A 72,089-nucleotide genomic window follows, 5' to 3' on the forward strand; every position below is an offset into this window, starting at 1 on the left:
CAGAGCAAGTTTGTGCAACAAATAGCCCAGTCTGTACTGAACTGAATAGTGTATCCGAAGTAGGCAGCATGTTTATAGAATTACCAAACATCTACCAGAATGCATTAGGTCCCATTCCCTTGACACTTTCCTTATGTGTGAGATTTTCTTCATGTTTCATCACTGTGGAATGGGGAGGATCAGATGGAGACACATCCCTTGAGGGCAATTAGTCCTATTTGACGTCTCCTCTGAGCTCCACTTAGCACCCCACGGACCCGGAGACACACTATGCAGCCTGAGAGAGCTCATTTACTAGTGGAACTTTTTGACCCACCAAAGACTTAATAAGTCACCGGGAGCTTAGGAACAGGTTTTCCTGCTTATGATGAAATGGACAGTACCACACGGTCCTTTCAGCAGAGCAACGGGGGACAGGCTGAGGAAGACGCTCCAGCTTGGTACTGTGAATCTCTTCTTACCAGTAACCAGAGTGGTTTATATTAAAGAACCTGCTTCATTCTTACTTGGGAATTGCAGTTCTGAGCATTGCATCTATTTGTGAAGCGGATATTGAGAAGTTAAGTCTGATTGGTTCCTATGGTTTAGCGCAAACTGTCACAATTCAGCAATGTTAGTAAGTAACCCTCACAAATTACATTTGCTCTTGTTGTAAACCTTCCTCCTTTCCGCACCTTCATCATTATCCATAACAAGGTAATGTCACCTTCTGTCAGTCTTTTATTGCAGGCATGTGATACGTTTTTTTTTGTGTTTTTTTTGAACAATTACTATATTTTAATGAAAAAGTTTAACAAATGATTTTTCTAACAATTTATACAACATAGAAATTGATGTTCTAGGGCCTGATTCATTAAGGATCTTAAATGAAGAGGATTCTCATTTCAGTCTCCTGGACAAAACCATGTTACAATGCAAGGGGTGCAAATGAGTGTTCTGTTTTGCACATAAGTTAAATACTGCCTGTTTTTTCATGTAGCGCACAAATATCAACTTTAAATTTCAGTGTACAAATAAGCTATCAAGTATTTGTGTGCTACATGAAAAAACAGGCAGTATTTAACTTATGTGCAAAACAGAATACTAATTTGCACCCCTTATAATGTAACATGAGACTGGAGACTGAAATGAGAATCCTCTTCATTTAAGATCCTTAATGAATCAGGCCCCTAGTTATCATTTACAAATGTGTAGAATGAATAATGTAATTAATGTAATCTTTTGTTTCTTTTATTATTATTATTATTATTATTAATATTTATTTATAAGGCGCTACAAGGCATCCGCAGCGCCGTACAGAGACAAACAAAATCACAATACAATGGGAGACAGCACAGTACAATAAACACAGCAACTCAGTACGCTCAATGCACAGCTAGAGAGGGCGGGGAAGGGGGAGGGAGGATCCGAAAACGACGGGGCCCAAGAAGGGGGGCGCGGAAGACAGGGAGACCCTCAGGGGGGAGGAGGGAGCGAAAGTGGACGTGGGGTGGAGGACCTTTGAGGAGGAGGGCTAAGTAGCTGGAGAGCAGAGTTAGAAGTGGTGGAAACAGGAGGAGAGATGGCCCTGCTCAGAGGAGCGTACAATCTAAGGGATTCTTCTTCATTTTGTCATTGTAGGGCGTTTATACGAGCGTATGGACTGCAGTAGCCTTCATCTTCAGCCGCTCTGTCAGGGGCGAGTTGGGTCTCAAAACATCTCTCTCGCTTAATAAGCATCTGTTGAAACAGGAATAAATAAAATAATGCTGCTTATTACAGCAGTATCCGCTAATTAATCGGCTGATTCCTATAATAGTTGCAACCGGTTATATTTTGAAATTGCCTTGAAGGACTCAGTAATACACTGGATTTATTACACAGCTACGCTGCAGAGGGTTTGAGATTCTTGTACCTTGCTAAATTCTGACATGATTTTGTGTTACTGTTAATCGCAGAATGAATGAGAACTTGGTTGAAGAGGTCTCTCTGGAAAACAGAATATAGTAATAAAACAGACACGTTGTACCATGTTAAATATACATATACCACACACACAGTTTCCGTGTGGGAGGACCTTGGAAATCAAAACTTACAAGTAAAACAACAACGAAATTATTTTGAACTGTTAAAAGACCTCGGGGTAAATTTATCAAGCTGCAGGGTAACTAGGATCTGATTGGTTGCTATAGGCAATATCTCCACTTCTTCAAACCCGCAGCTTGATAAATTCACCCCTTAATGCTAAAGGAGGATTATAGTCAAGCTGTTACATGAACACTTTGTAACTGATTTCCAGTTGTTCATTTAGTATATAGGTGGAATAAATTATCAAGTAACTTTCTTCCCAACATCAATTACATGTATACACAAATTATCACTGGACTAAAATAACAGTATTCCTACATTTATTTAGTTTCCAAGCAACTCAATTTTATAATATTTGTTGGTTTTTTTTATTGTTTTTAGTTGTTCCACCAATTAAAATGGTTGTGCTGGTAACAGAAATATGTGACATAAATGTATTTTATGGAATTATTTTTGTTTTCATTGTTAACCTTTTATGCTGCAGCAGTTTCATAATAAGTACATGGTATGTAAAATAATTCATCAAAATTAATTTCAGCATGAAAATGTTCTATTGTAAATAAGTAAATAAATGTTTGCAAATACCTGAGCGTGACTGCCCCCTATTGTTGCTATCTGGTATCGAATCGGAAACATCAGCTCTACCACCTTGTCATAATTACCACCGTCGAACTCTACGAGGGCCTGACACAGCGGGAGGCCAAGAGGATCGATCAGCGAATGTTGATGGTTTTCACCTGGGGACCTGTGAACCAAATCAATACATGTTGTGCGTTGAGAGAGAGCGATAGAGAGAGAGGGCGATAGAGCCCTTTACTGAGACAAGCCGGATGCCTACTTAGAAAGCTCCTGCAAAGATTCCAGAAGCTGAGTGGTCATCTCACGATCCTTTGAGCCCAAGGAAGACATTAAGAAGTGAAGGTCATTGAAGATCAGCATGTGATCGCTGGTATGCTTCTTTGTAACTTGGACAAATTTTCCCCATCGGTCTCCCACATCCACACCTGGATAGGACACACACAGTAACAGAAATGAGGGTTCTCCTTAACTTTGGTAGAAATATATCCTGTTCTGGCACAGAATTGGTTAATCTGCAATATTTATTTAAAGGGTGTTCATTATAAAAATTCCAGATACTAAAAAAATATGCAATAATGAAATGTCATTTGCATTCTCATACAGATGTAGACTGCATATATTTATTCATTTTGTAATGCTTTAGGGAGACGTTTTCAAGAAGTTTTGATTGAGTTGATGACATACAGGAAAAATACCGAAATGAAAGTTGCTCAAATCAATTTATAGGGTCAGAGTTTAGAGGGTCGAGTAGGTGCTTGAAAAGGGTGGGGTTTTCCAAAAAGGAAAATATTACAGAGACAAATCCCCCAGCACACTGCTGTGAGCCAGTAAAATAGCGGATATTCTACTTGTACATAAAAATGCAGAATTCTCAGTTACACACATTTGCAAATGCACGATAATCCACTTGTTCCATCAAGAGGCCGATAGGGTGGTCCTAACTCTAAACAATGAGAAACTGATTGAGCAACTTCCATTTCTGTATTATTACTTGAGGGGCTTATTCTGGTATCAGCAGCTGATGGGGATTGCTGGTCCTCTATTGCCATTTGGAGGCTCCTAGAGGAGGTACCTCCTGCTAAGGTGCCTCTCAATTTGCAAACACATGAATGTATGACCCAGTATATAGGGCCTCTCATTGTTTAGAGTTAGGACAACCCTAGTAGCAGAAGCGCCGTGAAGTTGCGGGTGGCTTATCATGCATTTGTAAACATGGGCATAACACCAATGCTGCTTAGTGCAGTCATGTCTGAAAGTGATTGGATCGATTCTGACCGGATAATTCCTGGGGATCAGGCTAGTTTTAGGTCCACACACACACAGTTAACAGTCCTGCTTTCATTTGTTATTAATAATGTGGGTGCATTCATTCATTTTTTTATAAAGGACAATATGAATTGTAAGACTATGTATGAATATAGGGTAACTCAACCTTTAATAAAATGTATACATCTTTAAGATATATTAGTACAAAATAGCTGTCATTTATCATAGGTTAGATACACTCTCCAATAGTGTACCCAACAGCTTCCCTCCTCTTATGTTTAAAATGATGCCGTATCATTTCCTTAATGTCATTGAGGTTTCAAACACCCAGCGCTAATTGCTTTCTTGTCTGGGTGTTCTGAAACCTCAGTGATGTCAGGAAGTGATCCATATATATGGTCCAATGGACACCACTGTAAGCAAAGAGGGGGATATGAGTTGTGAGATACGCTCTGTATCTAACCAAAGGACAAAGAAGTAAAAGCCAGGTAGGGGATTATTTACAGTGACTATCAAAGTCACTTAGCTATATTAACCTTTAAACAAGTGTAGGTTCAAAGTCTACTAAGCAAAGTCCCATAGAACCATACCTTCCATCTGGAGACGATGCAGAAGGGACGAATTATCTACAATATCCAGCAAGCTTCCACTTGTAAAGCAACAAGGGGCAATCTATGGTAGGGGATATAATCCACTGCATTAATGATCAAGGTTACATTTTTCTGCTGTGCAATGGTCTTAAAGTTATTATAAGTGTATCTCATTTGATATGTTTATTTGCAAAAAGGACTCGACTCTCGCTCATGTTTTTAAGTGATCTGAGGAGCATGATGAATGGTCCTCCTAAGCAGTGTTAGTATACAAGGAAACAAGGAAATGTTTTGTTACTGGGACTTAGCAAATATTTTTCAAAACCTACAACCATTGGAATAAATGAGCGATATTAAAACGTTATATCTGTGAAGAGATTAATATAGTAGTTCTCCTTATTGGCAATTAAAAAAACAAACAAACAACCTATACTTATGAACATTGTATAGTTGCCCATTTGAGGAAAGAGTAAAAAGGTTTTTGTGAATACCAATGTGATAGACTCTTAATAGCCAACTATACTATAAAATCACTACAAGCATTTAAGGAGCCAAGTTCTGCCAAAGTTTATACATAGCGACAACAGCTGGATCAACACAATGAGCTACTAAATAGCCGGTAAAGCTTTACTTTCTTAACAGAGCTGCAGTGAATAGTCAGGTTAACACTGACAAAAGTATTTTATCTTCCTGTTTCATTTAGAAGAATGTCAGATTTGAGTTCTTGTGAGGAAGACAGATGCTGAAGTGTCACAATGCACTGTAAGGGGGGGTATTCAATTGTCAGCGTTAACGCTAAAAAACGAGCGCTCAAAAAATATTACCGTTTATACGGTAATATTGCGCGCGAAAAGCGTTAATACGGTAGTTTACTCGCGGAATTTCAGTGCGCGCGAGCGGAGAGCTGAAATTCGGCGAGAAATTACCGTATTAACGCTAAGATTTTTTGAGCGCTCGTTTGAGAGCGTTAACGCTAACAATTGAATACCCCCGTAACAATGTTTTATTTTGGGGGGTTTTTAAGCAGACAACAGTCAAAACGGATTCCAATTTCTTTACATATTATTAAAAAGTACATAATAGTAGGAGAAATGTGTCAGGTACTAAGACAACCTTCCAGGTGACGGTGTGTTCAGCCTGCTGATTCCATCACACAAACAAGACCAGAAGGATTCATTTGTTTATTCTCGATCACAGGTTGTGTATTAGACTCAGACCTGCTGACAGGATCATTCCATAGCGCTTTACATTTGGGAAACTAACAGTAATAAAACAATAGTGGGTAATACATACAGACAGAGAGGTAAGAGGGCCCTGCTCGCAAGCTTACAATCTATAGGACGAGGGTTTGATACACAAGGGTAAGTGCTACATCATATTGCACATTTCACCAGCTAGTGTGCAAAGGTTACAAAGTATTTAGTGGGCTGTATGGTCAGTCACACACTATGTTGGTCAGAGGGTTGTTGTCTTGTGTTAGCTATGTAGAGGGTGGTAATAGGGAAACCTATAGAGATTAAGAGGGTGATAGAGGAATATTATAAGCTTGCCTGAAGAGGTAGGTTTACAGGAACGCTTGAAGGTTTGAAGACGAGAGGAAAGTCTTGTGGTGCAAGGAAGGGAATTCCATAAAGTGGGTTTAGCCCAAAAAAAGTCCTGTAATCGGGAATGGGAGGAAGTGATGAGAGTGGAAGAGAGACGCAGGTTCCATTTTTTCTATTTAAAGAACAATGGTTTCCTAGAGGAGGATAACTGGGGATTTGAAAGTTAGTAACATAAATAGAGAAAGTCTTGCGAGCTCCACAACCAGACAGAAATGTTATATATCCTTTCAGCACTGCAACTTGAAAAAAAAAAAAAACACGATATATATTTAGTGCCACTGTCATTCTGAGATCAATTGATTACATTCCCCCAGCGTTGAATACAACCCCACTGGGCACAACTGCGCAGTGAAATTTCCAAACCTGACGAAACCGTTAGAGTTGATCATAAAATAACAATGTCATAGAACAAAATTATGGAGGCTGAGGGCTGCAAGCACCTGGGTCACTGGTTACAAACCAGCAGGGCAGCTAAGCCTCTGAAATAATGTAAGTGGGGAGATTACGTAATATAAGGTTAAATTAAGGCAATATAAGGGAGATTACTCTAAAATTTTGCGGGCACAGATATATTAACCAACTTGGCATATTAGGATGCTGTCCTGCTGTTGCGGGAAGGTGCAGAGCTTCTTCAGGTGCAAAAAAAAAGCCAAATACTAACAACACTTAGGGCTAGATTTACTAAGCTGCGGGTTTGAAAAAGTGGGGATGTTGCCTATAGCAACCAATCAGATTCTAGCTTTCATTTATTTAGTGCATTCTACAAAATGACAGCTAGAATCTGATTGGTTGCTATAGGCAACATCCCCACTTTTTCAAACCCGAAGCTTAGTAAATCTAGCCCTTAGATGGAGGCGACTGAACATCTACCGCTACTTCCCGAGGCCCTTTTGGTGTCATATTAACATGCGCACATGAATATATAATTATATAATGAGAGCTCCAGAGTCCCCTTATTGCCATGAGCTACTGGACACAAACCTGTAGGTTCCTGTGAGCAATATTAGAAGTAAAAACAGCTGCCATTAAATACACGGGAGGCTGTAACAAGAGACAGGACTTTTATTTTTGCCAACATGTTTATATCTATCAGGGACCAAATATCTGCAAAATGCTTTGCACAGAAATGTGATCCAATGTATGCCCATAACAAATAGATGCAATCGGGCACATAAAGGTGTTTCTCCTTCACACTTTCCCTAGTGATGAATGGTGACTACATAGAGTTTGTGGGGTAAGAAAACAAATATTGACCAACAGATCTTAAGAAAAGAAAAAAAAAAATAGGTAATACCAATGCCATGCACTTACGTGGTTGTCATAGAGGGTCAGGGCGGCCTCGAAGTCACCCTGGAAGAGAGGGGGTTAGACCACAAGGTGAACTATGCCCCTATAAAGCTGTATTATCATCACTGCGGGTCATAAAATATGGGCACTTCGACCTTCGTAAGGCATAAGAAACTCAGGTAAGTCACTATGCAATCAATACAAATGAAAGAGCCAGTAAGTAAATTAATGAACATCAATATGTACCAAAGTCTGTAAAATTGGGCAGACTAAAAGCATACTTGAAAACAGTTTTCACCTAACTACACCGATGCTGTTACACAGACTAACTTACAGGAGTTACATAGTTTGAGAATTTATTTGCAGTCTCATAGGTAACACTTGTGCCGTGTACACTGGAGCACAGGGGCATGAACAGATCATTTCCATCATTTATTTGAGCTTTGTCACTTTTTGCTCCGGCTCAGCATCTGCTCACTGTTTTTTCTTTTTTTGTGTCCCCATAGAAAAGTTAAGGTAAGACTGCATACATTATTTTAGGTTACATTATCATTGTAAATATATTTTCATTTAATTCAAAATCTGGGTACTTTAAGATCGATGAAAACCTTGAAACTGCAGAAATGCTTTGAAATAAAGCAGTGTGTGCACCTGTTGTAATACATGGACGTATAACACAGATCGATAAGGAAGGAAACTCCTCAATTCATTAGAACCTGACAATCGGGCGGCATCTTGTGTGGAGAGATCCAGAAAACCTGCACTGAAAATAAAGTTCAAAATGTCTAACCTTTTCTATATAGTATAAGGCCCAGTGCCAGTACACATGGCAAGCCAGCATGTCACTTCCCTGCAAGAGAATACAAACAATAACATTATTTTAAAATGCAATTACAAGAGAATAAAACAGGCTATACAAAGGGAATTGATGAAGGTCTAGAGGGGGGCACACACACACACACACACACACACACACATACACACACACACTTCTGCTGATACAAAAGGACATTCACACAAAATCATCTACAGTATCACTGATGTATACATACAACGCAGAGGTTTCTGCCAAATGACAACCAGCCACATTCACCTTCCAGTTGTTCTCAGTTTTCTGCAAAAAGGACAGGCCAGCCTCTATATCCGCCTTCATCTCATGGACATGAGCAATGGTGTGTACAGACCAAGCGTCTGTCTGGTTTACAGCCAGAGCCTAGGCGAAAAGACAATGTGCTGAATAGATTTAGGAAGGATACGGGTGTAAAAAGTAGAGAAGAAAAGTACATAATGTATATTCATAAGACAAAACTATGCCATGGAATCATTTGGCTAACTCATAATGTAATCTTACTGCATTATACCCAAGAACTTCAGTGTGTGTGTGTATATATATATATATATATATATATATATATATATATATATATATATATATATATATATATATATATATATATATATATATATATATATATATATATAAAATAGGACTGCCATTTCACCAGCTTCAGTGTGTGCCACCTACACGATAATTATCCCAGCTGATTGTAAATCATTATTTAGTGCACTTCTACTGCATTAAAAGTAGCAATCCCACAATAAAAATAAGGTATGTGTTTTCACAAGTCACCGTGGCAGGCTATAAGAAGAATGTTGGCAATTACCATTTTCCCTTGTTTTGTTTTTACTTCAGGCTGCTATATAATGATTTATGATTTATGGTTGGAGGAATGCAACCAGTCACATGGGACATGATGTGGCGAGCAGAGAGGCTTTGGAACGCCCCTCTGAGCTCTGACTTGCACTGTGACATCCTCATTCTCCTCCCTCTCCCATCACATGACATGCTGAGAGCTGTGAGCGTGTGTAGCAGACTGAATTAATCTGTGCCTGGCAGTCATATTTTTGCCAAACAGAGATCTTTTTAAACAGGAGATATTGATTTGTAGGAGGCAGCTAAATTCAGATGCAAAAAAAAGAAAAAAAGGACAAAAACTGCTATTTAAAGAAGAAAAAAAATAATGTATTTGGGATGGCCGCTTTACAAAAAACAAATAGATGCCTCTTATATGGAGTATAATAAAGGATTTTTTCACAAATAAAGATTTTAAATTTGTTGAAATCTTAGATTGGTTTATTTAAGTGTTAAATTTCCAACACTATGCAGTGAGACAATTATATTACGGATGGATTTGTTATAATTATATAATTAGAGATGTTCACTGACCCCCGCGTTCTGGTTTTGGATCTGGATTAACTTCTTGTTTTGAGTTTGGTTTTGGCAAAACCGCCCTTGCGTGTTTTGGATCCCTATTTGTTTCTAAAATCCCCATTTTTTTGTTAATATCACTTAATTTTGCTTCCCCCCCCCCCCCTACATTATTATTAACCTCAATAACACTAATTTCAAGTCATTTGCAGTCAATTTTGACCACCTTACAGATCACAGTATTATTTTCATACACTTTCGGACAAAGACTGCAGCGACCTGGCTGGATGGTAAGCGACAGAGCAATGACACAAACACATAGCAGTTCATAGCACATCTAGGACACATTGGCACACAGCAGTGGCAGAAGAGAAAAGTAGTGCTAGATGGAATTGACCTTGGGCTCTCCGACCCACCCTTATGTAAGATATTGAAAAGGACATGTACAGTTTAACAAAGCAAGCACTCCAGCAACAAGGAGTAACACTTTTGTGGCTGAAGTGCTTGGTTTGTTTGGGCCCACACAAAACAAGCTAACAATGGGTTTAAGGCACCTAAGGTTACAGTGCTGTTAATTAACTTTACTGTGGCAAGTCATGCACCAGTGGAAGCAGTTCTTGCCAGTGATCAGAAAAAGGCCATTGTCATGCCTGGGCATAAGACCAAAAAATCCACCTCTTATATGTGGAATTATTTTTACACAAATCCTGACAACAATTGTCTATCCATTTGTAGCATTGTAAAGCCACAGTCAGTAGAGGTAGGGACCTTAACCATCTAGGAACCTCATCCATGTTACGCCATTTGAAGAGAGTTCATGGAAAGCTTTTGTGAAAATCAGAAACTTATGCTAAAAAATAACAACAAGCAGTCCAGCATCAGCTATCTCCCTTCTTTCAGCTAGTTCCCAGCACCTGCAATCTACACCCCCAACACCTTCATCATCAATATCCTCACAAGTGATCGGAGTTAGTTCTGCATCCAATTTTCTAAGGCGAGATGACTCCTCCCCTATCCAGGACTCCTCAGAAGAATCCTTAGGCCCACTGCTGCTGCTCCTGCTGCTGGGCGTGGATTTTCAACCCAGAAGCAGACCAATAATTGACTGTTAAACAATCCTTTGCAAGAGGAAGCAAGTATGAAAGCTGTCACGCAGTCACAAAGCGGATCACAGATGCCATGGCAACTATGCTAGTATTAGATCTGCGTCCAGTATCCACTATTAATGCAGCTGGTTTTAGACAGTTACTTGAGGTCTTCTGTCCCCGTTACCAAATTCCATCATGACACCATTTTACTAGAAAAGCTATTCCTCACCTCTACCAGAAGGTTCGTAAAAATGTAATTATTGGGCTGCAAAATGCCATTCTACCCACTGTACACTTAACCACAGATATGTGGACAAGCGGAACAGGGCAAGCTAAAGATTTTATGACTGACAGCCCACTGGGTTGGTGATTTGCCTTCACCAGCAGGAACAGCAGCAGCAGGTACCCAAGAACATCACATTTTTCAGAGGCAGCTACTCTGTGTATCATCTGCTTCACTAAGAGTCATATTATTATTATCATAGATTTGTAAGGCACCACAGTGCTCCACAACGCCGTACAGTAGGGAAGACAAGGACATACGTAAAACAAGAACAGACAAGGCAGACAAAATGAATGGAGAAATGAAAACAAAGGGTATGGAGAACCCTGCTCATTAGAGAGCTTACATCCTAAAGGGAAGAAGTCACAGCTGAAACAAGAGGAGCGAGTGTGGCTCAGAGTGGAGATTGGGATAGTTGTGAGGGTGCATTAGTGTGAACAGTGTTATCGAGGATAAGGTCACCTCTAAAAAAGAGATGGGTTTTCAAAGGGCAACTAAAGATTTGAAGGCTGTGGGAAAGTCTGATTGAGCGTGGTAGGGAATTCCATAAGTGGGGAGCAGCACGGGAGAAGTCTTGAAGGTGGGAGTGAGAGGTGGTTATCAGAGACGAGACAAGGCGCAGGCCAAAGGTAATAGTGCTGAAAAACTAAGGGATGTCTTTGCAACATGGCTTATCCTACTTGGACTCTCCTGAGGCTATGTGATTCCTGATAACGCCACCAATATTGTTAGAGCATTACAGCGGGGGAATTCCATCATAGTCCCTGTTTTGCTCACACAATCAACTTGGTGGTCCTGAACTATTTATAAAATGACAATGACATGCAGGAGATGCTGTCTGTGTCCCGAAATATTTAGGGTAATTTTCGGGATTCTGCAAAAGCATGTAGGAGAATGCAGCAGCTGCAAGAAGAATAGAATTTAGGGGGAATGTACTTTAGTCCAGCTCAGTGGAGAATACTTTCCGTGTTGTGCAAGGTGCTGAAACCACTCGATGCAGTCACCTGTGAAGAGAGTGCAGACACTGTTAGCTTGAGTCAAGTGATTCCCCTAATTAGACTTTTTGAAAAGCAACAAGAGAATTGGAGGAAATGAAACAAAGCAATTCCGCTAATTACGTTGTACTTGTAGATTAAGTACTTTATTTTCTTCGCCAGGATACAAGAGTTTTCAACATCTTGAAATAGGATCATTACATTTTGGCAACTGTGCTTGATCCTTGGTTTAAGAGCTATGTCTTCTCTTTTTTTTCCTTCCAACTGACCCAGATCTCAAGAGATGCAATGAGCTCCTGGTCAGCAAGCTGATAGCTCAAGTGGTACATGACACAGTGACGTCTCCTCCTTCAGTTTCTCTGGAAATTGCTGCTAGGAAAAAAAAAAAAACTTAGCTTTCCCAAGACACCCAGTGATGCAGATGAGGTTGCACAACATTTTGACATTTGGTCTGGTCTAAAAGAATTGCCCAAAAATCGTGACAGCTCTTCCGTAAAATGAACTACAAATTCCATGAGGAAGGCCATTACCGGCAATTACATCAAAGTACACAAACTTCTGTGATGGTGGATTCCAGCGGGGATGAATTAGCATTGTTTGAGGATGATGTACACACTGATGAGGGTGAATTTGATGACAGTGTAGATTGCAGGTGCTAAAATCTAGCTGTGAGAAGGGAGCTAGCTGATGCTGGTATGCTTGGTAAAATTATGGGTAGAATGGCATGTTGGCAATTTTATGTTTTTCTATAGTAAACTTACACCTTTATTAGAGAGGTGTTTTTTTCTTTAAAAAGGTACACAGTTTTTATTTACACTTTAGTTTCCATGACTTAAAACCTCTTTGCACTTGAACATAGGCTTTAGCTCATGAGGTAGAGGGATTAGTATCATCATGACTGAGACTGGAGAGTGACAAGAACAATGCCACCCCTCCTATTTCTGTATGAGCTATGAGAATGTCACTGGAGACTTTTAAGAACACTGACAGCCCTTTTTTTACAATTTCTGTTTCAGCACTGAACACTGTCACCTCTCCTGTTTCTGAGTGAGCTATGGCACAGTAAAATGTAAGTGCAGATTTTGAAGAACACCGCCAGCCCTGTTATTTCTATTTCAGCAATGACAATTAGCAATGGAGCTCTCCTGAATGTCACTAGAGACTGCCAAGAACCCTGCTACCCCTTCTGTGTCCCTCTGTGAAAAGGTGCTGGATCGCCGTGGAGGGCGGTACATATAGAATCCAAAACTTGTGAGATCAGGCGAAGTAACAATGATGTTTTGCCTCCTTTTCAATTCTGAGGGCGCGCAAAAGTACAGAGCCAGCTCAGCTCGGTACTCAAATCTGCCAAGTTCGGGTGTGTTCGGTTCACGGGGAACCGAGCCTGAGCGTTTTTAATATACATATTTTTCCAAAAAAACAAACAAGATAAAACAACATATAGATGCCCGTATAATGACGTGAAGGGTCATAGGGCCGCATTCAGCCCAAGGCCCACCTGTTGCCTATCAATGCTGTATACCGACGGTCTGTATCTAATGGGAAACGCTGCTTCCCTGTCCAGCAATTGTAGTTTTCTAAAGGCCATCCCTGACAGGGAAACAATGTTCCCCACTGGTCAATAGATTTTTTTCTTCTTAGCGGGAAAAAAGAGAATTCAGAAAAGCTTGTACTATACGATTCATAGCAAAAGAAGAAAAAAAGAGAGATTAAGATTTTGAATGGTTTGAGATTTTCATTACCTCACTAGCCACTCTTAGGGCTTCATCGTAAAAGTTTGTTTCAAGTAGCCCAAAAGAATACATGCCTTTCACATAACTAGGCAGAAGAGAAACATATATCAAATACAAGTCAGATAATTGCTTTGTTCAATGATCAACAGACCACTGTACTTGTATCACAGACCCGGTCATGTGAGATCTCAAAGCTCAGCCATAAAGTGTACACATGGGGTTAAATGTATCAAGCTCGATTTTCTGTGAAGAGATGAAACTCGCTGATGTAAGAACCTGATTTTCATGTAAAATCCCCAAAGATGTGTTTCTGTCAAAATTGCCATTTCCAAAATCATTATAGATCGAAGTCCCGATTGTTTAGTAAACACATCACTCTTACACTGCCTGCCTATACAGCTGAAGGTCCGGCAGCTGTCAAAAGTTTAAAAATGGATAAAATGTTTAAAAAAAACCACTATTAACCAGACCACTTTTAACCCTAGTGCTGCCAGCCTACTGCTGGTTGCTTGAGAATCGAGGAAAAATTTGAATGTAGTCCCCCCGATTTTCATGCAACCAGCACTAGGCAAACCAGCCGGGGTGGGTGGCATTACAGCAGGGGGACACGCGGCAGGGGTCCCCCTGCCATAGTGACAAACCAACCCCAGGCTGTTCAGCGCTGGGCTGGATTCCCAAGGGAGTGGGGTCCACCAAAAAAAAATGAGCGGGCCTCTCCTCTAGGAATAACCAGCCCAGTGCTGAAAACACTAGGGCTCTTCCTACCCCCAAGGGCTGTGGGTGGTAGAGTAATATCGCCGATAATAAAGTAAAAAAAACAAACGAATGGACGCCGTTTTGTCTTGTGGAACTACAAGTTCCAGCCATGCCAGCGTGCCATAAACAGTCTGGGCATGCTGATGCCTGTAGGCAGCCAGGTCATGCTGGCACTTTAAGAGGCGTATTCAATTGTCAGCGTTAACGCTGAAAAACGAGCGCTCAAAAAATATTACCGTTTATACGGTAATATTGCGCGCGAAAACCGTTAATACGGTAGTTTACTCACGGAATTTCAGGGAGCGGCGAGCTGAAATTCCGCGAGTAATTACCGTATTAACGGTAAGATTTTGTGAGCGCTCGTTTGTTAGCGTTAACGCTGACAATTGAATACGCCCCGAAGAACCACAAGGACCAACATGACCGGACACCCATGGTTGGCTGAGACCTGTAGTTCCACGAAACTAAATGTTTACAAAACCACAACACCCTGTTTAAAACCACAACATTTTAATAAAAAATAATAAATCCCCAATAAATACACTAAACACCCTGATTCATACTACATAAATGTATTAAAAATAATAAAACCCCAATATACTTACCAATCTGAATTCTTCATCTGTTGTCAGCAGCATTTTATCCAAAATTGCCTGTAAAGCTTGTCCCAAAATAATTTGTATTCCAATTATCCATGCTTCGAAATATCTTCTGTTCCTCAGGCAGGAAGGGCTCCCAAATTTGTATTCCAAACCGGAACATGCTTGGTTAAAAAAAAAAAAATTAAAGATGACAGACGACGCTAAAACCGTTTGTACAGTGTACAAGCTGCGATAAGCAATGAGTTTAGCACAGCTGTGAGGTCTGTTTATAATCTAAGGTATTTTCCTATAGGGAAACCCCTCAGACTATAAACAGACCTTGCGGCTGTGCTAAACTCATTGCGTATCGCAGCTTGTACACTGTACAAACTGTTTTAGCGTCATCTGTCATCGTCTGGTTTGCCTAGTGCTGGGTACATGAAAATTGGGAGGACCCCACATTTTTCCCAGATTTTCACGCAAACGCAGTAGGCTGGCAGCACTAGGGTTAATAGTGGACGGGCGGGGGGACCCCATGCTTATTTATTTATTTTTTATATTTTTTTTACATCTATTTTTAACCTTTTGACAGGTGCTGGACCTCCGGCTCTATAGACAGACTGTGTAACAGATGTGTTTACTGATCACACAGCTAGGACACACAGGGAGAGTTAGCTGAACACAGGAGTGTTTGACATCGCAGCAAAACGCCAAAGATGACCAGCAATTTTGAAGATCAGAGTAAAAATCTCAGCTTAATACATCTGGCGAGTTTGGTATTAAAATCGCGGGTTATCACCTGCGATTTGCCACTATTATAAATTGCTGAAAAAAAAATAATCGGACCTTGATACATTTACCCCATGATGTTCTTCTGGGACATCACACAGGATATTAGACAGCCATTTCTCACTAGGCACTTAGAACAGGTCAGGAGTGGACAATATATCCAATTAAAGGGGAATTATTTCATAACAAGCTCTGTTAATTATATAAAGAAAACAAAGCTGTGCTAGGATAGGTCTCCGGTGATGAAGAACAGATAAAACAGACTGCCAATTATAACTGGATGAAGATGATACAAATTATTGTCACGTAATTAGTACATTAACAACTAGAAATTCAAATTAAAAAAATAACCTTAACAGATTTGTGTCTTTTTGTTCAACCTCAATCACTATGTCCATCCGTTATTTAAGGTAAACTACTTCTAATAATACAGAGACCAGACTTACGTACCTACTTAAAGGACGACTTGGGGTCCAGTGAGGAAGAACTCGGGCAACAGAATCTCTCAACTGTGTTTGCTGTCCGAGGTAAAAATACGTATCATGGGCAAATTTCAGAGCCAGCAAATCTAAGGGATGATTCTGTAAGATCTGATCCCAGAGAACAGAGGCTTTCGGTAGATTTCTACAAAGAAAATAGATTTAAAATTTCTTGCTCTGTTCAAATCGTTATTCATTTTATTGTTATTAAAACTTTATACGGAGACACTAAACTTAGCTGCTGTAATATAAAAAATAAGCCTGCAATATTCCAATAGCTGTGTGTATAGATGTTTAAGAATTTAAGATACTTGAAAAGCTGGCTTAACATAAGTCTAGGGACGGGGAAGGGGGTGTTCTGAGATGCGATAAAGTATTATGGTAAACAAAGGAGGACAGTCATAGTTGGCAAAGTTTCCATTACTCCGTTATTCCCTAAAGTCTTATTCAATTGTCTTTAAAAGTCTCTCACACACTAAACCTCCTCCATGGATCAAAGGCGATCGTTATGTCGGACTAGGGTCTGAGCACCTATTATATTCACTCTTCATCTCCTGCATGTCCAGGATCTCTTCAGCATTGAAGTAGTGGACAGAACAACTGGTAGCCAATCAGTGATCGATCAGAGATAGTGGAGATACCTGTGGGTTCCGCAACAGACTGGGTGCCCTGAAGGATGATGGACCTTGAATATGAAGCAGGTTCTCTCTGCACTCATTGAAGTAGCCAATACGGGTCATTTATGAACCGTACTGTGGATCCTCGATGCCATTTTACTGCCACCACTAATACTAGCGCATTTGAAGGCTCTTGCCCACCTCATGATCCTTGGAGCTTCCTTTCAAACTTCTAGATCTTAAAATCATACCAGTTATTGAAACACAGACATAAAGCATCATTAGATACCCTTTGGCGAAGGTCTCAACCGCGGCTACATGTAACAGTTCCCTTTCGGTCAGAGGCTGCGTCTTGGACAGATCGGACATAATTTTCAAATCATTCTCCAACTCCTTATCAATGAATGGTGAGCGGCCTGTACCGATCAGTTCCAAACCATTAGATATCACATGTCCCATTACTGGAAAACAGGAAACACACATTACTGCATACCACAGCAGGTAGCGCAACACACACAGAAAGCTGAACATACAATAGCAATTCTAATTTGTACCAATGCAACAAACATGAGGGCTGAATTTTAGGATTCAGCCAAATATCACATTCTGACAAACAATTCATAATTTGCATGCAGAAAAGTTGAAGAACAATAAAAACTTACTTCTTGTTGGATACATCTTAGCATATTGTAACCGACACACAGTTATCCTTTTTATTTTTAAATAACAATACTTTCAATTACCTTGAGACACAAATTAAGAACTATATTACTTGTGCTCTTATGACAAATAGGGATAATCTGGTCCATGGTCTTAGTTCGGCTGTCAACAGTTTATAGCTAAAGTCCTTAAACAAAATTTATTATGCGGATCTCCAACTATTTTTGAAATCACATCCACCAATTTATAATACAATGGAGTGAAATTAGTTTTTCTTTCCTACAATAAATATAGCATTTATGAGTACTGTTTACACATACAATATCAGGTGGATTTACAAGGAAAGTCAGGCTTCTAAAATACAACCTCTATTACTTCTAAAGAGATTTGACTTATTTATTACAAGACGGCTTGGCTAGCTGAGGTGGACCAAGAAGTTGGGTCTGGGAACTACATTACTTGAAGCGCCTAAAAAAAACAGTGAACCCTTCCTATTGCAGAAGTTATTATGTTTAAATAGCACATATAAGTGCAGCATTTCACACATAAGGCAGCTTAAAAAAATGAATACCAATGATTTGCAAACCATGTTAAAATTAGTTGGGAGATATTAAAGTGTGGTTTAATAACCCCTTTTAACATTTACTTAAAACACATTTCTCTTTAACGTTATATGGCCCTGACCGTAGAAAGGTACCTACCAAAATTTGGGTCAACAGCTTTAATTTTGGATAGACATCCTTCAATTCCTCCCAGAGTTTTGTCATTTGTCCTAGTAACATACTGGGGAAAAAAAACAATGTCAAAATTGTGTACTATACACAAGTATTAAATGGATATTACACTTTAAAAACGGCTGACCACCTTAAAGTGACTTTGCTTTATTAGTTTGTTCACTCCCTCCTGCAAAATTTACTAACATATAGGATTTTCTTTTTGGCTGCCTTCTGTACCTTTTGGCCATGTATTTATATCATCAGGCAGAGATGTTTATTTCTGTTGCCCTTGATTAGAACGGGATTCCACTTTGCCAGATTAATTACATATCTACAAATACAGAAGATGTCAGAAAGATATAACATATTTATTAAGTTACAGAAGGGTCTATACAAGCCCAAAAAATTAAAGTCATCTGAATATATTTTCTAAATCCTTTCCCTTCTCTAGAATAGTACTTTAGTGGAAGTATCTCTCCCTGGACCGCCACCATTTCTTTCATTGAGCAGAGTCCTGGCACATATCTATAGCCAGGACCTCCGCTCCCACTTTCGGCAATCCTCGGGTCTCTACGGAGGAGAGACCCTACGCCGGGTCTGTAAATGTAAGCTGGCTGCTGATTGGAGGAGAACACCGCTGGATAGCAAATTGGATCAAGGCTTTACCATGCACAAAACTGGGTGCTACTTCTTAACCAAGTGGTCACTTCTGGAAAATAGACTTCTTTCTCCAGTCAATACTAGGGCACAGTAGAAGCCAAGGGACGCTATACCTAATGTACAAATTGACTTGTACAATAGAGTTACAAATAATTACATTTATGGAAACATTTTCACACTGACAGATCTTGATATGTCCAACATTGAATTAACATTTACCATGCAGCTGGATTCAAGCTATTGCTCTCAGTTTTTACCCATTTTCAGGCTTAAATAGGCCCCTTAAAGTGCCCTTTAAATAAGGTTACATACAGGAAGTCGGCAGAGTATAGGAAAGATATATTCCCCCACAACCACAATTTTATCTAAAACATATATATATAAATCTGTTTTACAAGTATTTAGGTAAGTTACAACAACTTTTAAAATTAGATATAAAATATGAGAAATTTAAATGTCCCCTTTTTTATGTCTCCGCCCTCAGTTATCACAGGGTAGAGTGATTCAGTTATATACGCAACTGTGTCAAAGCTGGGGCAATAATCCAGATGTCTGCTTTCATTTTCTAAACTGTACTAGAAAAATGATTGCTGTAGGCAACATCTTTTTTTTTACATAGATATCTGTAGAATAGCTTTCATAGATGTGAATTATATACAAAGGCTGTAGATGTAACAAGGCTGTCCGAACTCAGCAAGCCAAACGGTGCTGTTAGCTTAAAATGCAACTGCCCACTGAAAGCGCATTGTAACAAGGAGAAATGGCAGCTAACTGTACTCACAAACCACGGCCAACATCATCCAACTTTCCAGTTGGTGATGAAAGGTTCTGACCACAACGGCAATTACAGAGGAACTTCCATCATCTGTGCTAATGACAGGGAGCAAGACGTTGGAAAACTGGGAGCTACGGCTAAATGAGAAATTCACCTCAATAAAACATTTTTAAACCCCAATTGTTGTGCCCTAAGGTTTATTTTTGCCAGAGAACATCGAACCACCAATCAATAAAAAAATAGCAATTCCTTCTTAGCATAGCCGACAAAGAGAGGGATTTTCAATGTATTTCTTAAAATAAAGATCTACACGGGCAACTTAGTCACGTTTGCCAATCTAATGTGCATTGTGGTCCGGAGTCAGCACTTCAGTTGTTATTGAACCATCTCCAATTGATGTTCAGCCAGGAGTCAAAGGCCACTTTTGGGAATACTGAATCAACACCAACAATCCTGCCCAAAGTGGAACGCCATTTGTAAACTTTAACTTTGCCAAATTTATAGTCTATGATTAAAGCTGGGATAAATTCGCTGTGTTGTGTTGTGTACTTGGGATAAGGCCAAATCCGGACTGTGAAATATGTGGAATTTGGATGACAAATGCTGAATGAGACAATATTCCGTAGAAGGGTTGTGAAAATTGCATTACAAATGAACAGGATCACACATTACCTGAAACATAGTGGCATCAAACAGTTTGCAAGCTTCATTACTTGTAGTAGAAAGGGTCATCCCAGCATCCTGCCAGGCCTGTAAAGTAATAAACACATAAATATACAAGTGTAGTGTACAATTGGCGAGCTAGATATGCTCTACTAAACCTGAAAAACATATATGCATCGGAAATTCTAAGTGTTTCCTTTTACACATAGATATCAACTCACATATCAGTTTGAGTCAAAAAGAAAAGGATTTATATCACTCAAAATTATAAACCACCCCTTTAAAATTATAGTTCCTTGATTTACTGAAATAATTAAAAAAATCAGAAGTATATATACACACACACCTGTTGACATTAAAAAAAAGTTATAGATAAGACAATATTGATTATAAATAATCTAAAAGTTATTATGTTCGTATTGTCGCTACCAATAAATATTGTCCGATGCGATTAATGTGGTTCCAAAGCACAAAAGAGATGTAATAGCAGAAGATAGCAGAATTACAGCAAACCATGACGGCGCATAAGCAGGTATAACAAAATACATGAAAGTTTAACTGAATACTTTATGACTGAAACCGTTGGCACCAACTAAAGCTTCAATCAGAACGCTCTGGGGACCAAAGCCAGAGATCAATAATTTATACACTGTATAGTTTTTGTGACCCCTGTGTACTGGTTATTTGGCATATGAAATAGTGATATTATTTATAACTAGGGTTCGCAGTGTGCAATTGCGTCATTAGACGTGGCGTACTAATTGCAATCGCACAGTAAACCAATATTAATTAATTTAGCCGACTTCATCCACTCATTCAACTTCCACAAAGTATGTATAATACATATTGTATTTTTAACCTGTGTCTTTTTATGCCAACAGTTGTGTATAAAAAAAAAAACAACAAAAAAACAAAATCAATGAAAACCAATATTACCTAGTATTGGCAACAGCAAAATAGTACACACAACAGATTTAAACATATTAAATATAGAAGTAATTATTGGATAAATCAGTGAAGACCCTGATCAGAATATATCACATGGGGTATGGCTAAAGAAAAAGTCAGATTCATACTAATTTCACGGAAAAAGTCAGATCCACACTAAATTCATACAAACGCACCCGGACCTTGCAAGATCCATAAAGTGTGGAGCCAGGAAATTCTGTGTATATTTAGGGGGGTATTCAATTGTTAACGAGATGCCTTAAAATTTCGCGCTCGAAAAAAACCAAAAAAAAACGCGCTCGTTTTTTCCTGTTCGAGCGCGCGTTTAAAAAAAAAAAAAATCAATTCAATTGGTTTTTTGCATGCACCCCCTCGCGCTCTATTATTGGTCCTAGCGAGTTTGAAATGGTTAAGTCACTCATTTTACTATAAAAAAATAAAAGAAAATTAATGCAATCAAGAATGGCCCCAGCACTGCAAAGGAGATTGGGCCCCTACACTGCAATCAAGAAGGGCCCCCCACACTGCAATGAAGAAGGGCCCCAGCACTGCAAAGGAGATTGGGCCCCTACACTGCAATGAAGAAGGGCCCCAGCACTGCAAGCAACAATGGCCCCCCCTGTACAGCAGAATTAAAGATTTTACAAGGAGGTAAATTTTTTGAAATTTACAAACATTTCTTGAACACTGGCCAAGCATGGACATTTGTAAGGTACAAATATTTGTGGGACAGTGGGCAAGCCGGACATTTATTCGAAGGTACAAAATAATTTTTGTGACTTTGCGTAAATTAGTGTGTGTAGGTAAAGCATCATAAAACTGAGGATTTCGTCCATGGTGAGTATTTTGTTTTTTGTTTTTTTCAATAAAAGTCTATGGTGTACATGAGGGTGTTTACTGTATTTCTAGGGGTTTTATTATTTTTAATAAAGATTTGTGGTTGGAATGAGGGTGTTGTGCTTTTATTTAACATTTTGCTTTGTGGAACTACAGATCACAGCCAGCCGTGGGTGTAAGAGCATGTTGGCACTTGTGGTTCTGCTACAAGTGCAAACATGCCCTGGGTGCTATGGGTACGCTGGTTCTTGTAGTTAGGCAAGTAGCAGCATGCCCACACTATTTAGGCCAACATGGCTGGCTGGGACATGTAGTTCCACAAATCAAAATTGTTTTTTTTTTTCTTTTTTTTTCATACAAAATCCCCATTTATTACCCTACTACCCACAGCCCAGGGGTAGTAGGAAGAGCCCTAGTGCTATCGGCACTGGGCTGAGTGTCCCTAGAGGGACCACAATCCCTAGGGAATCCAGGCCAGCGCTGAACAGTCTGTGGGTGTTTAGTCATTATGGCCGTGGGACCCAAACTGCATTCCCCCCCCCCCCCCCCCCCCTGCTATAGTGCCTATCACCCCGGCTGGTTTGCCTAGTGCTGGTTCAATTAAATTAGGGGGAACCCTACGTCAAATTTTTCAAAGAGTTTAACTCACACATCAATAGCCTGCCAGCACTAGGGCGAAGACTAAATAGAGTGGGGAGCAAACGATTTTGCTTTTAAAAAAGAAATAAAAAAACATGATACTTTTTGGCACAACCACCCCCCCCCCCCCCTTAAAAACAAAAAAATTATATAAAAAAGTTTAAATACATGCACCACTATGGTTTTTTCTAAAGGGGGAAATTTCCAAAAATTATTAATTATTATACACTTTTTTAAGTACTTTTCTCTTTTATGAACTTTTACACCTATTTTCTCAGTTTAATGTATATTTTTCTTAACTTAATAAAAAAATGTTTTCTTTGAGCAGACCATGGAGGTGCGAGATAAAACAGCATATTTGCCTTTTTCACACTCAGCGTTAAAAAACAATTGAATAGCTTTTTCCGCTAAGGGTTTGCAGCCAGCCTATACTTTAACATTGACAAACGCTTGGAGCGCGATAACACCGTTTCGGTAAAAAAAAAAAAAAAAAAAAGATTAGAATTGCGTGAGAAGTTTTCGCGCTCGAAAATAAGGTAAAATAGCAAAAAAATTACTTTACACGCTCGAACTTCCAAACCCGCTAACAATTGAATACCCCCCTTAGTGTGGATCCAGCTTGCCTCAGAGGTGCAAGGAAAACAGAGCAGAGATTATATAAATAAAACACAAATGCATAATAGTATAACCAAAATAAATACATCAAGTCAAACTATATACACTCACAAGATCCTTCAAAGCACAGGTGGAAAATTCATGATTATTCAACATGCTCTGTAAACATCAATATGCATTGACTATCAAGTGGCAATTTGCAACAAGATAATGAATGCTCTGCAAATCTCATTCAAATAACCTAATATAGAGTTTGCAATACAAAATATCTGGATGGCACCTACACTTCCTGCAAGAAAATAACATATTTGCACCCTATACAACAACACACACATTATATACAGTATATTCTATCAGATACACATAAAATGCAATTATATCTGTTTAAATAAATATGATTAGGAAGTCAAGTGACTTGTGTTTCTCTCTGCAGATCAGTGCATCCCCCCAGCAGAAGGCACTGGTGACAGGTAGGTTACTACTTACCTTACAATCTCTCAGGCAGACAGATGTCATGTTTATATCTACTTGACTGATACCTGGACTGTGCAACTAAAGCAATGTATATAACATGAGTGTCTGTAGTATGTCACAGTCCAGCCCTTAGGTGGGAGGAGATCTGACTGCAGGGAGAGTCCTACAACCAGGATCTCATGGGTCAGGTCATGTGTGTCCTTCATCTGTTTCTGTGTTTAGCGCATAACTTGCAATGCAGCAAACCGGCCATGCAGATTTCCAGCATGTAGATGCAAATACATGACAACGCCAAATACCAATCCTTTATTCAGACTAAATATTGCATTTATCCTGCGGACATCACTGGGTTTTGTTTTGCACTACACAACGTTTCAGCAGAGTAAGTAAGTGATTGCACCGCGAGGACACCTATAGTGGTCTGTAGATGATAGGATGAAAGTTCCCGCCCTATCTGCGAGGTGGGCGTGGCTTGCTGAGGCGGGAAACTTGGAAGCAGTTGATGCCAGTTGTGTGTATGGCAGCCTTTCTGAACTGACAGGAATATCACATTAGCATTCGATGCCTGATGGACTAAAAAAAACAAAAATGCTCCTGGTTGTATTGGGATGGAACTGAGCTTTGTATCTTTGGTTACATCTTTTATCGTATCTATTGACTTTTATTTTATTTTATTTTTATTTTTTTGTATTCAATTGTGTATTTTTGCTGTTTTTGCTATCTGGCCAGAGGCAATTTTGTTATCACATGTGTTTTGCAATACAATTTTCATTTTTATTTGTGTCTTGTTTGTTTGTTTTTTTGTTGTGTTAGCGCCAAGGAGTTATTTTTCTACTGTTCCCATTGTGAGGATTTGGGGTTTCCTCTGTTCTCCTGTTCGGCAGCTTGTCCCATTTCTGTTTATTAGGGAGCACAGATTAGGAATTTTGTATGTTGGCCCAGGTGATGACACTGCCTCCATTACCGATCTCTAACTCAGGCCCGCTGGCCAGGGTGTATACTCACCGGGACAAGGACAATAGGATAACTTGCTGGTGGAAAGCAGAGATTGAGCTGATTTATAGTCCTTCCTCTGCTGAACATGAGAGTGACAAACCCCCAAGTTGCTCTTGGCACAAAAATGGCGCAAAGTTACTTGACACCATACTTGGCTACCCTCCCTGAATGTCAGGGAGACTCCCTGAAATAGGGGTGATCTCCCTCACTCCCTGAAGAGTCTGGCATTCTCCCTGATGCTGAGCCAGTACAAGACGTGGTTGGCTTCACCATCTGTGGCATGACGACACAGTTCAGAAATTGTGTCCTATGTCCATGTATTGATGCCTATGGAGGTGGCCATTTTCATGAAGACTGTCACGGGCACTAGGAGTTGCTACCCGAGTTTCACCAGATGGAACTCTGCTAGAGAGGCGGGGTTATGGCACGCACCTCAAAGCAGGCAGGTGAATGATTGGAGCGACACAACAGCAGGAGAGTAGAGATAGTCTGAGGAAGTCAGCGACTTGGAGCTGTAAACTGGAGACTGAAGATAATGTAGACACGAGGAGTGGACGTGGATAGGTGATGGTAAGTAGAGAAGGAGTCAGTGGTCTGCGTACAGCAAGTTGTACCACTGTTGTGATGGGAAGAATAGTATTGGTGCAGGTAGGTAGCAGGGTAGTCGGTGGTCTGCGTTCAGCAAGTTGTACCACTGTTGTGATAGGAGGACTTGTCCAGGTGCGGATAGGTAGCTGGGAAGTCAGTGGTCTGCGTGCAGCAAGTTGTACCACTGCTGTGATGGGAAGAATAGTATTGGTGCAGGTAGGTAGCAGGGTAGTCAGTGGTCTGCGTACAGCAAGTTGTACCACTGTTGTGATAGGAGGACTTGTCCAGGTGCGGATAGGTAGCTGGGAAGTCAGTGGTCTGCGTGCAGCAAGTTGTACCACTGCTGTGATGGGAAGAATAGTATTGGTGCAGGTAGGTAGCAGGGTAGTCGGTGGTCTGCGTTTAGCAAGTTGTACCACCGCTATGGTGAGAAGTCTGGTCCAGGTGTAGGTAGGTAATAGGAGAGTCAGTGGTCTGCGTAAAGCAAGTTGTACCACTGTTGTGATAGGAGGACTTGTCCAGGTGCGGATAGGTAGCTGGGAAGTCAGTGGTCTGCGTGCAGCAAGTTGTACCACTGCTGTGATGGGAAGAATAGTATTGGTGCAGGTAGGTAGCAGGGTAGTCGGTGGTCTGCGTTTAGCAAGTTGTACCACCGCTATGGTGAGAAGTCTGGTCCAGGTGCGGGTAGGTAGCAGGGAAGTCAGTGGTCTGCGTTCAGCAAGTTGTACCACTGCTGTGAGAAGGAATGAGGACTTGTCCAGGTGCAGGAGAGTGAAGTTGAAAGGCAAACTGTGGCTGTATGGGAACAGCGCGAGTAGAGCAATGTCTTGAGAGGCAGGGATGGAAGGCACAATGAATAGTCTGTATGGAGTAGATGCCTTGCAGTGAGGAGAAGCTGGTCACAGCAGATATGCACAATAACGCCAAGTAGTAGCGTGAGGAGATATCGTAGCTTGAGTGAAAGCTTGTCCTAAATGAAGCAATGCGGTAACACAGTCTATATGGGTACTTGTACCCTGTGCAGCAAACAACAATGGATGCAACTGGTATGTGAGCAAATAGGCAATAGTCAGTAGAGCATACCCAGTTGTGTAGATCCGGAATCAGCTGAGAAGTGAAGCGTTGTAGCGGTATGGGAACCGCCACTGAGTTGAGCAGGGGAGCAGCGTGAAAGCTGTGACACGATCAGCAGAGTGATAGCGTTGGAGCGGTATGGGAACCGCCGCTGAGTTGAGCAGGGGAGCAGCGTGGAAGCTGTGACACGATCAGCAGAGTGATAGCGTTGTAGCGGTGTGGGAACCGCCGCTGAGTTGAGCAGGGAGCAGCGTGGAAGCTGTGACACGATCAGCAGAGTGATAGCATTGTAGCGGTATGGGAACCGCCGCTGAGTGGAGCAGGGAGCAGCGTGGAAGCTGTGACACGATCAGCAGAGTGATAGCGTTGGAGCGGTATGGGAACCGCCGCTGAGTGGAGCAGGGAACAGCGTGGAAGCTGTAGTATGAGTAAAGCTGGAAACAGTTTGGAAACTGTACACACGAGTAAAGCTGGAAGCAGTTTGGAAACTGCACACACCTATAGAAGTTCACGGGGAATGAGACTTCAAGATCAGGCCCCTACCTAGGGTTGCAGGTGCCTTAAATAGGGTGAGGTGATTGATCTGTCAATCACCTCAATAGACAGGTGAAGTTAATAGCGGGTCCTGCGCATGCGCAGATGGCAGGATAGCAGGCGGCCACGATTCCACACACGTGTAGGTAAAAAAGATGGAGGACCTCGCACCAGTGTAGAAGCACTCACGGTCCGGTGAGTGACAAAGACCAAGATTTAATCAAAGACTGACAGGTAAGACAACATGACTTCAGTGATGGAGACAGAAATGTAAAAGACACTTCAGTCTCTAGAGATTCATTAGCTGCTTTTTCTTTAACGCATAGTTGCCTACTCTCCCGGAATATCCGGGAAACTCCCACATTTCTGGGAGACCTCCCGGGAGAGCAGGGCAACCTCCCGGTTCTCTTCCCCGCAATGGATCAGTGGTGGGGAGTGGGGTTTAATGACTCAAATATTGTGCCCCGCCCCCTGCTGTAATTGGCCACAATTGTGACAATCATTTAGGGGGAGGGGCCAAAAAGATGCAATTCGTCAAGCCTCCGCTGGGATCTCCCTGAAGCCAACGAGGAAAAGTTGGCAAGTATGCTTGATACATCCTTGTGGTCTGGCACTGTAAAGATTTCCGGATGATGGTGATCAGTGAACTCACACAAGATACCAAGGAAGTAAATGCAAATTCTCAACAACTTGCAGTGGCAAAGTTAAAAGAAGTTGGTGATGCTTTAAACATATATAGGAAAGAAAAAATTGGATCTGTAGAGTATGAAATTTTAAGCAGCGACATTTTAACATCGTTATCCAATATTATGAATGCATCACTTATTGACATTAACAGATTTACTTCAGAAATCCCATTTAATACAATTGAAGTGCTGAAGAACTCCCTATCCATAATGGAGACTGTGACAGATATTGTATCATATGAGAAAGTTCCTGGTGAAGCGGACACTATTATGGTAACCAATAATTTTAGGATCAGTTTGAAGAAAGAAGAAAAATGGGATCTTGAGGACTCTTACAGAAAAGCAAAGGACTGTCTTACTTGCTTCTATCCAACATTTGTAATATATATTGATACAGTAATTATTGGTTTTATATTGTGACCATCAATGATAAAGGGGGACTGATAAATTTAAATCCTAGAAGTTTTGATATAATTATGGAAAGAAAAATTATAATCCCTATTTTTCATATTTCGGTTTCACCAGATGTTGGAAAATTACAAGTGGTATATTTTGCTTTGAAGTTAATCTGGAGCAGAAGGCAGAGTGGTTTGGGCAATATTTTTCACAAAAAAAGATACATTTTAACATTTCATATCATATTGGATAATATTACAGACAAAGTAGAAAAGATACGAATGAAATCACGTGAAGTACCAGACTTAATTGGAATTCCAAAATGATACACATTCCAATGGAATCTATACCTAAGACCGCACCTGTACAGAATCTTACAATGGAGCTGACTACTAATTATCTTGTCTGGAAGAAAATAACATTATTATGCGCATCTATTATTAATATTGCTTGCTTAGATTTTGGAGTAGAAGGAAATAATTGGAATGAAGCTAACTGCAAAGTAGGCCCATTGTCAAACAATAAAGCAGTACACTGTACTTGTGACGATTTGCCGAAAGCACAAAGAAGAAGTGTTCCATTTCTAAAGAAAAGACATACATTTTTAGCAGCCAGAGTACTTGTCATGCCTAATCCAATAGATTTAACCAAAACTACTTTTCGAGCATTGCGGTCAAACTTAGTGACGCTTTTCACAGTTATTGCCATATTTATTATTCATGTGGCCTTGGCTATGTGGGCAAGAGGAAAAGATAAGTGACTTGACCAGCAAGCATACTGTCATAATATTACCAGATAATGATCCGTATGAAACTGAAGTTTTTTTTTAGTCATTCTTTATGCTGGCAGACAAGGATCTGGTACAACAGCAGGGGGTAAATGTATGAAGCTCCAGGCTCTCCAACGTTTAAATTTAAAGCGGCGCTGCCTTGTAAAGGGAAGTTTCCCTTTACAAGGCAGCGCCGCTTTAAATTTAAGCGCTGAAGACGCCGAACTCGCGAGTGTTGAAGAACCCGGAGCTTCATACATTTACCCTCAGATGTGTATTTGAAGATTGGGTAAAACTAGCGACAGTCAAGTACAGCATTTAAAATGTCCTGGGAACCAAGTATTTATACGAGGAGGGTTAGATACATTTTTGGTAACTACAAGATACTCTTTTGGAGACATCAGTAACACCAAATTTTGGCATAATGCAGGAGATGTCTGCCATTGTCAGGATTCGAACCCAGAGCTTCTGCCTCTGTGAACTTCTGCTCTACTGAGCTATTCTGGCTGCTGGACAGTTCCTTGCCTGTATTCTGTGTTCTAGATCAGTTCCAGTGATCTCCTGATGTTCCAGCATGCCTTAGCTCCACCCCTTGACTTCCTATAAAAGCCTGGCCAGTTGCTGTTGTCACGTATCTGCAGAATATTTAGTGGATCCCTATTCTCTGTCAGTGAGTGGTACTCACTCAGGAGCGGCGGAGTCTAACGGGTAGGGGGTTTTCGCCAGTGAACCCCGCAAGGAGGTATGGACTTCGCTGCTCCTATCCCGCAGGTCGCGGCCTCCCAAATGAGTGTAGACAGATAAATGGTCGAGCTTGAAACAACGGGTTGGTAACTCAGGGTAACAGTAGGAGGGTCACCTATACAGCAGCAGTTCAAATAGTCAATGAAGATGGATTTAGAACTAGCTGGCTTGCAATTAGTAACTCAGAGTAACAACAGGAGAATCATTGGTACAGCAACAGCTCATATAACAATAACAAAGATAGGACCTGCTGATCCAAGAATGGTAACTCAAAGTAACAGCCGAGGAATCACTGATACAGCGGTAGTTCAAACAGGGCAGACATGGAATAGAACTTTAGCTGATCCATAAATGACGAATGTAACTGCAGGTGAGGTACTGGTTACAGCGACAGTTCAGTATGCAAAATAATAAGGAAGGAGAACTTAGCTGATCTGTGAATGGTGATTCCAACAACAGATGAGTTACTTGTTACAGCGGCAGTCCCTGCGTTAAAGCAGCAAAGGAGTTGAGCTGGCTAATCCGTGAGAAGATAAACCCAGGGCAGCAACCAGGAGTCCAGGTGCAAAGGATAGTTCGTAGGTAGAATCTGCAGAAGGGAATACAGCTGATCCAGACAAATAAGCGAGGAACAGCGGAGGAGACAAACCAATGGAAGCCAAGTCTTATAGAGAGAGTATGTAACTCGTACAACAGGATTAGGACAGAGGGACCATGGGAGGTTTAAATAGCTCTCCAAAATCCTTAGCACCAATGGGAACAGGTAGGAGGTTATAAGTGAGGGTTACAGGTGGTACATGCGCAGAACCAAATACAGAAGAGCCTTGATATCGAAGTAGTAACCTAGATCACCGCTTCCAGGAAGAAGGTAACAATGCCGGTACTTGTCTATGGGACCGGCGTGTGACAGCTGTCTCCAGTGCCTGATTATTGTGCTCCTTGCCTGTGATCAAGCTCCTGCTCCTGTTGCTCTTCCTGATTCCAAGCATTAACTACTCATGTACCGACCTCGGCTTGCCCTCCACTTCGCCTCCTCCTGAACCTTTGAACCTCCTCGCCTCACTGTCTCCGGTCTCTCTGACTGCGCAAAATCCGAACTCCCGATGTGCGCGTGGCGCATGTGCAGTAGCGCAATCTGGACAGTAGTGTCCTGACCCACTTTCTGCTCTCCTCTTAGATCACCAGGGATTACAGGACCGGCATTTTTAACGCAGACGGTTCGGAGCTTAATGCTCCTGAATACTAACATTCCCCCTCGCTTTGTAACGTCTCCTGTCACAAAGAAAAACAACTTTTCAATAAAATCTTTTTTCCTGTAGCAAGAAATCAAGGGTTAGTAAACAATGCAAATCATGAATTCTTGGAATTCTTTTGATTTTAGTCCAATGTCTTTTCTCAAGATTGATTGCAGATTGACTCACACGATTCACATCATGTGTGACGTCTGGTTGAGTCTCAATACTTGCAAACATTAAGCTTCCAACAGCATTTCTGTAAGGGATTTTAATCATTTCCTCTATCTCTTTACTGCTTGTTGGTGACAATGCTTTTGTCATTTTCAAGCTTTTATTCACAGTTGTGTTTGCTGGTTTGTTGTTTCGATGTATGTCTGTTGGTCAACTGTAACAGATCCATCATTGAAATTTTGTACAATCCTCATACCTAACAGCTAGTTTTCAGGGCCTAGATCTTTTAATCTGAATTTCTGTTTCAGCAGGTGTTTGGTACTCGTGATGTGTGTCTCTTGGCCTGATAGCAGTAGATCGTCAACGTTCACAACTACAAAGAACATCTTTTCCTCAATGGTTTTGTGATACAAGGAATGATCAGTCTCTGACCTATTAAAGTCCATGTCTAGCAGTACAGCATCAAGTTTAATGTACTAACATTGACCACTTTAAGACCGTAAAGTGACTTCTTTAGGAGGCAGACTTTACCTTCTTGGTAGACACCCTCGTTGTAGTGTTCAGGTGGCTCCATGTAAATCTCCTCTAACAATTCTCCATTTAAGAATGCATAGTTAAAGTCAAGCTGATACAACAACAAATCATGGATAGTGGAGATGGCAATCACCAACCTCAGGGTGCTGTATCTAGCAACAGACGAGAAGATCTCTCCGTAATCGATCCCGGACTTTTGTGTGTAGCGCTTGGCAACAAGGCAAGCTTTATAGTGTGCGATGGTACCAAATGTATTCACTTTCTTACAAAGACCCACTTGTTCCTGATCATTTTGCTGTTACTCTGCCTGTCAACTACAGTCCATGTATGATTGTCATCCAGAGCTTTTAACTCTATATCAATGGGCGTTTTCCTCTGTTCCCAGTCATACCTTGATTTTGCCTTTTCAACGTTTTGCGGTTCACAAAAGGCTAGATTAGCGAACTCCTCGCTATATCTCCTAGGGTGAACACCTTTGTTTCTCCTCTTAGAACTTCTGTTTTCCGGTTGGGTATCCGCAATTACATTTCCTGACTCAGACACGCTTTCTGCTGCATGAGCATCCAAACTTTTCTTGTGGTTGTTGTTCCACTACTTCACTAGGTGTCGTGTCTTCATGAAACACCACATCTCTGGATTTGAGAAGCCGTTTGTTTTTATTGTCCCAAAGTATCCTTTACTATGTTGGCAGTACCTTAGCATGATACACTCTATGGACTTGGAATATCGCTTTCTTCGTCTTTCTTTAGGAATATGTGCATAGGTCTTACAGCTGAATACACAGAGATGGTTGACACTTGGTTTTTTACCGGACCACGCCTCCAGTGGTCTTTTACCTTTCACAGCTACTGTTGGCACTCGGTTTTTAAGGTAATCTGCAGTGGACATTGCTTTTCTCCAGACCTGCGTCATTCAACATAGTCCGTGCTCGTTCTACAAGTGTTCTGTTAGCTCGTTAACTCACACCGTTCTGTTGTGGCGCGTAGGCAATTGTTAGTTGGTGCTTTATGATATATATATATATATATATATATCCCCTCAGAAATAGGAGGGGGAGATCAGAGTCCCACCGCTGTAGGAGACCTCAAACTTTTTAGAGGTCTCCATTACTATGCTCAATATAGATTTTTATTAAAAAAAAAGAAAAGGAGAGAAGAAAATCGGAAGAGGGGGCGCTAAAGCTACATAGAGCTCCCTTGCTCTTCAGATCACTTGGCACATTCCGGTCTTCTGACGCCAAAGGAAGCCCGGGAAGAGAGACATCTTGGTGGGAGCAGGCACCAGGACACTGCTGTGGTTCTCCTCTTCTATATTTGGGCCAAGTATTTCTCTTTTTTCTATGCATTTTATACTGTATTTGTAAGGCTGAGTAAGTGGGGATAGTAAGGGTAGTATTATTGTACTTTTTACTTGCCCAGATTACATTGTTTATGTAAAGGTACAAGTGCAACTTTTATTGTAGACTAGTTGATTATTTGTTTTCTTCTCTGTCTTAATTTGTATGGTGTGTTTGGTGGCTCATTCCTTTATAAAATGTCAGATAAAGGGATAGGTGCTGTCGCAAAATATTTTACCTGCTCTAAATGTAAGGTTAAATGACCTTGTGGACAGAAGGACCCATTGGCGCTCTGCTCTGATTGCAAAAGTGGGCCCCCCTCTGCGCAAACCCAGCATGGTCATGGATTATAGTCATCACAGATTCCAGCCTGAAAGGTTGGGGAGCCGTAACTCTTCATCTCCGGCTCCAGGGTCTGTTGTCAGTCCAGGAGTCCTCCCTATCCATCAACTTGCTGGAGTTGATGGCCATCTTTTTGGCCCTTCAGGGAGCTCGGACCCTTTTCAGGGTCATCCAGTCCGGATCCAGCCCGACAATGCCACGGCTGTGGCATATGTCAACAGACAGGGAGGAACAAGAAGTGCAGCTGCAATGCGGGTATCAGCTCAGATATTCGCCCGGGTGGAACAAAACGTTCCAGCAGTCTCGGCAGTGTTCATCCCAGGGATAAAGAACTGGGAAACCGATTATCCCAGTCGCCATGCGATAATGCCAGGAGAATGGTCCCTCCATCTGAAAGTCTTCCAGTCTCTAGTTCAGAGGTGGGGTATGCTGGATCTGGATCTTATGGCCTCAAGGCACAACAGAAAGGTTCCCAGGTTTTGCGCAAGGGCAAGAGACCCCTTGGCAGTAGCCGTAGACGTCATGACAATGTCATGGGACTTCAGATTGGTTTATCTGTTTCCCCCAATTCCCATGGTCCCCCGAGTACTCAGACGGGTGAGGCAGGGAGGTCTGCCGGTAATACTGGTAGCACCTGCATGGTCGCGTCAAGTATGGTACGTGGACATAATATCTATGGCGGTAGGGCAAGAACTTCGTATTCCGCAAAGACAGGATCTTCTTCTTCAGGGTTCCTTTCAGCACCAGGATTTACCTCGGCTGAATTTAACGACATGGCTGTTGAAGCCAGGCTCTGGAGGGCTAGGGTTTTCTCCCCTAGTGTAGTGAACACTCTGTTGCGAGCTCGTAAACCAGTTTCAGCTCACAGCTATCATTGCATTTGGCGAGCCTATATCAGATGGTGCAAAAATAGGTCTTGTCATATGTCCTCCTTTCGTCTTTCTCGACTACTGGCTTTTCTTCAGGATGATCTTGAGGCAGGTCTCCGCTTAGGTTCCTTAAGGGTACAGGTATCTGCCCTTTCAGTTTTATTTCACCTGAAGTTAGCGGATATGCCAGACATCAAGACGTTTCTTCAGGGGTTCTTGAATATCCAGCCTCCTTACGCTCCACCTACAACATCATGGGATCTTAACCTGGTGCTTCATATGCTTATAGGGCCTCCTTTTGAACCCTTACTTTCAGCGGATTTTAGGTTTCTGACTTGGAAAGTGCTTTTCCTTATAGCTATTGCATCTGCTCGCAGAGATTCAGAGTTGGGAGCTTTGTCCTGTCGAGAACCGTATTTGGTATTCCACGAGGACAGAGTGGTATTAAGAACTCTCCCTTCCTTTGTTCCGAAGGTAGCTTTGGCTTTTCATTTGAATCAGGAGATTGTGGTTTCGGACGGCTTCTCAATCTGATCAAGAGTATATGGAGTACTTAGATGTGGTTAGGGCTCTCCGTATTTATGTTAAAAGAACTTCCCAGATTCAGCGTACCGATTTCGTTCGTCCTTTTTGATTCTCATAAAAGGCAGTCAATTGCAAGATGTATTAAGGCAACTATTAGACAGGCTTACATCAGGGCTAACCGCCCTATGCCAGAGAGACTTACGGCCCATTCCACCCAGTCGGTGTGGGCGTCTTGGGCAGCGAGAAATGGGGCTTCTGCGGACCAACTTTGCAGAGCAGCCACCTGGTCCTCTGTCCATACCTTTACTAAATTCTATCAGTTTAATGTGTTTGCGTCTTTGGATGCAAATTTTGCCCGTAGTGCTCTACGGGCCAGGCTTTCAGAGCAGTCCCACCCTTAGGGGGCTGCTTTAGAACGTCCCATGGTAGCAGTGTCCTCCAGACTGGATGATAGAAAAAAGAGGATTTTTGTACTTACATTAAATCCGTTTCTCTGATTCCGTCTGGGGGACACTGCGATCCCTCCCTTCTGCTTTTCCTCTGTATGCTGTTGGCTGATTGACCTTTCTCCTTGGGGCTTTTTAATTAACTGAGAGTAGGCGGGGGGATTGTAGAGGGAAGGGGTCTGTCAGCAATTTCTATTGTTAACTAGCTAGGTGCCAACTCCTGTGCTCCCCTCCACAACTCCATGGTAGCAGTGTCCCCCAGACGGAATCAGAGAAACAGATTTAACGTAAGTACAAAAATCCTCTTTTCTGTCTTCTGCTCCCAGAAAGTTTTAATAGATACATCGATCTTTAAGGTGTGTGGGGTCAGAGCAGCATGTGACAAGGGTAGGGTCATGATGTTAGAAGGGGAATGGAGGCAGCAGGAAGCCACAGACTGAGAGTTATATAGTGGAAGGAGCAGGGTCCCCCAGCAGCACAGAGTATATCAGGAGACAAATGATGTGTTAGTGAGGACAGGGCTGCATGTGACAGGGGCAGTGACATGATGTGAGGAGGGGAATGGAGGCAGCAGGAAGCCACAGACTGAGAGTTATATAGTGGAAGGAGCAGGGTCCCCCAGCAGCACAGAGTATATCAGGAGATGAATGATGTGTTAGTGAGGACAGGGCTGCATGTGACAGGGGCAGTGACATGATGTGATGAGAGGAATGGAGAGAAGTAGGAAGCCTCAGACTGAGATTTTAGTAACAGAAGGAGGAGGGTGCCCAGCAGCACAGAGGTTTCTGTCAAACTGGTGTGGATGAAATAAAGTTCATATTCACAGTTTCTTCTTTCTAGCGCTCACCTGTGCATTTTAGCTACATATATTTATATCATTAGACAAATACACACAAACAGTATCCTTATGAAACTGTGGTTGAAATTTTTTTTTATTTTTAAACCACCAATGGAAGCTACAAAGAAAAATAAATTAATTTAGTAAAAGTTGAAGAAAAAACAATAAAGTATTTTGAAGGTAGAAAACCTTTCATGGCTCACGCGTGCCAATTTCACTAAATGTGTTTTTTATGTACTAGTTTAAAATTGCTTGGACTCACAAAAAAAGAAGTATAAAAGTATATGTAGTGTGGGAAGGTCTGACTGTTTAGATCAGTGATGTGCAACCAGATATATTTCAACGCAGTGGTCTAAGTGGAAATTTATAAATGGCGGCATGAAAAATGTAAGGGTGCAGTAGGCTTTAATGACACTGACTAACCTGACAGTGCGTAGAACCAGACGGCGACAACACCTACAAGAAAACAACGATTTAATGAAAAAACTACATGAATATAGACAGACTTCAGAACGACTCTGCAGATATCCAAGTGAGGCAGAAGGATGACAGGAACTCCTTCCAATTGGGCAATCCAAACACTCATACCCCGACATGGAACAAACATCGACTTAGCATTACTGAGATGCACTGATTTGATGACCGGAAATCTTCCCTACTGTTGTAAATGACATCAATTAAAAAGGCGACTGATATTAAAGTGGTAATACATGGACCCGGCTTGTAACGGGAAGGTTAACCGTAAACTTAATCCCTAACCCTAATCCCTACAAAATAATACTTACATTAGATGAATGACAGCCGGGTCCGTGCATCGGAGCTTTAAGAGGTTTCGTGTTTTTAATTGACATCATTTACAACAGTCGGCAACAGACCCGGCCGTGAAATGAGTGCCTCTGTGTAATGGGAAGTCGATTTTTATTTAATGTCGGGGTAGGAGTGTTCGGATTTTCCATGCCGTTGTAGTCACTGTCGGGGTAGTCAGTGTCGTGAAACTGACTACCACCGAAATGTAATGGGAATTTAAGTGAATGGAATGTGATAGTGTTACAGTGAAGGCAGCAGGAGAAGTGTCGTATGGTATACTACCATGTACACCCCCACTTCCACCATTGCTTCAATGGTCACATATTCCGCGCTCCAACCATCAAAAAGGCTGTACATTACCCTTACTTGAAAAATAGCTCCCAAGTTCATTCATCCCAAAATGTCCCCAGATGCCCCTTAATTGCTTCTAAATTTCACCATAGCACCCCAGATCCTCACACCCCCTTTTGCCATAAATTGTCCCAACATACCCTCAGATCCCACAAGTTGTCCGAAACGCCCCTATCTGCCAATCAGATCTCCCCATGTGTCTTACCTTTGCAGGCGAAGCTTACAGAGGACAGAGGGAGACCACGTGGCTGGTTGTGCTGTGATTTCCCTGCATTGTGCAGAGGAGGTCGTGACACAGAAGCCGGCTGCTCCCGTTTAGTATTATTCTCAGCTTTGTATTTAAGTGACACCTAAAACACGAAGGGCCTGATTCATATTTGGACACTACTTGGGTTTAAAACAAACGCTTTCTAGCTTGTATGCACATACTCCCTTATTCATATACAAGCGGATCTGAAGAGACATTTCTGTTTAATGTGAGTATAAGTAGACAGAGAGAATACAGCGCAGGATACGTATATGTGCAATATAAAGTACCATCAGAACGCAATCAAACAAAAAAGTTTCATAAAATTAATTTACAACACTTAAGCATTTATTTTTATTAATAATTATAGTATTAAGAAAAATATATATATTTTTTTGTTACATGAAATACATAAATCCGTTTTGCCCTTCAAGACTTGTCCCTGGTTCAGCTGAGGTTACAGAGTTTGTGATTTTGGGCGTAGGCATACTGAGGGTTATTCGTAAATGCTTCAGTGCTTTATGTATTAACCTGTAATGCTGCTTTATATAACTGCTAAATCCCTTAGTCATAGATGATAACAAATAACCCAATAAGACCGTTGTATTGCTGAGTGACGACCGTCATGAACGGCGATCGTTTAATCATATATAAGCCACACGAAAGAAGCAAAACGAGAATTTTAAGCAAGCGGAGCTGCCATTGTGTAAGGTCTGGTTGGTCGATAGATACAACTAGGTTGTTCTGTTTGACCTCTATGTCCTGCTGATTGTGTGACCATCCATAAGTCACAGCACTCCTGCGTGTAGACTACCGGTGTCACTGAGGGAAGGACAGGGCAAGCTGTGGATTCATCCATCTATGAATACTGATTATCTGTGGTGTTCGCATTACCTCATCTGCATCCTATTGTGTACCTGTCCCCTACCACTGTGTGCAGGTGACGGGTCCACTGGTGTACTATGTAGAAATGTAACATGTATTATGTATAGTTACAATCTATTACATGGGGCAGCGTGCATTGCAGTTGTGGGGCTGTGCACTAGACTATATCAGAATGATGGGGGTCAGTAAGTTGCCTGACTGTTTCTGCTGGGTAATCCTGTCGCTGGTGCTCGGTCTTGCTGTGATTGTCCTGGATAGAACAGTGACTTGGCCCATCCAGTCATGTGACTCAGTGGTCATGTGATATGTTCTTCACCCCTCTAACCATCCTCCTGTTAGTCAGAGTCAGGGATGACAGGAAGGGTATGCAGGCCTGGACAGTCTCCTCCAGACTCTGTATTCTTAGTAAATTCTGCTTCTCTTCTGGTTCTTTTTCTTCCTTTAGTCCACTAAAGCTCCAGGGCCTCTGGTAGCTGACGCTCTGGAGCCTGCCCCTGCTTCTTCTGCTGAGACTGATGACAAGGTCTGTGCCCGCTGCGACAGCAATGGCATGATACACTACATTAGCATGAGTCTAGCAGCATGATGTCTGTGGCTGTGTGTGGTCTGTATGCTTCTCTCTGTGTCTCCTATTCCGTGCCGGCGGAGGTAAGGCTGTCTGACCCCTGACCTCTGCATAACGTCCTCTAACATAAACATGAGTGTTGTGTAATCCAGAAGTGCATACTTCTGCAATATATTGAGATGTTTTAGGTTATTTTATGATAAAATATATTGTATAAAGTGTCTTCTTATAGAGCATCTCTCCCTTGAACTCACTGGAGGCCGCCATCTTGTGGACTGAGCCAATATTCAAAAGCATTCTATGAATTCACTAGACATTACTAAGGCACACTGTGGAGGCAGCCTTCTTGTGGGTTAAACCAATATTCATATGTATCTTAGGTCATGTCACTAGTTCCTTTATCTGCCTGTAGTAGGCACAAACAACAAAACAATATTTTTAGGTAAATGTGGCTTTTATAATAGCTTATAAACTGGCAGCCTCGGCCTTACATTCTTCTCCGGTGTAGTCCGGCACACTATTACCAGTCTCTCCCTTCACAAAGCATTTTCCAGATCGTTATTTTATTCTGTGCCCGTTGACATAAAACTTTCCGCTCGTGAGCAGCGAGACTGCGAAGTGATCAAGTGCTTAATCAAATCGTACTTCCTAATCGTGAGGAAGAACATTCAGAACAGGTGATATGAAGCTGCCGGGCAGGGTCTGTGCACCTCTGGCATACCTCTGGGGATTAATGACAGCAATGTGTACCTCTGGCATACCTCTGGGGATTAATGACAGCAATGTGTACCTCTGGCATACCTCCAGGGATTAATGACGACATGTTGTCTCCTCACAGTGTGCCAAAGGCCGTCATGCATTTCCTAGTGAACCACGTGAAAGACACGTTACAGAGTGCACTTGTGGGTCAGTCGTACAAACCCATGCTGCTGGAAGACCTCCTCACAGAGTCCGAGGATATGGCCCAGCGCAGGAAGGAGGCCGCAGATATGTTGAAGGTATACACATCCTACATAGAGAGCATGCTCAGTGGGCGAGTACAAAATGGTGACTTAGACTTGCTAGATATGTGACAATAAATGAAAACATAATCCACATCTAACATAGCAAACCTAACACAGTACCAGACCACCGTAAAATAAAATGTTGCTAGCTACACACCAGTCTGCCTGGTCTCTGCTTACACATGGCTCGGGTACTCAGCGTTGGTCCCCTGCCCTTCTGCTGATGGCAGGAGGGGTTAACATAGACCTGCCATATGTCTCAGTCTTTCATTGATAGGCCCCCTTTTTTTCTTGGCCAAGATTTTTAATCCACATTCTTGTTTTCCCATAAACAAGAATGGGGGGGGGGGGGGGGGGGGTGCGTGTCCACAGGAGACATCTGACGTACCTATCACGTTTTTTTTTTCACACAGATACTGCATAGTCCACCTGACAACACTCTCCCGGTACATTGTTGCCAGCCACGGTCAACGCTTTGGGTCAGTGGGTGAACATGGTGTACATAGCCTCCATTTAAGTAAACTTATTTAAATTCTTAGTGGGAATAGGTGACTTAACAGCTCTACAATGGCATCAATTGTTCTACCAGTGCCGAGGAAACCCGTACTTACTGTGAAACACTTAATCACAAGTAGGCAACATGTGGCTAGTAGGGTGTGCTGAAACTTGTAGTTCTACACCAGCTGGTAAGTCACAGGCTACCTCTAATTAAATTAATACATGTTTGTGAAGGTTAGAAGTTATTTGCTTCTATAAAAAAATATTCTTTCTTCATGTACAAATAACGTCCGCCTTGTCCTCAAGGCATTGCATAGAGCGAGTCAGATCATCACTGAAATCCAGGAGACGGATCTGTGGTGACCGGGGAATCAACAGACATAGGAGTTCCAGGAAAAGTCTCAATTTAAAACTGATAGAGGAGATTGCCAGGCAGCGTATACTTTATTTATAAAAAACCAACCTCTACCCGTATATTATACATACGGGATGAACAGATGTTCCAGAGGGAAACTGCTGTATTTAGCGAGGAAATGTTATACAATCTGCATAATAAATATTACGTCCAACTATTTCCCCATCCCGATTTCCTGTTGTGATTCAAGCTGAACCACTGTTGTGACGATGGAACAAAAGCATGCTGGGAAATCGCTAGTCGCTCAGAGCTATTCTACTGCCTGCTTCAGTGACAACTGGCCCCCATATAAAAGTGATTAAATCAATAAGATCATTAAAGGTATTACACCCAAGGGGTCCCCATCCCTTTGCCGTGGGTGAATCTTCTGCCGGTGGTCTCTGACTAGCAGCAGTAGACGACTTGATCTGATCTATAGGGATGACACTCAGCTTCCCGTCATCCTCTTGTCGGATTCGGTATGGGTGGACTTCTGAAGTAGGTAAACTGATTACCTCATAAGGAATGTTTTCCCACATATCATCCAGTTTACTGTGGCGATGGGTCTATTTCTTACTCACTCTGTCTCCTACTTGTAAGGGTGTAGCTTTTGCATTGATGTTGTTGTTAGAGTTACAGCAGTACCAGCTTTGAGGCGACTGTTGACTCTGGGTTCCATCTCCACAAGTTTCTCTCTTTTCTATACACATTCTTTCGCACTGGTCTACCTTGTTCTCCGGCACTTTGACCGACTGCTGTCTATGGTACACTTTCAATTTCGTCTGGCTTTTCAATGCGTTGGTAGTTGTGCTTACAGATTCGTGGAAGGCTCCTGCGGTATGGATAGTGCCTATAGCAACTGCAATCCATTGCATATTTGCTTCCTTGCACTGGAGCACCACCAGGACCGGTTAGACTAGTTGCCTCTGTACCCTTCCTCCCTTCTGTCACATCAAGCTCTATAGTCTCTCCATTTCCCGCACTGTGAACATACTTCTGTGGGTTGTTCTTCTTAATGGCGGTCTAATGTACAAATGCATCTTCTTTGGTGTCTTTCCTATTTATAAATCCATATCCTTTACGCACATTAAACCATTTGACAGTGCCCAAAACCTTTACATGGGAACCAGCGAACATTTGATGACCCTGTAGGAATCGAACAGCATGTTGAAAAGGATTGCTTCGCTGGCAAGACCACTGTTGATAGGTTAATTGGCTGCTATCAAAATTGACCCTAGTGTCTGTCTGTGTGTCTATAATTAGGGAATTTAGACTGTAAGCTCCAATGGTGCAGGGACTGATGTGAATGAGTTCTCTGTACAGTGCTGCGGAATTAGTGGCGCTATATAAATAAATGATGATGATGTCTTGGATTTACTTTTGAGGACTTCTAATAACTATTCTGGACAATTTTGAAGAACGTTAATTCCAAAGATATCTGGAGGTACACCATTTTCCTCGAAATTGGTGATAACAAATCCCTGCTGGAGTAAAGTGCTCTTCCATATCTCCATGTCGGCCTTCTAGTAGCCCCGATGTGTAATCTGTTGACCATTGCTAGCTAGTAATTGTGGCCAAGTGATAGGTGTTCCTCCCAATGGTGTAGAAACTAAGACAGTTGTATCGTCGTCACCTGAGAGCCTGTGTCCAACAATGCAGACAGTTCTATTCCATTTATCCTGACCTTCAGGTGGGGACATTCTCCAATGTAACAAGGCCACTCCTCCTGTGCAGATGGACCTATCACCATGGTTCCTCCAGAGGATCGGTCCTACTTCTCAGGGTCTTGTCGTTCAAATGCTTGCTTGCTTGGCAATTTCTTTCTATTTTCCCACTCTGTTTGAACCGCCGACATATGGTCCTACCTTGAAAGTTGAATTGATCTGAACGCCTCCTTCTTGAGTTCTGAGGAATATCCCATCTTAAGTTGTTCTGTGGGCTGCTATCAGCATGCGATTCCTTACGCCTAGATGAAATCTTCTCCTTTTTTAGGTCATTCAATTCCCAACACCCTTCCGATAGACCCCGCGTGAGCTCTTCAATATGACTTTTCAACGACCCCATTGATTTAGGACATGCGGACGTCTGGATCTGCTGCCCAATCGATTCCTTAATAGCTATCTGGTCTTCTTCCGTGGTTGCCTTTGTAGCGACCTTTGGCCTCGAAATGTCCCTCTGGCGACAAGAAGTCATCTTCCGCCTGTTGATTTAGCCCCATAATTTGATGACATTCTCTTTGAATGCGAATAAAGGGCTATCTGGATCCTGGAATCTCCGCACACACAGTTGAGTGCATAATGTGTCCCTAAAAGCTCCTTCGATGAATTGCCTACCCAATGTCTACTTCTTGTGGAATCTCATTAGGACTGTGATCCTGAATTTCTTCAAGTAATTCCTGCAGACTCAGCGAAACCTCCCATAATGACTCTTTTGGCCGTTGCGTCCTCGCATAGGACTGTCTTTTAAGTTTGGATATCGTTCTGTAATCAAACAGGGTGGCTAATTTCTCTAATATAGGAAAGGGGGTTGCGCTCAACTCCTAATGATTGCAAGAGCTGCAAATAGAATTAGGGATCCCTCCATATAAATACAAATAAAGCAAGATTGCCATTGACTTCCAAATATTTCTCAATAAATGTCGTGAAGTCCTAGGGGTAAATGTATTAACCTCCGGTTTTATCAAGTCCCGCGAGTTTGGCGTCTTCGGCGCTTAAATTTAAAGCGGCGCTGCCCTGTAAAGGGAAACTTCCCTTTACAAGGCAGTGCCGCTTACATTTACCCCCTAATGTGCTTAATTGGTATCCAGCCAGGGGTTGGCACAACACTTTACCACTGTTAGACTGTTATGTATATATAAAAACGATATCCTTCGGTGTAGATGAATTCAACACTTTATTAAAACATATTAAGAACCTTAAAATGGTATAAACCTAAAAAGCACCAGTCTGTTCATAGATGTGAGTCTTTGCGGTTATAACCATAGCCAAGCAATATGGATGCCAACCACAAAATGGAGAATGTCTCCGAGGTGACAGTTATAATGGAGGTTCTGTGTGACGATGAAGTAAGAGTCTCAGTCACTGGACACACAACACACTTATCTGGTGATTAAACAACTTTCAGCCAAATGTTCAGTACATTTATTTTTCTAAATTAGGAGGAATATATATTTGCTAGTGACAATTACGGTGACAGGAAAACAGCAAACAGGTAAATATAGCTCAGTCTCATCCTCTTCTGTTATCTCTTTCTCAGTTTCTTTTTACAATGCGATCTTTCACTTTTTAATGTCTGTTTTAGATTTCTTTCTCATTGTGGTCTCACCACCTCCGCTCACTGCTGCTCCTCTGTCACTCTATCAGTTGTCCTGGTCCCTGCAGCTGTCAATACAGCTCATTAGCTGTCTTTTTATCTGTTATCCTCTATATTCTCTATACTCTGTGACCCTCTGCATCCACACACTCTGACCCTCAGCATCCTCTCATTCTGCCCCCTCCTTCATTCTTTTGCCCCTCTACTGCTGTTTCCTATCACCATTCCCCTCCGTTTCTTTACTTACCGTACTTGACCTTCTTTCTTCTATTTCTTTTGACCAATTCGGCGGTGCCCGGGACCCAGCATCCTCTCTCCTGCTGCTTGTCACTGAATGTTGGGCATGATGCCGTCACACTGGATTTGATTTGATATATATATATTTATTTATTAGTACAGGTACTTGTAAAATGTACAAGCACCTCTGTATAAAACGCATGTAAAATAACGCCATTGGGTATATGGCTATAAGCATTGACACACCTACATCACCTACAACCCACAATATGACACTTACAGCTCTCCCAGAGGGCTCACCTAGGTTGTCTGCATAAGACAAATCATTGCTTACACAAAACTAAAATACTGTACATTAAAACAATCATCAAAAGCCCACATTAAAATGGGTATTGACACCACACATTAAAACTAGCATTGATACCGCACATTAAAAATACCATTGATGACGTACACTAAAACTAACAATTATATCGCAAGCTAAAACTAGCAATGATGCCACATGCTAAAACTAGCAATGATACAGCACTTTAAAAATACAATTTATAATGCACATTAAAAATAGCAATGACACCGCAAATTATAAATACCATTGACAATGCACATTAAAACTAGCAATGATACCGTACATTTAAACATAAAAAATAAACATTGATAACGTAACACCAAATTTGACTATATGTCGAATATATCTATCTAATATATATATATATATTAATAATCATGCAGGACCCTCTATTTTATTGATCATTATTAAAGTTATTATCGAAGCCTGCCACTTATAATGAAGCTTTAATTAGATTACATAAATATGTGTATATAAATAAATATAAATTATATATAATGTACTACAATTTTATTCAAACTTTAATATAACTGGACGGCTTCAGTAATTACTTTACTAATGATTAATAAAATAGAATCTGCCACTCTGACATTGACCATGTCATTAAGGGTTTTCTTTATATATAGTTGTAGTATTTTAGTATAATTTTTTCTCCCACTCACCTACTATCTCTCTCTTCGGTCTTCATGCCGAGAAGCTGCTGCAGCCTCACATGCGCAGCAGCTCAATTTCGGACATTGGCGGTATTACAGCAGCCGTAGTGGAAAGAGTGGGCGCACATCGCGCATGCGTCAGCTGGCCGCGGTTGCTGTCAGACAGTAACTGACAGCTGATTATCAACAGGAGTGGTAATGCGGGCGGCGGGGGCGACACCTGCGGAGAGAGGGGGGCCAGGTGTGGTAGCTGTCAGACAGCAACTGACAGCAGATGAAGTAATACTGGTGGCGGAGGGCCCTGGGCACTTGCCCCCCCCTCCCCCCGGCTATGTCAATCACTGTCTCATAATTTTTCCTGTCACACAAAACAGAACCTTCCAGCAGCCCTCAGACTGGATTTATGCTGGGTCCTAAAGTCTCTCCTGTATCATGCTGCGAGACAGTCCGGGTCCCCTAGTGTCCAACTTTCCATGGTTACACATCCCTTGAGGACAATAAGTCCTATTTGACGCCTCCTCTGAGTTCCACGTAGCACACCACAGACCCCGAGACGCACTGTGCAGAAGCAGCCCGAGAGAGCTCCTTTACTAGGTGGGTCAAAAAGTTCAACTAAGACTTTAATAAGTCACTGTGAGCTTAGGAACAGGCTGTGGAAGACTGCTCCAGCTTGGCCATTCGTGCTTTAACTATTTGGGTTCAGTTGTCCTTTTAGGCCATAAGGTTAGTTCTCTAGAACACGTATACATTACTCAACTGCAAATCTGATTACACTTGTGTCATTTATTTTAGTTAATGGATTTGTTTTTTTGCACAGGTCTTTTCTGTTGACACCACATAACATGATAACTGTATGTAGGATGTGAGAATTGAAAGTTATGACGTATAGAAATGGCGAAATTATGAAACTGGAAAGAATATCAAACAAAATAGCTTACTTTATTTCATGTGTGCAAAGCAGATTGTCAAAATTAATTTAGGGCTAACTATATTTTGCCATTTGCTGTCTCTTCATATAGAAAAATCACTTTTAGTTTTGTACCCATTTATCATGAAGCTGACAGTGATTCTTACAGGAGGTCCACCTATTACTAAATGTTCAGTATGCAAAATTGAGCTGTAGAAAAGTCATTTATATGGCCACCACTGCAAAAAAAAATAAAAAATGTTGTGGTCACATGATGGCAGAGGAAAGGGGGAGGGGTATGGGCATGTCAGCTGAGACAATGGGTGTGTCAAAGCATCTCTACATACTACATCATGTGTAATGTGACTGTGGGTGCCATGGTAATCATATCACACTGAGCAAACTATAAATCACTAATAGAAGCTTGAATTACAATCCAAATAAAAAAATGAACAAAACAATCTCTAACAGGTAACGAGAGTGATTTATGTTAGAACATGCTTCATTCTTACTTGCGAATTGCAGTTTTAAAGCATTGCATCTATTTGTGAAGCACATATAAATAAATTTATTCTGATTGGTTCCTATGGTTTAGGGCACTTTGTCACATTTCAGCAATTTTAGTAAGTAGCCCTCACAAATTACATTTGCTCTTGTTGTAAACCATCCTCCTTTCCACACCATCATCATCCATAAAAAGAAAGGTAGTGTCACCTTCTGTCAGTCTTTAATAGTATCCTCAAGACTGTGGTTCCCAAACTGTGTGCCACGGCTCCCTGAGGTGCCTCGGCCAGGGCCAGTGGTAAGCAAGGCGGGGGACTACTTGGTAATTATTTTGGCTTAGGGGTGCCTTGAAAAAATTATGGAGGCCGTAAGGGTGCCTTGAACTGGAAAAGTTTGGAATCCACTGCCTCAAGATATATACTCTCTGGCTCTTCAAAAAAAGATACTTGGTTTCTTCTTCATAGTTTGTGATACCTTTTTGTTTGTTATCTTGAACAATTTACATATTTGAATACAAAATAAGGAAATGACTTTTATAACAATTTATGCAACATAGGAATTTCTATTTAAGTTATCATTTACAAATGTGTACAATTAATAATGTAATTAATGTAATATTTTATACTTCTTCATTAAGTAAAATTTGTCGTTGCGGGGCATGGCGTTTATACGACGGCATGGACTGCAGTAGCCTTCCTCTTCAGTCTCTCTGTCAGGGGAGAGTTGGGTCTCAAAACATCTCTCTCGATTAAAAGGCATCTGTTGAAATAAATAAATTAACGAAGGTTATAAAATTTACAAGTTTCATTTGTGTAAACTTATTTTATTTTAATCGTCTTTTACACATCTGTAAACTTTAACTTTTGAATGTTCTATTTGGTTACCTAGTCATCATCATTTATTTATATAGCGCCACTAATTCTGCAGCGCTGTACAGAGAACTCATTCACATCAGTCCCTGCCCCATTGGAGCTTACAGTCTAAATTCCCTAATATAGACACACACTTACACACATAGACATATACATACAGACAGAGAGGGAGAGACTAGGGTCAATTTTTGATAGCAGCCAATTAACCTACCAGTATGTTTTTGGAGTGTGGGAGAAAACCGGAGCACCCGGAGGAAACCCACGCAAACACAGAGAGAACATACAAACTCCACACAGATAAGGCCATGACCCCAGTGCTGCGAAGCACAAGTGCTAACCACTAGGCCACCGTGCTGCCCAAGTCCTAGTCCAGCGAAAATTGTAATGCTCCGATTGGCTACAAGTTGGTCTAGCCCAGTGTTGGCTAACCTGTGACACTGCAGGTGCTGTGAGACTACAAGTCCCAGCACGCTTTGCCAATATATAGCAGCTTATTGCTGGAAGGGTATGCTGGAACTTGTAGTTTCACAACACCTGGAGTGTCACAGGTTAGCCAACACTGGTCTAGCCGAAGAATGTTCTAATGACCTGATTGGCTACAGGTTGGTCTAGCCTTGTCCACTTCAAAGACACTAATAAACATTGAAATGCAATAATAGCTTTATTATAGCAAAACTATAAACGTTTTAAGTTGGTCATTTCATAACATACAATGGAAAAAAAAATATTAATAAGAATGTTTTAATAAAGCCTATATTCATAAGTGTTTTGATTTTATAAAATCAAAAACCACCAAACTACTTAGTGATAATTGTAAACCTGGAGATGCCGGTACTAGTCAGATTAGCTATGCCGGCATCTACAGGCAGTCCGATAATTATTGTTTTCTCCATTTCAGATATTCAAATGACCAAAGTGAAAAACGGATTATTTTACTGTGATAAAGAGATTATTAGTTTTTCAGTCTTGCGATAGTCATCCTTTAAAGCTGTCCACGCACGCCGAGAATGGGTTGCAATTTAAGCCCAATTTTCCATGTTTGTACTTCTCCCCCTACTGCTAAAGATGGCGGAAATTGACTGACTCAGTCTGGATATAAAGACTCCTATCGCTATGTAAGTATGGTCATCCGCCAGCCACACTAATGGAGATTCATGAGACCCCCACTCTGAATGTTCAAATGTTTGATTGGTTTTAGCCCTATCCACTTCAAAGCCAATTACACATGGGTGTCATGTTTATGGACATAAACAGAAAATACAAATGATATTCATACCACAATGAAACACACCCAAATACTGGTATTCCGTTTGATTTCTATGACAAGTTTGAAAGAATTGCTAATAGAATGTATAAATTTAATAGACCATAGGGCAGATTCAATTCCCCGCGTTGTTCTTTAGAACAAAGCGCACAGTGCACCCTTACCGCAACTGCAGTAGCGGGTGCGCGCCCTTACCGCAACTGCGGATGATTGCTATACTAATTGCCACCGATATATTTGAATTTGCCTTGAAGGGCTCAGTAACATTGGATTTATTACACAGCTACGCTGCAGAGGGTTTGAGATTCTTGTACCTGGCTAAATTCTGACATGATTTTGTGTTACTGTTAATCGCAGAATGAATGAGAACTTGGTTGAAGAGGTCTCTCTGGAAAACAGAATGTTTTATTACTATAAACACATTGTACCATGTTCATTATCTCTCTCTCTCGCTCTATATATCTATATACACACACATACACACTCTCCGGGTGGGAGGACCTTGAAAATCAAAACTCTTAACAAGTAAAACAACAAAGCAATTATTTTAAGTCTTTGAACTGTTAAAGACTTAGGGCTAGATTTACTAAGCTGCGGGTTTGAAAAAGTGGGGATGTTGCCTATAGCAACCAATCAGATTCTAGCTTTCATTTATTTAGTACCTTCCACAAAATGACAGCTAGAATCTGATTGGTTGCTATAGGCAACATCCCCACTTTTTCAAACCCGCAGCTTAGTAAATCTAGCCCTTAATGTTAAAGGAGGATTACAGTCAAGCTCTTACATGAACACTTTGTAACCGATTTCCAGTTGTTCATTCAGTATATAGGTGAAATAAATAAAATAAGTTGCTTCCGAACATCAATTACATTTATGCTGCGGCAGTTTCATATTAAGTACACGGTATGTAAAATAATTCATCAAAATTAATTTCAGCATCAAAATGATTTGTTTTAAATGAGTAAATAAATATTTGCAAATACCTGAGCATGACTGCCCCCTATTGTTGCTATCTGGTATCGAATCGGAAACATCAGCTCTACCACCTTGTCATAATTACCACCGTCGAACTCTACGAGGGCCTGACACAGCGGGAGGCCAAGAGGATCGATCAGCGAATGTTGATGGTTTTCACCTGGGGACCTGTGAACCAAATCAATACATGTTGTGCGTTGAGAGAGAGGGCGATAGAGAGAGAGGGCGATAGAGCCCTTTACTGAGACAAGCCGGATGCCTACTTAGAAAGCTCCTGCAAAGATTCCAGAAGCTGAGTGGTCATCTCACGATCCTTTGAGCCCAAGGAAGACATTAAGAAGTGAAGGTCATTGAAGATCAGCATGTGATCGCTGGTATGCTTCTTTGTAACTTGGACAAATTTTCCCCATCGGTCTCCCACATCCACACCTGGATAGGACACACACAGTAACAGAAATGAGGGTTCTCCTTAACATAGGTAGAAATATATTCTGACTTGGCACAGAATTGGTTAATTTGCAATATTTATTTAAAGGGTGTTCATTAAAAAAATTCCAGATACTAAATATGCAATAATGAAATGTCATTTGCTTTCTCATACAGATGTAGACTGCATATATTTATTCATTTTGTTATGCTTCAGAAAGACGCTTTCAAGAAGTTTTGATCGAGTTGATGACATACAGGAAAAATACAGAAATGAAAGTTGCTCAATCAGTTCATAGGGTCAGAGTTTATAGGGTGGGGTTATCCAAAAATTAAGTAAAATACAGAGAAAAATCCCCAGCACACTGCTGTGAGCTAGTAAAGGAGCCGCTATTCTATTTGTTCATAGAATGCAGGATTCTCAAATACACACATTTGCCAATTGTTTTTTGCATGATAAGCCACCAACCCTGTAAAAGTGCTTCTGCTAATAGGGTGGCCCTAACTCTAAAGAATGAGAAACTGATTGAGCAACTTCAATTTCTGTATTATTACTTGAGGGGCTTATTCTGGAATCAGCAGCTGATGGGGAGTGCTGGTCCTCTATTGCCATTTGGAGGCTCCTAGAGGAGGTACCTCTTGCTAAGGTGCCTCTCAATTTAAAAACACATGAATGTATGACCCAGTATATAGGGACTCTCATTGTTTAGAGTTAGAACAACCATAGTAGCAGAAGCGCCGTGAAGTGGCGGGTGGCTTATCATGCATTTGTAAACATGGCAATAACACCAATGCTGCTTAGTGCAGTCATGTCTGAAAGTGATTGGATCGATTTTGACTGGATCATTCCTGGGCATCAGGCTAGGTTAAGGTCCACACACACGGCGATATCAGGGCAATTTGCCATTATCACAGGAGATATTGAGGGTATGGCCCACTTAACTGTCCTGCATTCATTTGTTAATAATGCAGCTGCATGCGTTCACTCATCATTTTTATAAAAGAAGCATTATGCATTGTAAGACTATGTATGAATATAGGGTAACTCAACCTTTAATAAAATGTATACATCTTTAAGATATATTAGTACAAAATAGCTGTCATTTATCATAGGTTAGATACACTCTCCAATAGTGTACCCAACAGCTTCCCTCCTCTTATGTTTACAATGATGCCGTATCATTTCCTTAATGTCATTGAGGTTTCAAACACCCAGAGCTAATTGCTTTCTTGTCTGGGTGTTCTGAAACCCCAGTGATGTCGGGAAGTGATCCATATATATGGTCCAATGGACACCACTGTAAGCAGAGAGGGGGATATAAGTTGTGAGATACGCTATGTATCCAACCAAAAGGACAAAGAAGTAAAAGCCCGGTAGGGGATTATTTACAGTGACTATCAAAGTCACTTAGCTATATTAATCTTTAAACAAGTGTAGGTTCAAAGTCTACTAAGCAAAGTCCCATAGAACCATACCTTCCATCTGGAGACGATGCAGTAGGGATGAATTATCTACAATATCCAGCAAGCTTCCACTTGTAAAACAATAAGGGGCAATCTATGGTAGGGGATATAATCCACTGCATTAATGAGCAAGGTTACATTTTTATGCTGTTTTCTTTATTGGTAATATACAAAACAAACTATAGTTATGAAGATGGTATAGTTGTCCTTTAAGGAAAGTACTATTGCAAATATCAATGTGATAGATTCTTAATACCATTTATACCATTAAATCACTGCAAGCATTTATGGCACTATAACCACATTATTCACTTTAAGACAGGAACAGAAGCTGATTGGTACAAACATGCGGCAGGGTTTGGTGAGAGTATCCTCTTATAGCATTATCCTGGGCAGATTGGACTTAGAGCCAAGTTCTGAAAATGTTTGTACATAGGGACAACAGCTGGATCAACACAATAAGCTACTAAATAGCAGGTAAAGCCACTGCACATTACTATATATAAAATGCTGTGTTTTATGGCCTGAACTATACACCTGAAACTACTACATTGTTTATCATTAAATATGTCACCATGGTTTTTTTTGCCATTATGAAGCAGGATGTCATGTTAGAATGGATAGGGAGTTTGTTATATTACATCATTTTGAGTCAGCATATTATGATTTACAGGTAGGTAGGGAGGCTGGCTGTGCAGATATGAGCTGCATGGATGGGTTAATTCATACACAGAAGCATGGCTGAATCAGCAGTACAACTGACTGTAGTTTCAGCTTTTTGTCCTGTATTGAATTAGGGCACTGTGCTAAAGATGTGGGACGTGGTTTCATCAGTCTGTAATTGAGTGTGGAGGTCATACTATATTATTCTTTACTTTCTTAGCAGAGCTACAGTGGAAAGTCAGGTTAACACTGACAAAAGTATTTTACCTTCCTGTTTCATTTAGAAGAATGTCAGATTTGAGTTCCTTTGAGGAAGACAGATGCTGAAGTGTCACAATGCACTGTAACAATGTTTTGTTTTATTATTATTTTTTTTAAGCAGGGTCAAAACTGCAGGGCGATTACATTTTCTTTGCATATTATTAAAAAAGTACATAATAGTAGAATCTATGTGTCAGGTACCAAGACAACCTTCCAGGTGACGGTGTGTTCAGCCTGCTGATTCCATCACACAAACAAGACAAGGATGATTCATTTGTTTGTTCTCCATCACAGGTTGAGCGTTAGGCTGGGTACACACTACAGGTTGTGTGTTAGGCTGGGTACACACTACAGGTTGTTAAGCTGATTATCGGGCCAATCACACGATAAACGACTATTCAGCCAAATATCGTATTAGTGTGTACACTCCAAGGATGAACAGTTATTATTCCAGAGCACATTTGATTTTTAAACCAGACTAAAAATCTCGTTCCAACGATGGAACGATGTTGTTCCAATCCTGCAGTGTGTAAGCACTCTGGACCGGCAGTGTCCATAGATCTCTATGGAGTGTGCACAGCCGATGGTTATGACAGATGAAGAGCACAGACCTGAAGGTAAATTGTGTAGTGTGTACACATGAACTGGCATAATGATTGGACTTTTATTTTAATTGTTGGTAAAATCGTTAACGATATCGCATCGGGAGAAATTTTCTGTAGTGTGTACCCAGCCTCAGACCTGCTGACAGGAAGAAGACTGATTCCAATCTTTCTATAAAAAGAACAATGGATTCCTAGAGGAGGGTCACTGGGATGGAGGAGATTTGGCCTCTACCGCGACTTTCCTGAGGCCCATTTGGTGCATTTCAAGGTAGAAGCATATTAACATGCGCACAAGAACAAACTATTATATAATGAGAGCTCCAGAGTCCCCTTATTGCCATGAGCTACTGGACACATACCTGCGGGTTCCTGTGAGCAATATTAGAAGGAAAAAGAGTTGCCATTAAATACATGGGAGGCGCTAACAGGAGACAGGACTTTTATTTTTGCAACAGGTTTATATCTATCGGTGACCAAATATCTGCAAAATGCTTTGCACAGAAACGTGATCCAATTTATGCCCATAACAAATAGATGCAATCGGGTACATAAAGGTGAGTTTCTCCTTCACACTTTCCCTTGTGATGAATGGTGACTAGATAAGAGTTTGCAGGGTAAGAAGTCAAATATTGACCAACAGATCTTAAGGAATAAAAAATAAAAAAAATGTAATTCAAATGCCATGCACTTACGTGGTTGTCGTAGAGGGTCAGGGCGGCCTCGTAGTCACCCTGGAATAGAGGGCGTCAGACACTGCATTAGACCACAAGGTGAACATAAAATATAGATTTTGACGACAGATAAGAACCGCTTGGCCCATCTAGTCTGCCCATTTATTAACCTATGGTAACCTCAAACCCTATTTGCTCCTTAGTTCTTTGTAAGGATATCCTTACGTCTATCCCAAGCATGTTTAAATTGCTGTACTGTATTACCCTCTACCACCTCTGATGGGAAGCTATTCCACATATCCACTACCCTTTCTGTGAAGTAGTTTTTCCTCACATTTTCTCTGAACCTACTTCCCCCCAGTGTCAGTACATGTCCTCGTGTTCTAAATACTTCTCTTCCTTTGTAGAATGTTTCCCTCCTGTACCTCATTATATTTTAAGGTTTCTATCATGTCACCCCTTCCCTTCTCTGTTCTGCTCCAAACTATACATATTAAGATCTTTTGGTCTTTCCAGGTAAGTTTTGTGCTGTAGGCCATGCACCATGTTAGTTGTCCTTCTTTATGCAGTCTCTAATGTGTTTATATCCTTCTGGAGATACAGCCTCCAGAACTGAAATATGCCCCTTGTAGTCAATACTAGATAAAGCTGTTTTATCCACACTGAGGGGTCATATAACTTAGACAAATAGACCTTCATAAGGTACAAGAAACTCCGGTAAGTCACTATATAATCAATACAAAAGAAATAGCCAGTGAGTGAATTAGTGAACATTAATATGTACTAAAGTCTGTAAAATTGGGCAGAGTTGAAACAAAACATGGAAGTATAACACAGATTGAGTAGAAAGAAAACTCCTCAGATTAGGACCTGATGACCAGATGGCGTCTTTTGTAGAGAGATCCAGATTACCTGCACGGAAAACAAAGTTCAAAATGTCTAACCTTTTCTATATAGTATAGGGCCCAGTGCCAGTACACATGGCAAGCCAGCATGTCACTTCCCTACAAGAAAATACAAACAATAACTTATTATCTTAAAAGCAAATGCATTGACAATAGAATAAAACAGACTATACAAAGGGAATTGATAAAGGTCAAGAGGGCAGTACACACACACACACACACACACACACTTCCTTCTGCTGATACAGAAGGAAACACGGACACAATCACCTACAGCATCACTGATGTATACATACAACTCAATATGACAGCCAGCCACATTCACCTTCCAGTTGTTCTCAGTTTTCTGCATGAAGGACAGGCCACCCTCTATATCCGCCTTCATCTCATGTACATGAGCAACGGTGTGAACAGACCAAGCGTCTGTCTGGTTTACAGCCAGAGTCTAAGCGAAAAGAGCGAGAAGACACAATGTGCTGGATATATTTAGGAAGGACATGGGAGGAAAAGGTTAAGAAGTAAAGTTCAGAACTTATATTCATAAAACTCTGCCATTAGATCATCTGGTTAACTTATGCAGTAAGATTAAATCATAATACCTAAGAAATTCATATATATATATATATATATATATATATATATATATATATATATACATATATATATATATATATATATACATACATATACACATACACATATATACACATATATATACACAAGTTAACCTGTGCATGATACTCATGCATTCTAGTCAAGCTACTTAAGGTCTTAAAAAGGTTCTTGTCATGAATTTGGGCCTAGCCCAGGTCTCCTCAGGGGAAGAGCGTTACTTCCTGACGCAAGCGCCCTTTTTAATGTGTGTTCATGAGGTAAAATTACCTCACGAAAATGAGTTTGACCCTCAACTCGTAAATTTAGCCTTTACTACTCCTCCCACAGGGGGAAGGGTGGATGATGGAAGTTAACTGACTTCGCTATTCTAATTTTTTTGTCAAATAATGTCAATATACCAAATTTCAGGTCAATTGGATGAGCTCTTTCTGAGAAAATAGTTTTTTCCACACACACACAAACACACGCCGCTAGGCTTTTACTTTTATATATTAGATAATGCTAAGAATTTAGTAGGTCAGTGTATAACTCTGCCCAGCAGGTGGCGCTGCAGCTTGTTTTTGTTTTTTTTCACACACAGACTAACACACGCCGCTAGGCTTTTATATTATACAAGTTAACCCGTGCATGATACTCAAGCATTCTAGTCAAATCAAGCTACTTAAGGTGTTAAAAAGGTTCTTATCATGGGGCTAGGCCAGGCCTCCTCAGGGGAAGAGCGTTACTTCCCGACGTAAGCGCCCTTTTTTAACGTGGTTTTGTCCACATGTCACCACCTCATCATTCATCTTCATCGCCACATCCTTAATCTCCATCGTCTTACTGTTCTAAAACCTCTCGATACACAACGTTTCTGCTAAACACCTTATCGCTGTGCTCAATCAGTCTTCCTTGAAGGGCAGTATGCATAACCTGCACTTTCACATCACTGCTTCTCCGTACTCGTGAAAATGCGACATACAATTGTCCATGACCAAAGACAGGCTCTGGTAAATAAATACCCACACGGTCAAGTGTTTGACCCTGTGACTTGTTAATGGTCATAGCAAATGCCGCCTTCAAAGGGAACTGCTGCCGTCTTAGCTTAAACGGCACTCCTGTTTCGGATGGACATAAGTCAGTCCGAGGTATCATCACCTTCTCTCCTTCAGCAGAGCCAGTCAAAACTTCTGCTTGTATCACATACGTTTTCAGTGCTGTCACTACTAATCGAGTGCCATTGCACAGTCCTCTCTTAACATTCAGATTTCTCAATAGCATAATAATGCTTCCAACTTTCAATCTTAATCTGTGCCTTGGCATTCTGGAAGGTGTCAAGAGTTTGAGCCCTCAACTCGTAAATTTAGCCTTTACTACCCCTCCCATGGGGGGAAGGGGGGATGATGGAAGTTAACTGACTTCACTATTATAATTTTTTTGTCAAATAATGTCAGTATACCAAATTTCAGGTCAATTGGACGAGTCCTTTCTGAGAAAATAGTTTTTTCCACACACACTAACACACACCACTAGGCTTATATATATATTACAGAAATTATATATATATATATATATATATATATATATATATATATATATATATATATATATATATATATATATAGCCCCACCAAAAAAAAACCCTGCAAGGAAAAGAAAGCATATAGGAGGCGGTATAAGAGCATGAAGGGTCGTAGGCCCGCATACAGCCCTAGGCCCGCCTGTTGCCCATAACGGTCTGTATCTAATGGGAAACGCTGCTTCCCTGTCCAGCAATAGTAGTTTTCTAACAACAATCTCTGACAGGGAAACAATGTTTTCCCACTGATAAGTAAAATTTTTCCTCTTAGAGGGAAAAAAATGAGAATTCAGAAAAGCTTGTATTATACAATTCAAAGCAAAAGAAAAGATAGATGCAAATTTTGAATGCTTTGAGAAGTATTTCATTACCTCACTAGCCACTCTTAGGGCTTCATCGTAAAAGTTTGTTTCAAGTAGCCCAAAAGAATACATGCCTTTCACATAACTAGGCAGAAGAGAAACATATATCAAATACAAGTCAGATAATTACTTTGTTTAATGATCAACAGACCACTGTACTTGTATCACAGACCCGGTCATGTGAGATCTCAAAGCTCAGCCATAAAGTGTACACATGATGTTCTTCTGGGAGATCACACAGGATACTAATCAGCCGATTCCTACTAGGCACAAAGCACTTACAGCAGGTCAGGATCTGACAATCTATCCAATTATAGGTGATAGAGAACGGAGAAAACAGACTGCCAAGTATAACTGGATGAAGATGATGCAAATTAAAAATTACGTAATTAGTACAATAACTAGAAATAAAAAAAAAGACCTTAATAGATTTGTGTCTTTTTGTTCAAACTCAATCACTATGTCGGTATAAGACCATCCGTTACTCAAGGTAAACTACTTATAATAATACAGAGACCAGACTTACGTACCTACTTAAAGGACGACTTGGGGTCCAGTGAGGAAGAACTCGGGCAACAGAATCTCTCATCTGCGTTTGCTGTCCGAGGTAAAAATACGTATCATGGGCAAATTTCAGAGCCAGCAAATCTAAGGGATGATTCTGTAGGATCTGATCCCAGAGAACAGAGGCTTTCGGTAGATTTCTACAAACAAAATAGATTTAAAATTTCTTGCTCTGTTCAAATCGTTATTAATTATATTATTATTAAAACGTTATACGGAGACACTAAACTTAGCTGCTGTAAAAAAATAAATTAATTTAAAAAAGCCTGCAATATTCAAATAGCTGTGCATAGATGTTTAAGAATTTAAGATACTTGAAAAGCTGGCTTAACATAAGTCTAGGGACGGGGAAGGGGGTGTTCTAGGATGCGATAAAGTATTATGGTAAACAAAGGAGGACAGTCATAAAGTTGGTAAAATTTCCATTACTTTGTTATCCCCTAAAGTCTTATTCAATTGTCTTTAAAAATCTCTCACACACTAAACCTCCTCCATGGACCAAAGGAGATTGTTATATCGGACTAGGGTCTGACAGAACAGAACAACCGCTAGCCAATCAGTGATCGATCAGAGATAGTGGAGATACCTGTGGGTTCCGCAACAGACTGGGTGCCCTGAAGGATGATGGACCTTGAATATGAAGCAGGTTCTCTCTGCACTCATTGAAGTAGCCAATACGGGTCATTTATGAACCGTACTGTGGATCCTCGATGCCTTTTTCCTGCCACCACTAATACTAGCGCATTTGAAGGCTCTGGCCCACCTCATGATCCTTGGAGCTTCCTTTTAAACTTCTAGATCTTAATACCATACCAGCTATTGAAACACAGACACAAAGCATCATTAGATACCCTTTGGCGAAGGTCTCAACCGCGGCTACATGTAACTGTTCCCTTTCGGTCAGAGGCTGCGTCTTGGACAGATCGGACATAATTTTCAAATCATTCTCCAACTCCTTATCAATGAATGGTGAGCGGCCTGTACCGATCAGTTCCAAACCATTAGATATCACATGTCCCATTACTGGAAAACAGGAAATACACATTACTGCATACCACAGCAGGTAGTGCAACACACACAGAAAGCTGAACATACAATAGCAATTCTAATTTGTACCAATGCAACAAACATGAGGAGAGAATTTTAGGATTCTGCCCAATAAAACATTCAAAGTTATCCTTTTTCTGATCCGTGAGTACTGTGGAATGGTTTTTGAGTTGAGCTGGGTACTTGGGCTAGACCCACAGGTACACTTTCTATAACCGGATAGTCTCTTGTCTTGTCCCCCCCTCCCCAGGGCCGAATTTACCGCTAGGCAACCTAGGCACCTGCCTGGGGCCTAGCAGCTGTCGGGGGGCCCAAGTGAAAATATAAAAAAAAATATATATATATTTTTTTAAAATTGTGGCCTCTGCCCTGACTTGCGGCCCCCCCCTCCCCCCCCCCCCCCACACACACAAGACGGGGGAGGGGCTAGTATTGTGGCTGGTCTCCTCCCTCCCTTCTCTATGTCACATGGGACCATGGCCGGCTGGGAGGAGAGAAGCTGCTGCGCATGTGCAGCAGCTACAATTCGGCGGTCTGAAAATATACAGCAGCCGCGGTGCTGCTGTCCATGTGGCCTGTTGCCAAGGATTTGGTCCGTCTAGAGGGGGAGGCTTTCTATTGCTGAGAGGTGCGCGCCAACGTCAGGGGAGGATTCACAGCCGCACAAACAGGAGAAAGATGACAGGTGATCCGATCTTTCTCCTAGTACAAGACTCATCGCAGCTGATGGTGACTCATTCTTCATTATACTGCTCAATTACAAGCTTACTTGTAGGGTCCGAGTGCAGATGTCATTCCTTATATCTATCTCCAATTATAGCATTATACTAGCAGTATGGTGATTACTTGTATTACTTCAGGGTTCAATATTCAAAGATACTATTATGCTACTAATCAAGCCTCACTGATACACTGGATATTGCTCTACCCTTTAATGAACATTGTGTTACAGCATTTGCCTTGGTCATGCTCTACATTCCCACTGTCTAAAACATTGATTCAATGGGCTTCCATCTAAATGGCATTACACCTGCTATAGTTACTTATTTTCCTATTGCCATTAATAAGTAGCATAAACCTTTATGTGGTTTCAGTGAGGATGTCTATGTAAGTGCTTCACATGCTGAGCAATAAGCGTTTATCCTACTCTGATGAGCCCCAAACACTGTGAAACAGGCTCCGTGGAGGAGGGAGGAGTGGTCAAATCTTTTGATGGTTATGACAAAAAGGGCCTATTTATGATCCAGCCCACCACTATTCAAATGGTGGAGCTTCCAGTTCCACTTCATGCACAAAATATAATAAAGTTTAAAAAAACCAAAAACAAAACAAAAACACACATTGAAATAATTACATTTGTTTTCAAATTTTTAAGGAAAGAAAACCCTAAAACACGTGTCAGGGCTTATTGGGAGAAACCGTTCTATTATTAAACTTGTATACTATTCATTTTATATTCAGGCCTATTTGCAGGGAGGGAGGCTTACGTATTAAATATGGGTGCTTTTATTTAATGTCAGGGCTGTTTTGGATTTTCACGAATATTCCAGGATCTACACAAGCAACAACTGAGTTTAACACACCAGCAGCCACAGGCGATGAAAGTGACAAGAACAGGTAGGAGAGAGCAGGACAGTCTACCATCTATCCTGGATCTGGTGGGGCAGTCCTGAGTTTGGGGACTGTCTCGCTCAGTCAGGATTTGGTCCAACTACAAGGACAGTTGGAGGTATGTCCTGCTTCACACTGTACTACTGGTGAAGGCAGAGCTGTGTGCACCTAACAGTAGTGCACACAGTATTGTCTGTGTATATGTCTAAAATTATAGCCATAGTACGTTAGGGGCCCCCTGTCTAAAGTGCCCCGGGAACCCCCAGAGCCTTAATCCAGCTGTGCATGGGACGTGCAGCACATGACAGGTCCCATGTGTGAAGAGTGCACAGCTCGTGGATGCAAAAAGGTAAGTTGGGAGGGAGAAGGGCGTGTAATATATTGCGTGCGTGTGTGTGTATGTGAGGGGCCACTGTGTGTGTGTATTGTGTGTATGTGAGGGGCCACTGTGTGTGTGTGCGTGTGTGTGTATTGTGTGTATGTGAGGGGCCACTGTGTGTGTGTGTGTGTGTGTGTGTGTGTGTATGTGAGGGGCCACTGTGTGTGTGTGTGTGTATGTGTATGTGAGGGGCTGTGAGGACACCGGGGTTATTACCAAAGCTCTCTAGATACCCGGTCCTCTAGGTTCACAGGTCACACAGGTAAGGAGACAGGAAAGAAATAATAATCCCTTTTATTAAACAAAGTGCACACACTTAGTAAAATACAACAGTGCTCCCCAAGGAGAAACTTGTTCCCCCCGCCAAATATATCAAGTGTCAGAAAATCACCAGTGCAAGTAAAACTCCCCAACAAAATCCCCAGCAGGTTACCTCCAAGCACAGAGTCCTAGCAGGCCCAAACTCCTGGTAATAAAATCCACAGCTGACAATCCAAGTGGGCCAGGGTTTCTGATCCTTAAGGTGGGTCTGTGTATCTTGCTGATCCCAGCCGCTCGGCCAACTCTCCACCAGCTTGGTGGGACCCTGGGTATCAGTCTCCCTACGGATGTAGGCTCACCAATTCCCCAGAATCTGCGAGTGTCTCCCGATGGAGTGGTAACAGAATCAGTCCTAGAGGTACACTGTCCGATCTCTGTCAAGAAGCTCCTGCCTCAAGCATTCCTTTAAGGCCCTGCGAGAATACGGTTACTCTCTAACAGGTCCTTGCTGTCTCCAGATTCTCCAACAACAACCCCCATCCCCCAGACAGCTCCTTTTTGGTCCCTTCTCACCACCCCCCCCCACTCACTGTCCTCTTGTGATTGGTGGTGTGAAGAGTTTGGGTGGTAACCGGGGTGGAAATAGTGCATGACATCAGTGGTCACCCCTTGCTGTGATGGTGCCATTCAGACTGTGTTGCAGACTTGCTAGAACAATAGTTAGCAAACAGGGAGAGACCCCCTACTGATTTTAGATAAGGTCCTGACCCTCCTTTTTTTAACCCGTTCCACTACTTTTTGATGTCACAGGGTCCACAGCTGATTCACACTTCCTGTGAGCTGCCTCTCCCCTCCCTCTCTGGACACCACAGTAATAACAGATCTGGCCACCGGGCGGCATTTAATAACAGAGTGGGCCATGGTTGTTCAATTGGCCCACTGAGGACAGACCGGGTTGGCACGATATTCTCAATATAAGGCCCGGGTCTGTCACATACCTCCCCCTTATTAAATCAAGGGGACAGTTGGAGTCTGGTGGTCGGGCTCCAGATGTTCTCCTTGGCACGGTGGGTTCCTTAATGAAGGGTTCTCCTCCTCTCTTCTGGAGAGTCCGTCCGCATTTGAGTGGTCTTTTCCCTTTTTGTGCGAGATAGTAAAGTTATAACCTTGTAATGCTAAACTCCACCGTAATAACCTCCCATTTTCCCCAGCAGATCTTTGTAACCAGTAAAGGGGGTTGTGGTCTGTAATTACTGTGAACTCTTGCCCATAAATGTAGGGTTGTAATTTCTTTAGGGCCCACACTATGGCCAGGCATTCTTTTTCAATGGTGGCATAGGCTACCTCTCTATCCACCAGCTTTCGGGATAAATAAACTACTGGGTGCTCATGCCCATCCTCCCCCACTTGGCTGAGCACAGCACCGAGTCCACACCCTGAAGCATCTGTCTGTACCAGAAATCGTTTCTTGAAGTCTGGGGCTGCTAACACTGGGGACTGGGTCAATGCTGCCTTCAGAGCGTCAAAGGCTCCCTCGCACTCTGGGGTCCATTCTATACGTCTAGAGTATTTTTTCTTTGTCAAGTCAGTCAGGGGCCTGGCAACAGTGCTATACTGCGGCACAAATTTTCTGTAGTACCCTGCGATCCCGAGGAACGCTCGTACTTGCTTTTGGTTGGTGGGTCGGGGCCACTGAACAATGGCTTCTACTTTTGCCGGTTCAGGTCGTATGATTCCCCCACCAACACGGTGCCCCAAGTATTGCACTTCTGCCATGCCCATGAAGCATTTGTCTGGGCGAATGGTCAACCCTGCCTGCCTGATTCTCCTCAGGACCTCTGACACCTGCACTAAGTGATCCTCCCACGTCTGGCTGAAGATGGCAATGTCATCTAAGTAAGCCTGGGCAAATTCCTGACACCCCCCCAACAGGTCATCAACCATCCGTTGGAATGTGGCTGGAGCATTTTTCATCCCAAACGGCATTGTCGTACATTCAAACAATCCCAGTGGGGTTATAAAGGCTGACCGCTCCTGAGCCTCGGGGGTGAGGGGAATTTGCCAATAGCCCTTACTCAGATCCAAAGTTGACACAAACTTGGCTGCCCCTAGCCTGTCTAGTAGCTCATCTATTCGGGCCATGGGATAAGCATCAGTGGTGGTGACCTCATTTAGTTTACGGTAGTCCACGCAGAAGCGGGTGGTCCCATCCTTCTTCGGGACCAATACCACCCCTGCAGCCCATGGACTATTTGACTTCTTAATTACTCCTAAGGCCAGCATTTCTTCTATCTCCTTCCGTACTTGGGCCAGTACAGCGGGGGTCATGCGGTATGCTACCTGCCTTATGGGCTTCTCCTCCCCCGTGTCTACATGGTGGGTGGCTAGGTGGGTACGACCGGGCTTACAGGTAAATTGGGCCTGCTCCTTCTCCAGTACCTCCCTCATTTCCTGCCTCTGTCCCTCTCCTAGCTGCGTCCCCACTGTCACTGTCTCCACCCCCTTTTCCTCTCTCACCTCCCCTATCATCTCCAGTAGGGGGTCTACCTCTGTGGGACCCATGGGGGGACAACACACCACCATTGCTGCCACTTGCCGTTCCACATAACCTTTTAGTCGATTGATGTGGAAGGTTTTCAGCCAGGTTTCCTCATCATCCAGCGCTACTACATAGTTAACCGGCCCTACCTGCCTCACCACTTTGTATGGGCCATCCCAGGTGGCTTGAAGTTTATTCCGTCTCATTGGGATTAGCACCATCACCTTCTGTCCTGCGTTCAGCTTCCTATCCTGAGCGCGGGCATCGTACCACTCTTTTTGTCTTGCCTGGGCTCCTTTTAAATGGCCTTGCGCCAGCTGCGCTACTCTCTTCATCCTCTCCCTCATCTTCTCTACATATTTAAGGATAGGCTGCTCATTGGCCTGGAATGTTCCTTCCCAGCTCTCTCTAACCAGGTCTAGGGGGCCTCGTACCCTCCGGCCATACAGAAGTTCGAAAGGAGAGTATCCGGTGGACTCCTGGGGTACTTCCCTGTATGCAAACAGGAGCTGCTGCAGGGCCCTGTCCCAGTCTCTCCCTTCAGACTGTACATATGCCTTCAGGAGGTGTTTCAGCGTTCCATTGAAACGCTCACATAACCCATTGGTCTGGGGATGGTACGGGGTGGTTCGTAGGGGCTTAATGCCCCACTTTTCCCATAGGGTCTGGACTAGGTCCCCTTGGAATTGGGTCCCCTGGTCAGTAACCACTTCCCTGGGATATCCTACCCGGCTGAAAATGTCCACCAGAGCCTGGGCCACATGCTCTGCGTCTATGGACGACAGGGCTACTGCCTCTGGGTATCTGGTGGCAAAGTCCACCAGGGTGAGGATGAATCTTTTTCCGGTGTAACTGGGGATGGCTAATGGACCTACGATATCTATAGCCACCCGGGCAAAGGGCTCCTCAATTATAGGCAGGGATTGTAGTGGAACTTTCTTAGGGGCTCTCCCTATTCTCTGACAGGTGTCACAGGAGGCTTTGTAACGTTTCACATCCTGGGTGACTTGAGGCCAGAAAAAAGTCCGCAACAACCGGGCCAACGTTTTTCTGGTCCCAAAGTGCCCCGCTGCTGGAATGTCATGGGCCAGCGCTAATAAATGGGTCCGGTAAGCCCATGGTACTACCAACTGCTTCACTTCTGTCCCTGGGTCTTGATCTAGGGTGGGGGTGACTACCCTATATAACAGTCCTTTGTCCCACACTACTTTACTGCCTGCCACTTCCCCTCCCCCAGCGTCTGCTGCACTCCTCAGTTTGGCTAGGGATGGGTCAGTCTGTTGGGCCTTCCTAAATTCCCTTCTGTCCTCCTCCCCCAAATCAATTTCTGGTACAACATCAGATATTTCTGGGTTACTCACCAACGGTGCTGCCTCTGGCTCCTTGGTTCTGGTTGCCGGGGTTAATCTTGGTGGTCTCCTTGGCGTTGCGGCTTCTTGTGCTGCTGTGGCTTGTGCTCGGCTCTGGCTGCGGGTCACAGCTTGCACAAAGTGAGTGACCAATCCCTGGCCCAAATCATTCCCCAAAATCACTTTTGCTGGTAGTCCATCCAGAATGCCCACCTCCACCATTCCAAATCCCGCCCCCCAATCCAAATGTACCCGGGCCACCTGAATATCTGCAAGATGGCCCCCCACCGTGGAAATCCGGACCTGCTGTCCCTCCATAACTTGGGATCTTTTAATTATATCAGGCTCCACCGGGGTCAGGGATGCTCCTGAGTCTCTCAACCCCTGGACCTTGCAGTCCCCCACCCACACGTCCTGTAGATGACCCTGCATATTCCTAGGGCTCTGCCTCCCCTTCCCCAAAATCAGGTTCACCACATACACCCCGTCCCTTGCCTCTGGCACATCAGGACAGGGTGGCTCGGCCTCAATGCCGATTTCAAAATCTCCTGGGGCATACTGTACAGCGGCCACTGGTGCAGCTCTGGCTCCTGGGATCGGACTTCTGGTACGGGGGCAATCTCTCTGGAAGTGCCCCACCTGGTTGCACCGAAAGCACCTCTTTGGATTCAGGTCCCAGGGTCTGGATCGGGCTGGTTCATCTCTTGGATTCCGGGCAGAGTTCTCTCTAATAAAGGGGGCTCCCGGTGTCACTAGACCTGCTGGAATTGTTCGGCTCCCCCTCCCTGCAGCTGCTTGACTAGGCATACTAGGGGCTCTCCATCTTGGTCGACTCACCACATACTCATCAGCTAGCCCTGCTGCCTCCTCCAGGGTCTCAGGTTTTCTGTCCGCCAGCCATTCCCGGATCTCTGGGGCCATTTTTAGAGTCAGCTGCTCCAGCATAATGAGCTCTTTAATTTGCTTAGCGGAGCGGGCCCCTTTCCCTTCCATCCATTTCTCGCAGGCCCTCTGTAGCTGGCTGGCAAATTCCTGGTGCGACTGTGACCCTCCTTTATTCAAAGTCCTGAACTTGTATCTGTAGGTCTCTGCATTTAACTGGAATTTTACCATCAGCGCCTTTTTCACTGTACCATAATCCCCACATTCGTGAGGGCTTAGAGCCTGGTAAGCTTCCAGCGCTCTCCCAGTCAGGCTGGGTCCCAGATATTTGGACCACTCTTCCTCCTCAATCCCATGGACTCCCATCAAGTTTTCAAAAACCTGGAGATGGGTATCAATGTCTGTGTCTGCCTCTTTAAAAATTGGGACTCCACTATATCCCAGCTGAGGTCTCAACCGGGCCTCTCCCCGACCTTCTACTCTCTGAATCTGGGGTACCTCATATGCTACCCCCAACATTGCTTGGAGTACGGCTGCCCTTTCATGCGGGGTTGCCCTTTCCCCCAGTGCTGTCAGCCAATCTTGCAGCACTGCTGGAGTGCCGGACGGTGGTCTGGGTTGTGTCCCACTAGGGGGTCTCTGTGGCTGGCCTTTGGCCTCCTCCTCTTCCACCTCTGACTCTTCCATCTCCTCAGGGTGGGCCTTTTCCCATTCCATTAGTTTGGCCACCAGAACTTCACGCACGTCTGTGTCATCAAAGTCCACCCCTTTGGTTCTGCAGAACCCCTGCAAGTGTTGTTTCCTTGCTTTCATATAGAATCTCTCTGTGGCTTTTAAGCTGATCTGCTCTGCTTCTGTGGCCATTCCTGCTGACTTCCTAGCTAGGGTTTTTTTTTTTGTTTTTTTTTTTTTACTAACACTGGTGCTGACAGACTGTTGCCTTGTGTCCTTACAGAGCCTGACCGTATCTGGATACGAGTCCCTGCGCTCTACCCAAACGTTGGGACTGTGTGACCCCACTGCTTGCCACCAAAATTGTGAAGACACCGGGGTTATTACCAAAGCTCTCTAGATACCCGGTCCTCTAGGTTCACAGGTCACACAGGTAAGGAGACAGGAAAGAAATAATAATCCCTTTTATTAAACAAAGTGCACACACTTAGTAAAATACAACAGTGCTCCCCAAGGAGAAACTTGTTCCCCCCGCCAAATATATCAAGTGTCAGAAAATCACCAGTGCAAGTAAAACTCCCCAACAAAATCCCCAGCAGGTTACCTCCAAGCACAGAGTCCTAGCAGGCCCAAACTCCTGGTAATAAAATCCACAGCTGACAATCCAAGTGGGCCAGGGTTTCTGATCCTTAAGGTGGGTCTGTGTATCTTGCTGATCCCAGCCGCTCGGCCAACTCTCCACCAGCTTGGTGGGACCCTGGGTATCAGTCTCCCTACGGATGTAGGCTCACCAATTCCCCAGAATCTGCGAGTGTCTCCCGATGGAGTGGTAACAGAATCAGTCCTAGAGGTACACTGTCCGATCTCTGTCAAGAAGCTCCTGCCTCAAGCATTCCTTTAAGGCCCTGCGAGAATACGGTTACTCTCTAACAGGTCCTTGCTGTCTCCAGATTCTCCAACAACAACCCCCATCCCCCAGACAGCTCCTTTTTGGTCCCTTCTCACCACCCCCCCCCCACTCACTGTCCTCTTGTGATTGGTGGTGTGAAGAGTTTGGGTGGTAACCGGGGTGGAAATAGTGCATGACATCAGTGGTCACCCCTTGCTGTGATGGTGCCATTCAGACTGTGTTGCAGACTTGCTAGAACAATAGTTAGCAAACAGGGAGAGACCCCCTACTGATTTTAGATAAGGTCCTGACCCTCCTTTTTTTAACCCGTTCCACTACTTTTTGATGTCACAGGGTCCACAGCTGATTCACACTTCCTGTGAGCTGCCTCTCCCCTCCCTCTCTGGACACCACAGTAATAACAGATCTGGCCACCGGGCGGCATTTAATAACAGAGTGGGCCATGGTTGTTCAATTGGCCCACTGAGGACAGACCGGGTTGGCACGATATTCTCAATATAAGGCACGGGTCTGTCACAGGGGCCATTGTGTGTGTGTGTATGTGAGGGGCCACTGTGTGTGTGTGTGTGTGTGTATGTGAGGGGCCACTGTGTGTGTGTGTGAGTATGTGAAGGGCCACTGTGTGTGCGTGTGTATTGTGTGTATGTGAGGGGCCACTGTGTGTGTGCGTGTATTGTGTGTATGTGAGGGGCCACTGTGTGTGTGTATTGTGTGTATGTGAGGGGCCACTGTGTGTGTGTGTGTGTATTGTGTGTATGTGAGGGGCCACTGTGTGTGTGTGTGTGTATTGTGTGTATGTGAGGGGCCACTGTGTGTGTGTATTGTGTGTATGTGAGGGGCCACTGTGTGTGTGTATTGTGTGTATGTGAGGGGCCACTGTGTGTGTGTATTGTGTGTATGTGAGGGGCCACTGTGTGTGTGTATTGTGTGTATGTGAGGGGCCACTGTGTGTGTGTATTGTGTGTATGTGAGGGGCCACTGTGTGTGTATTGTCTGTATGTGAGGGGCCACTGTGTGTGTGTGTTGTGTGTATGTGAGGGGCCACTGTGTGTGTGTGTGTATATGTGAGGGGCCACTGTGTGTGTGTGTGTGTGTGTATTGTGTGTATGTGAGGGGCCACTGTGTGTGTGTGTGTGTGTGTGTGTGTATGTGAGGGGCCACTGTGTGTGTGTGTTTTGTGTGTATGTGAGGGGCCACTGTGTGTGTGTGTGTGTTTTGTGTGTATGTGAGGGGCCACTGTGTGTGTGTATTGTGTGTATGTGAGGGGCCACTGTGTGTGTGTGTATTGTGTGTGTGTGAGGGGCCACTGTGTGCGTGTATTATGTGTGTGTATTATGTGTGTGTGAAGGGGGGGGGGCCCAAACCGATATCTTGTCTAGGGCCCCACGAGGTGTAAATCCGGCTCTGCCCCTCCACCCTCTATCCGTCTGTTTTTCTTGTCTGTTCTCTTTGCCTTATGTACAAGATGCGTTTTTTGTTTGTACCAATATTTTTTCTCACTTTTATTTACTTGTGTGATTGTTTATCTAAGCAGTGTGGATTCTTCAATATAACCGATCTGCTGTATGTACTCTGTAATCACTGCTATGTTTGTAATATGCTCTTCTAAAAAAAAAATTCAATAAAAAGCTTTTGAGTAAAAAAAAAAAAATTATTCTTTTTAATACTTTCAATTACTTTGAGGCAAAAAGCAAGAACTAAATTACTTGTGTTCTTATGACAAATGATCTGGTCCGTGGTCTTTGTTCGGCTGTCAACAGTTTATAGCTAATGTTCATAAACAGATTCATTATGCGGATCTCCAACCATTTTTTTTTAAATCACATCTACCAATTTATAATACGATGGAGTGAAATTGTTTTTTTTTATTTCCCGATACATTAAATACAGCATTTACGAGTACTGTTTACACATACAATAACAGGTGGATTTACAAAGAAAATAAGACAATAACAAAAGAGAGACAATGTGTACATATAGGGCACTCCGAGAGCCAATCTAAATAAAATATATCACACTTTATTGATATACATTAAAATAGTAATGTTACTAAATGGTTTTATTTATAACAGAGTTATAACTCCTATGTACCAGGGTCTGCTAAGATAAAACCCATATAAGGCTCTGTCTTAACTTAACATTATTCTATCTCAGAGGATTATTAAATTCATAGAGTTTTGTCAAAGCAACCTGGTTGCCTTGACAAAGCTTATATTAGCGAAACGCGCGTTGGCCACACGCACCTCTAGTTCTCTCCATGAAATATGCTAACTCGATTAGAATAGTGGGGCATAAGCTCTATGAATTTAATAATCCTCTGAGATAGGATAATGTTAACTTATGACAGAGCCTTATACGGTTTAATCTTAGCAGACCCTGGTACATAGGAGTTATAACTCTGTCTCACACGGACACGCTGGTCTGGTTAAATCACTGTATCTCCCACCTGAGATACGGGGGTAAATGTATCAAGCTGAGAGTTTTCTGGCGGGTTGAAAAAAAACAATCAGATTCTAGTTATCATTTATTTAGTGCATTCTACAGAATGACAGCTAAAATCTGATTGGTTGCTATAGGCATCATCTCCACTTTTCAAACCCGCCGGCAAACTCTCAGCTTGATACATTTACCCCCCAGTCTTTATTAAAACTTACCCCTATCAAGGAGAATGTGTGGTATAGTAAGACTGAGTGAGGAGCATATGTAATTATAAATACCACGGAATCTGCGCTAATATCTGATATAAGATTATTTAACCACATAACTATACTACTAGCTCTGGATGTTTCAATATTCGTAAAGGGGCTAGTTATAAGAAAATTTTAGAGATATATGTAAGTAATATTAGGCAGAAGCCATTATATTATATACACCTGATTACCAGTTGAGTGAACTATGAGGTGCCTTCCTAGCAGTGATTTCTTCTGGTTTTATCAGTCTCATATAAAATCGGTTCAACTTTTTAATTTCATCAAGTTTTAATATTTTGCTAATAAAACCATTTAGTAACATTACTATTTTAAGGTATACCAATAAAATGTGATATATTTTATTTAGATTGGCTCTCTGAGTGTCCTATATGTACACATTGTCTCTCTTTGTTATTGTCTTAGTATTTTAGTGTCGGTGCACCCCTCTAGAGGCAGTGATCAAAATGACTATTATCATTATGTAATACTTAACAATATGTGAATGATTAATAACTACTATATTTAACCCTGTGTCTGGACTATTAGAGAACCTGTCTGGTGCGGTATATTTTTTTCTTATATAGGATTTACAAGGAAAGTCACACTTCTAACCTACAAGCTCAGTGGCGCACGCAGGGGGTTTTCTGAGTCTCCAGAAACCCCCCCTGCGGTAACCAAGTGGCCGCTATAGCTGCACTGTTCTATACAGCAGCCGCGGCGCTGTCAAAGAAGCGTTTGTATACAGTGTAGTGTAGTGTATACAGCACCGCCGCGGACGCTTCTTAGACAGCGCCGCGGCTGCTGTATAGGACAGCGCTGAAGAAACAGAGCTGCTGCGCATGCGCAGCAGCTCTCGTGGGGGTGTTTTTTTTTTTGAGATGGGGGGAAACCTTCCCCCCCCCCCCCAACAATCCTCCGTTCGCCCCTGAAGCTCTATTATTTCTAAAGAGATATGACTAATTTATTACAAGACGGCTTGGCTAGCTGAGGCGGACCAAGAAGTTGGGTCTGGAAACATTACTTGCCAGGCTCAAAGACAGTGAATTCTTCCTGTTTGCAGAAGTTAATGTTTACATAACACAAGTGCAGCGTTTTACACCTAAGGCATTTTTCCTTTAACGTTATATGGCCCTGGCCGTAGAAAGGTACCTACCAAAATTTGGGTCAGCAGCTTTCATTTTGGATAGACATCCTTCAATTCCTCCCAGAGTTTTGTCATTTGTCCAAGTAACATACTGGGAAAAAAAACAAAAACAATAGAGGCGATTGACACGCATGTTAAAATTGTGTACTATGCACATGTATTAAATGGATATTCCGCTTTAAAGGGCTGACCACATTAAAGTGATTTTGCTTGATTGGTTTGTACACACCCTCCTGCAAAATGTACACATTTATAGGATTTTCTTTCTGGCTTCTGTACCTTTTAGCCATGTATTTATATCATCAGACAGAGATGTTTATTTCTGTTGCCCTTCATAAGTACGTGACTCCACTTTGCCAGACTAATTACGTATCTACAAATACAGAAGATGTCAGAAAGATAAAACATATTTATTAAAGTGACAGAAGGGTGTATACAAGCCAAAAAAATTAAAGTCATCTGAATATATTTTCTAAATCCTCTCTCTTTTTTATAATAGTACTTTAGTCTGGAAAACACGCATCTTTCTCCAGTCAATATGTCTGCTAGGGCACAGTAGAAGCCAAGGGACGCTTTACCTAAACTACAAGTTGACTCGTACGATAGAATTATAAATAATTAAATATATGAGAACATTTTCACACTGACAGATCTGGATATGCCCGACAATGTATTAACATTTACTGTGCAGCTGGAT

At 42.1% G+C, this 72,089-nt stretch overlaps 2 protein-coding genes across 2 annotated transcripts in view; both read right to left on the reverse strand.

The window, feature by feature from the left end:
- Positions 1-1,596: 1,596 nt before the first annotated feature.
- Positions 1,597-24,040, reverse strand: TTC38 (tetratricopeptide repeat domain 38). The gene is made up of 14 exons (XM_075210332.1): positions 23,923-24,040; positions 20,407-20,484; positions 18,285-18,366; positions 17,213-17,384; positions 16,278-16,451; positions 13,711-13,786; positions 8,487-8,606; positions 8,184-8,243; positions 7,418-7,456; positions 4,503-4,584; positions 2,906-3,071; positions 2,653-2,812; positions 1,895-1,968; positions 1,597-1,719 (listed from the first exon to the last, which is right to left on the reverse strand). The coding sequence occupies exons 1-14, from the start codon at positions 23,950-23,952 to the stop codon at positions 1,626-1,628; spliced, it is 1,407 nt and encodes a 468-aa protein (XP_075066433.1). The 5' UTR covers positions 23,953-24,040; the 3' UTR covers positions 1,597-1,625.
- Positions 24,041-47,249: 23,209 nt separating this feature from the next.
- The window catches only part of LOC142153061 (tetratricopeptide repeat protein 38-like), a 27,583-nt gene continuing 2,743 nt past the window's right edge, over positions 47,250-72,089 (reverse strand). The window contains exons 3-14 of the mRNA XM_075210330.1: positions 71,402-71,483; positions 58,760-58,931; positions 57,875-58,048; positions 57,354-57,429; positions 55,135-55,254; positions 54,849-54,908; positions 53,926-53,964; positions 51,717-51,798; positions 50,078-50,243; positions 49,823-49,982; positions 49,154-49,227; positions 47,250-47,462 (exon numbers count right to left, since the gene is read on the reverse strand). Coding sequence (XP_075066431.1) covers positions 47,369-47,462; positions 49,154-49,227; positions 49,823-49,982; positions 50,078-50,243; positions 51,717-51,798; positions 53,926-53,964; positions 54,849-54,908; positions 55,135-55,254; positions 57,354-57,429; positions 57,875-58,048; positions 58,760-58,931; positions 71,402-71,483 — 1,299 coding nt within the window. The 3' untranslated portion in view covers positions 47,250-47,368. The remainder of the gene's footprint in view (positions 47,463-49,153; positions 49,228-49,822; positions 49,983-50,077; positions 50,244-51,716; positions 51,799-53,925; positions 53,965-54,848; positions 54,909-55,134; positions 55,255-57,353; positions 57,430-57,874; positions 58,049-58,759; positions 58,932-71,401; positions 71,484-72,089) is intronic.

This window comes from Mixophyes fleayi, chromosome 4 (genome assembly GCF_038048845.1).
Source record: "Mixophyes fleayi isolate aMixFle1 chromosome 4, aMixFle1.hap1, whole genome shotgun sequence".
Taxonomy (NCBI): domain Eukaryota; kingdom Metazoa; phylum Chordata; class Amphibia; order Anura; family Limnodynastidae; genus Mixophyes; species Mixophyes fleayi.

Excerpts from the sequence above, each read along its gene's own strand:
- TTC38 (XM_075210332.1), bottom strand. The coding sequence starts at position 23,952 with ATGACATCTGTCTGCCTGAGAGATTGTAAG. Across the intron at positions 18,367-20,406 it reads TTGATGCCACTATGTTTCAG|TATGTTACTAGGACAAATGA; the intron begins GTAATGTGTGAT and ends TTTTTTCCCCAG. Across the intron at positions 8,607-13,710 it reads CCCTAAGAGTGGCTAGTGAG|GCTCTGGCTGTAAACCAGAC; the intron begins GTAATGAAAATC and ends CTTTTCGCCTAG.